Here is a 72,089-nt window from a genome sequence, read left to right on the forward strand (position 1 = left end):
GATCTGGGGAGTTGGGATGTTAAATAGCAAATGCTATGTACATTTACTTAGTTACATGATGATGTGTGTTTTGTATTTCAAAATGTTTAAGTTGTATTACCTAGTTTATGCTTAGAAACTTGGGATGTTAATTCAACATTTTAATATATTTAAAAAACTTGATTTTCAATGACAAACTATCTTACTGTTTGATGAAGTATTACATGTTCATTACATGTTTATTTTTATATAAAAGTCCGAGATACACTTATTTCTTCCAAGTCATGAATTTCCAACCAGTCATCAATCTGAGAATGCAGCATGTTGAGCAATATTTTGGATCAAATGGTTCATTTTTTTCTTAATCCTACCTGCACTTTGGTAGCAGCAGAGGTCGTGTGCTTGTGTGTATATTTTCATGCTTGTTTGTTTTAAATGCCTATTCCTGTGATCTATCCCAGAGTGACTGAACTAGATTGCTATGGATAGAAGTTTGGAAAGCAGAGAGAGTAAACAACAGTTTGTTTTTATCTTTATCAGATGACCATTGTACACTTGGAAGGGATCAGTACTTATCTAGTTGATTGCCTCATTGATTTCTGTTAAAGGGACACGTTTTGAATAACAGGGAGCACTATAAAAGCTTTACATTGATTGCAAGCTCACAGTTTTCTCAGTAGTAGAAGGCTTCAATGGATCCAGTTGTGGTCCTGGTGATCAGTCTCTCCTGTTTACTTCTCCTCTCACTATGGAGACAGAGATCTGGGAGAGGCAAACTCCCACCTGGACCCATGCCTCTGCCAATCCTTGGGAATATCCTGCAGATAGATGCTAAAAACTTCCCCCAATCCTTAACTAATGTAAGTATGTCGATGCTTCTCCAGTGGCTTGTAAAGGGTAAATAAATCAATCCTTCATTTTAAATTAAATATATGCATGAGGCAATTTGTTAAAACAGATTGTTGCACAGCAGATACTCTGTGGATTTTGATATTTCCCTTGATTTTTGAAGTTTTCTGTTCTTAGAGGTATGTAGTTTCTATTCTTGGAGTGTAATGAAACAATGCAACTGTGATAAAAGAAACATTTAAATTTAATACTTTGATGTCAATATTAAAATTGCAAATGTCTAGAGTACCCCTGGTCTTCATTGTTTCATAGTCATTTGCTGGGATTTTCTGTTTTCTGCACATTCTAATTTGTCCATGATGCTTTTGAGTGAATTTGTATTAAGTGTGTCTTTTATTTCCAAATTTTAACTATTTTTTCAATATCTTTCTTTATTGAAATGGTCTTTGAGTTCCTGATTTTCTCTCTTAATTCATTCCTTAGGGTTTCTTTAGTTTATTGAACATTTTGAAGATCCGTTGTTTCTTTCTTTCTCTGAAATTTCATGCTCTTTCCCATCTGTGGACTACTTTTAGGGGATTTGTGAATTTGGGGAAATATTTGTGTATTTTCCTCACGTTTTCAGAGGTCTTGGACTTGCACTTCAATTGAGATGGATTCCACTTTCCCTTTTTATAGCAATGTCCTTTTGTGTGTAGTTTTGTCTCTTTTGTTCTGGGACTTCTCTCAGTTTTTGATATTTGAGGAGGTTCAGGAGTGTGACCTGAGGTCCCCCTCTGGTGGATCCTCTTAGGGCCTGGTTGTTGGTTTCAGGTTTTTGTCTCCTCAAGTCTATGTGTTGAAGTAATGTTGAGGATGAGGTGGGGCTAGATAATGAGTGGGGTGAGATTCTTTGTTACTGGCTCAGTTGGGAGTGTTGCTTGGGAGCAGGATATTTACCGTGTGAACCCGAAGTGACCCACTCTCTTTCCAGCCCCACTTAGAGGAAGTAGTGGGCCAGGAGCAACACTATTGTCCACAGATTACAGCCTTAAGACAATGTCCAGTATCTATTTTGACATCTGGAACACTAATTGCCACCTATAGAGAAATTGAGGAATTAGCAATAAAAAACTGAATGAGATCAGTCATTAGACAGCTGGCATCTAGTAATTGCCGGTTGTGTTAATAATCATGACAACATAAATGAGGTAGGAATTGCATAAAGTATATAATTCTATATTTTATCAAATTGCACTTTCTTATGTGGAGAGAAAATAGGATAGAAAGGCCTGGGAATGTTTGAACAGTTCTAAAAATTGAAGACTGGTGAGGAATAAGATAGATCACAAATGTTGACTATAAAGTAAAAGGAATAAAAAAAAACTATGAATAGTTTACATATAACAAGAGGTAGAGGGAACAAAAAAGTTGAACCGTTATTGGGAGAAGAGAATGAAGAAGGGGCACTAAGAAGGAGAAAAACCAAGGAACAGCCAACAAGCAAATGTAAGATCAACACAATTCAAACCATGCATGAATATACCCCTCCTCTGTAAAACCAAGACCAAGTAATAAATAGATGCAGATGAAAGTAGTAGAAATGAAAGCAAAATTATATAAACATTTATGATACCGCTGGTTATCAGTGATGAGTTCAGCTTCCTCAAATGTTGAAGTTTGAACATTAGAGAAGCATGTGGAGGCAAGCATATAGAGCAGATGTTATTTAAAAGAAGTAACACAGACTTCTCCTGGGTGAGAGAAGGAGGCCATAGCTGGTATTTTGGTATCCCGAGATGTAAGAGCACCCTTCATCTTTCATAGACTGAAGGTTCCTTTGTTCTCCTGCTCTCTCCCCCCTTATCTCTCCTTCTTGCCTATGTGACTAGGCCCAGGAGATGCAGGGGGATGGCCAAAATGTGAGAAGCAGATGGGCATGGGGAGGGGCCAAATGGAGGATCCAGGCAGGAAGCAGCCCAGGGGGCATTAATTAACAACTCCCCATATGCAATTTTTGGGAGGAGTAGTATAGGCAGGTAACTTGGTGATTAAGGGCTCTGGACACATTGGCATTCCAATCTCCCAGGGGCAGTCTCCAATTTCCAGGATATAAATTGGCCTCCATTTTCTCAATTCAAACCAAACACCTATCTATCCTAACTGCCTGTCTTTAATTCTGGTTTCCTATACATATACTGAACCATTTGTGCTTTGAGAACTCACATGCACACACACACACATATACACAAACCTTGCACAATGGAAAGAAGTAAAATATAATAAAATACAATGAAATGATATTTGAAAAAAATTTTTAAGTATTGTTATTTAATTTTAAATACACATGACAGTAGAGTGTACTTGGATTGATTACACATACATGGAGGACAACTCACTGCAATGAACGATCCCATTTTTTGTGGTTGCACATAATGTGGAGTTTCACTAGTTGTGTATTCATTTATGAGCAAAGGAAAGTTATTTCTGATTCATTCCACTGTCTTTTTTCTTCCCCTCCCTTTATTCCCCTTTGTCTAATCTAATGACCTTCTATTCTTCTGCTTCATATCCTTCCTTGTTGTGGGTTAGCATTCACATATCAGAAAACGTTTGGCCTTTGTATTTTTGGTACTGGCTTATTACAATGAAAATGATATTGTCCAGTTCCATCCATTTATAGGCAAATGCCATGATTCCATTCTTCTTCATGGCTGAGTAATGTTCAAATTATTGTATATATATATCACATTTTCTTAATTCACTGATCTGTTGAAGGACACCTACTTTGGTTCCATAGATTGGCTATTGTGAATTAAGTTGATATAAACATTGACGTGGCTGTGTCACTGTAGTATGCTGATTTTTAAGTGCTTTGGGTATGAACTGAAGAGTGGGATAACTGGGTTAAATTGTGTTCCATTCCAAGTTTTCTAAGGAAAACTGCTCTCCAGAGTGATTGCACCAATTTGCAGTACCACCATCAATGTATGAATGAACATCTTCCCCCACATCCTCACCAATATTTATTGTTACTTATATTCTTACTCATTGCCATTCTGACTGGAGTTATTTCTCTAGAGATGTTGACTTTTTTATATATTTGTTGATCATTCATATTTCTTCTGTGAAATACACATTAAGTTCCTTTGCCTATTTTTTATTGGATTTTTTTTGGGTTTTGGATGTTAATTATTTTGTTAATTTGTTAATTTTTTTCTATTTTTAACTTTTATTTCTTTTTATTATCTTTTCTTAACAGTGGTATTTTCTTGAAATTTTTTTTTGCACACACACACACATATCTATTTATATACAGTAATAATATCTGTATCAATCTACTGTCCTTCTCATCCCCAAACCTCTTTGCATTCCTCACTTAGCCAGCTGCCAGACATTGTGATTAGGAGCCCCTTTATTGTAGTAGCTCTCAGCTTCCATTCTTCCATCGTAAGGTGGGATCCACTGAGTATTGCTGACAAATTGTATATTCTTGTAGTGGAAGTGGTGCAGAGTTTTACTTGGTCCTCCTACTACTTGCCACAACATGGAATGGGCCTGGAGGACTTTATGATGAGGGAAATAGCCACAAAGAAGACCTTCACTACATGATCTCACTTACATGTGGAATCTTACAAAACAAAGCGGAATGCCTCAAACTCACAGTAATAAGAGAGTAGGATGGTGGTTATTGGAGGCTGGGATGTGGGAGAAAAGGTGAGATGTTGTTCCAAAGGTACATTCGGTTACTAAGTGAATAAGCACTGGAGACATAAGGAACAGCATGGCATTTACAGTAAATAACAATGTATCTTATACCTGAAATTTACCAATGTGTTTTCACCACACACACATGAAAATGTTAATACTCAGGTGATGTACATATTAATTAGCTTCGCTGTGGGAATCAACTTGCAATGTCTACATAAACCGGAATGTCACATTTCACACTCTAAATGTATGAATTTTTTATTTTTCAATCATACCCCAGTAAAGCCATTAAAAAAAATAAAACTTTGGGCTGGGAACCAGCATCAGGGATAAAAGGAAAGTATCAACCATTCAGGGTCCACTTGTTGGTAACAGAATCCTTGTGGGTTTTGAATAAAGCTTCAGTCAGTAACCTATAGATTGCTGTGGGGTGAGATAAATTGATATGCTGCATGGATGGGCACTGGTACTCCTGGTACTCACGCTTTTGCTGTGTTAGTGATACCTGTGGTCTCAGCCTATGAGTGTTAAGATCATTTTGTGTCATCATTAAAAATATACACTCCCAGTACTCATCATGGGCTTATTCAGTCAAAATCTCTATGACACTAGCCCTTCTAATGACCCGGAAGAATTCAGCAGGGTATCTGTGCAAAGGTGGATAAGCACTGAGGACTGACTCCAGAAGTTGACAAAATGAAGGCTCAAATTTGGGTCTTCTCTTCATTAGTTATGGTATACTACAAATGAGTTTGTAACTCTCTGCCTTCACTTCCTCTGCATATAAAACAAGATAAATAAGTCCCCTAACAGCATTAATGTGAAGATTAACTCTAGTGTAGTTATGAATTGCCTAAGCCAGGCATGGACCATCACAGACCATTCATAAATGACGACTGTGATTGCCATCACATTTGTGAACAAAATCCAGAAATATTTGAAGATGCTTGTGGCACAATAAAATATAATAAGTTTAATCTGAATAATAGACTGAATCATTCCAAACATGTAGATCAAATGCTGATCTTGTTTATGAAATATTTTCACTTTCTTTCCCATTTCCAGTTGTCAAAAGTCTATGGCCCTGTGTTCACTCTGTATTTGGGTATGAGACCCACTGTGGTGTTGCATGGATATGAGGCTGTGAAGGAAGCCCTGATTGATCATGGAGAAGTATTTTCTGGAAGAGGCAGTTTCCCAGTGCCTGATAGAGTTAGTAAAGGATTAGGTAAGTGTGTGTGCTTGTGAAGTGGGTGAGCAATGGTCATGGGGATGAGGAGAAAGGAAAAGAGAAAGCCAGGTTGAGCTTGACCATCTCTGTGGCTGCCACTCGTGAGCTTCCTCTACCTCACCTGGGGTATCCCTCCTAGATTCTGCTCTCCCTCATTTAGGAGTCATTTTAACAAATGGAAACAGATGGAGAGAGATGAGGCGCTTCACACTCATGACTCTGCGGAATTTTGGAATGGGGAAGAGGAGCATTGAGAATCGAGTTCAAGAAGAAGCCCGCTGCCTTGTGGAGGAGTTGAGGAAAACCAAGTGTGAGTGACTCATCTTATCACTGTCCTTAACAGACTGCTCTCTTCTGTGTCTAGCAGACACGTTTCAGCAAGAGCCAGATGTTAATTATGGGAGCTGTCAGTCCTCATGTTGGGGGGGATGATTTGAAGCAGAGTCAGATCTGTGGATCTGTGCTGCCTGTGCACAGGCATGAGTGGGCTGCATGGTGGGTGCAAAGGTCATGTAATCCTCCTCTGACCAGCGTGATTTCTGTTTTCACATCATTGCATCATGAAGACAGAAGGTTTAGAGATCCATTCCCTTAAAGAGTTAAAGAGCAGGGTATTCCCAGGGCACATTGTGAGTTTCCCATTCCACATTTCACCACTGTCCATTGGACACAGTGGAAACATCAGCCTTAGACCCTGTGGAGCTGCAGCAAGTGAGGTGTGCTTTCACCTAACTGGACTGTGGTTGTGGCGTCATTTTCACTATCCCGCATCTCTCAGGTTTTCTCCAAAGTCTGATGTCTAGTAATTATCCTAATCTATGATTTTCCATTGATTTGCATATCTCCTGAAAAGCCTCATGAATCATGCTTATGGTAATCACTTACCTCTCCCTGTCTTCTCTACTGCCCCATGAAGTGTTTCTCACAGTGTCTCTCATTTTCAACTTGGATCCAGATGCTCTTTTTAATAAAATTTTCACTTCCAAATGAACAAGAATGTAAGTCTAAAAATCAGACTTGATCAGTAAATGACACACACAAAAAATTCCCAGGCTTCTCTAATTAGCATCTAACTCCATAGCGAAAGTGGACCTTTGTTGTGAAATCTTAGAACCCTGCAACATTGACAGACCTGGTGGAGGAGTACATGATTTGAGGCTTTGCTCTCATGCAGTGCTCCTTTTATTTATTTATTTTACTTCATTTTTCCATCTGCTTATTTTTAAATTATTCTGTTGCATTTTTCTTAATATTTAATCAGTCCACATTAATGAGGATCATTATGGTGTTCTCCCACTTCCGTGCAGCATATACTCTTTTTTTTTATTGTAAACAAATGGGATACATTTTCATTCTCTGTACATGGAGTCAAGGCATACCATTCGTGTAATCATAAATTTACATAGGGCAATATTGTTTGATTCATTCTGCCATTTTTCCCCCTTCCCCCTGACCCCACCCACCCCTATTTTCCCTCTATACAGTCCTTCCTTCCTCCATTCTTGGCCCCCTCCCTAACCCTAACCCTAAACCTAACCCTAACCCTAACACTAACCCTTCCCATCCCCCATTATATGTCATCATTCACTTATCAGCGAGATCATTCGTCCTTTAGTTTTTTGAGATTGGCTTATCTCACTTAGCATGATATTCTCCAACTTCATCCATTTACCTGCAAATGCCATAATTTTATTCTTCTTTATGGCTGAGTAATATTCCATCATGTACCTATACCACAGTTTCTTTTTCCATTCATCAATTGAAGGGCATCTAGGTTGGTTCCACAATCTGGCTATTGTGAATTGAGCAGCAATGAACATTGATGTGGCTGCATCACTGTAGTATGCTGCTTTTAAGTCCCTTGGGTATAGGCCAAGGAGTGGGATAGCTGGGTCAAATGGTGGTTCCATTCCAAGTTTTCTAAGGAATCTCACACTGCTTTCCGGAGGGGTGCTCTAATTTGCACCTCCCCCAGCAATGATACATTTTTTATGTTTTTTTTTAATGTTAATTATTAATGTTTCCATTTCTTTAGCCTCACCCTGTGATCCTACTTTTCTCCTGGAGTGTGCTCCCTGCAATGTGATCTGCTCCATTATCTTTCAAAATCGTTTTGATTATAAAGATCAGTGTTTTCTAAATTTAACACAGAAATTAAATGAAAATGTGAAGATTCTAAGCTCCTTATGGCTCCAGGTGAGTCAATACCCCACCTCTTTTTCCTAAGAAAACATATTATCTTTAGTCTTACCTGTCAAACCTTTTATAGGTCAAGTAGTGGAGTGAGTCTTGACACCACAGTGTGGTCCAGAGTTGGGTGTCATGGAGTGAGTATCAGAAAAATATGACTGGGTCCTTTACTTTATGTATAGGAAAATGAATGCCCACATAGAGATAACATGCAAGTCCATTGTCTCTCTGGCCAGTGATTTTCCCAGTAACCTCCAAAGTCTAATTTTTATAAAGTACTTTGGTGACTGCATTTGAGCAAAGTCCTGGCACTCAGTGGACCTCCAGACCCCTCTGGAGGACTCATCATTTGCAAGGGTTTAACTCCAATGAACAATTAGAAATTTCATCACTTTACTTGGCAGAAATACAGTTACATGATACTAGACAAAGGTTCAAAAAACTTATTGTGGAGAAAAGGTAGCCTTTTAAACAAATGGTGCTGGGGAAACTCAAAATCTATATATGGTGAAATGAAATTGAACCCCTAGCTCTCACCCTGCACAAAATTCAACTCAAAGTGGTGAAAGACCTAGGATTAGACCAGAAATCTTGCACTTGCTAAAAGACAATGTAGGCCCACACTCCAACATGTTAGCTCAGGTACTGACTTCCTTAAGAACACTCCTAAAGTGCAAGAAAAAAGGGAAAAAAAAAATAAATGGATGATAACCAATTAAGAAGTTTTTTTTTTTTTTTTTTTTTTTTTTTTTTTTTTTTTTTTTTTTACAACAAGGTAATAATCAAGAGTGTGAAGTAAGACCTTACAGAATTGGAGAAAATCTTTGCCATATGTTCTCCAGATAGGGCACTGATATTCAGGATATATAAAGAATTCATAAAACTTACCAAAAAAACTCCCATATAACCCAATCAATAAATGGTGAAGGAACTAAACAGACATGTCTCAAAGGAAGAAACATGGATGGTCAACAATATATGGAAAAAATGTTCAACATCTCGAGATCTTAGAGAAAGGCAAATTAAAAATACACTGAGATTCCACTTCACTGCAATCAGAATGCAATTATCAAGAATACAAGTAACAATAAATGTTGGTGAGGATGTGGGTAAAAGTTATACATTGTTGGTGGGACTGTAAATTGGTTCGATTACTCTGGAAGGCAGTATGGCGATTCCTCAGAGAATTGTGAATGGAACCACAATTTTACCCCGTTATTGTATATATTCAAAAGATTAAAATCATCACACTACAGTGATGCAGCCACTTCTATGTTTGTAATAGCACAATTCACAATAAGCTATGGAGTCAACCTAAATGTCTTTCAACAAATGCAGGATAAAGAAAATGTGGTGTATCTACACAGTGGAATAATACTCAGTTATAAAGAATGACTTTTTGGCATTTTCCAGTAAATGGATGGATTTGGTGAATATCATGCTTAGTGAAATAAGCCAGTCCCTCAAAAAAGAGTTTGAATGTTTTCTCTGAAATACAGAAGCTAATCCCAAATATGGTGGGACAGATTAAAAAAAAAAAAAAAGAAGAGAAGAAAAATTTGTTGACTAGACAAAGGGGAATAAAGGAATGGGAGGAGGGAAAGGATAGGGAAAGAGAATGGATTGAATCTGTCCTAACATTCCTATATACCCAATATAAATTACCATAGTGAATCTCACCAACATGTACATACCCAAGACGCTAATCTAAAAAAATAAACTTTAAGTAACTAACAGAAAGATCAGAAGAGCAGAAGGAAGGGAACAGTGGTGGAAGGAAAGGAGGAGGAGGAGTCGTCCTGGGGACTGAATTAGAATAAGGTGTATTCCATGCTTTTATAATTATGTCAAAATGAATTCTATTGCCAGAACAATAGAATTTTATTGGTTCTAAAAAGAACCAAGAAAAAAAAATCAACCCTAAGTGACACACACACACACACACACACACACACACACCCACACCCACCCACCCACCCACACACACACACACACACACACACAGGAGAAACACCTTCATTCAGGATAGTAAAAAGGGAGATTGGGAGCACAGATGCTGTAAGGAAACTGAACTGGGTAGATATTTTTGATGTTTGTTTTAGTCAACTGTTTCACCACTATGACCAAAATGCCTGAAAATAACTATTGAGAGGAGGAAAAGTTCCTTTGGAGCTCAGTTTTAGAGGAGTCTGTCCATAGATTGCTCACTCCATTCTCTGGGGCATGAGGTAAGCAGAACCTAATGGCAGAAGGGTGTTGTGGAATAAAGCAGTTAAGAACATTGGACCAGGTAGATGAGAAACTCCACTCACCCTGGAAAAAATATACACCAAAGACACGACCCCAGTCAGCCACCTCCTCCAGCTGCCACCTGCCTAGATTTACCCGCAAGGAATCTGTGAATTAATGCACAGAGTATTTTAAGGCTTTCATAACTCAATCATTTCAACTCTGAACCCTCTTGCATTTTCTCATGCATTAGCTCCTGGGGGACACCTCTTATCTAAACCATAACAACACTGCAGATGGCATCCTACCTGACAAGGTAGTAGGGTTTGGCTTATGAAATATTTGCATTTCAGCGTGTAGGATGCTGAATTAACAGTATTACTGTATGCTTAGCTGGCAGGTTCTGCATTCTGCATTCAGGTAAATTGCCTCATAACTACTCTTGTGCACACTTTATCCATAGAATGTCCAATTGCAAAACCCTACCTCTTCTATAGTAATTACTCTATCATGCAGCTTCAAGTGAGGAAAAGCAGAGAACAGCATTGTGTTCTTTGCTTTTTAATTTATAAAATTTTTTATTAGTTCTTTTCAGTTATAAATAAAAATAATAATTATTTTTAAATAATTATAAAAGCATGGAATATAATATGTTCTAATTCTGTCCCCACCACTTCCCCTTTTCCTCTCCTCTTCCCACCCCCTGTTCTCTTTCCTCTACTCTACTGAGCACAATTCTCAATTACCAAGGATTTTTCTCTTTTTTGGGTGACACAAACTTTCTCAAACTCTGTTCTCATCTTCAAAGCATCAATCATGGTAATTCATGCCAATCTATATTTCCAAGTTGTAGGGAAAAATTGGTTTGAAAAAGAAGAGAATTTATATCAACTTATATTTATCTTCAGAGATGATATATGTGTTACAGAAAAGGGTTATCATTTCTGTTCCTCTGATCATAGTTATCTCCCTCAAGTCTTTCTATACGCTTGTGGATTGTTAGATTTGTACTGTAAAAACTTCTTCCTATGGAGGACGTCAATTTTTTAAATCTATATTTTCTAAGCTGCACTAGGAATAATATTCATTTCTACCATACCTATTTATAATTAATATATATTTTTATTTTGTAGGTCTGCAACAGTTTTCCTGCTCTCATTGATTATTTCCCAGGGAGTCATAGAAAAATCTTTAAGAATGTTGCTGATATGATGCAGTATTATTTGGAGAAAATAAAGGAACACCAAGAATCCCTGGATATAAACAATCCTCGAGACTTCATCGACTGCTTCCTGATTAAAATGGAAGAGGTAGAACAACAGCTCAGTTATCTGATTGCTTCTACATTTTGTGGTTTATCGATTAATTCTATGGTTCCTAGGGCTACATAAGTGGTCAGGCAAGGCATATTTCACAAGCACCTTAAGCATCTCTTGTTTTTAAAGATCTACATGAATCATCATGAAAGAATTAAAATTGAATCACTAAATAGCTAGAGTACATGAACATTGTTGTATAGATACTAATAATCTACCTGAGAAAAGACAAAATTTGCACCTCAGGTAAAAAGGAAATAATTCTAAACAAGATACAAAATATAAAATTGGAGCCATGAAATGCAAATTGAAATGATTGTATTCAGTGTATGGGAGAATGGGAAAATATTCAAAGACCAGACTTTGTAATGGCTCCTCAGTGATTAAGATCAAGTGACCAAAGCATACAAGGGGGATTTTTGTAGGACACAATCCCTATTGCTCATTCTAAACCAACAAGATGCAACAGGACTATAGACCTCTGTCCTCACAGCTACTTGCTGTGGGTGCTGCTCTATGGGGAAATAGCTGGTATGTAAGACACTGGGATTTATCAGAACTTTTCATTGTCAAATATTTCCCTGTATGCTATAATTTTCAACTAGATTCCAGAGTTCCAGAACAGTTGCTTCAGACAGCACATAGTAGGTCAATAGTTTCTTCTCAGGAAGGACTGATACCTGGGACTTCCTACTCCACCATCCTTGGTTAATTATTCCAATACTGTCTTTTTTTTTTTTTTTTTTTTTTTGGTAAGTTTTTGTTTGGTACATCAGAATTATCCATAAGAGTGGGATTTATTTTGCTATATTCATACCATCACATACCACAAACTTGTTTGTTTTTCCTCTATACTTCCCCTCTTCTTTGTTTTCTCCCTTCCCCACTCCCTTTCTCTGCTGTCCTGATCTTTCTTCCATTCTGATGAGGTTCCCTTACTTTTCCTTCTCTCTCTAGCTGCCACATATGAGAGAAAACATATGATCCTTAACTTTCTGAGTCTGGTTTTTCTCACTTAGATTATGTCCTCCATTTCCATTGGTTTCCTTGGACATGACATTTATTTCTTTAAGACTGAACAATACTTCATTTTGAAAACATAACATTATCTTTATCCATTCATCTGTTGAAGGGTATCATAACTTTGTTAGGGTGAACTGTGCTGCTCTAAATGTGTGTATATATACTTGAAGTCTTTTGGATAAATATCAAGGAGTGGCATAGCTTTATCATTTTATGTTTCCATTTCTACTCTTTGGAAGAATCTTTGTAGTGATTTTCATAGTGATTATACTAATTTACAATCCTACCAACAGTGTAAAAGTGCTCCTTTTACTTCAAATGTTCTCCAACATTTATTATTGTTTATTTTCTTTTTCCCAATATTTTTACAGCTGGATTATAGTTGTACCTAGTGGTAGGATTTGTTGTTACATATTCATACATGCATGCAATATAACAATGTATTTCAACTAAAACTATTCTGCAGTGCTTCCCTTTTATCTCACTTCCTCACGTCCCCTGGTCCCTTTCTTCTACTCTACTGACTTCCCATTGATTTTCATTGGACTTTCCCAACTTTCTTTTCCTTATTTAATGCCTTAGGATAATTACTGAAAAGTGGAATAGCTGGGTCATATGGTGGTTTCAGTCCTAGGATCTGAGGAACGTTCATATTGCTTTCCGGTGGTTGCCTAATTTACAATCCCACCAGCAGTGTAAAAGTGGTTTTGTTTCCCTCCACATCACCTCCCCCATTATAATTGTTTGTGTTCCTGATGACCGACATTCAAATTGAAGGAGAGGAAATCTCAGTGTTGTTTCATTTCCAATTTCCCTAATTGCTAAGAATGCTGAATATTTTTTTTTTATTGTAAACAAATGGGATACATGTTGCTTCTCTGTTTGTACATGGCGTAAAGGCATACCATTTGTGTAATCATAAATTTACATAATGTTGTTTGATTCATTCTGTTATTTTTTCCCTTCCCCCCACCCCTCCCACCCCTCTTTACCCTCTATACAGTACTTCCTTCCTCCATACTTGCCCCCCTCCCTAACCCTAACTCTAACCCTAACACTAACTCTTCCCTCCCCCCCATTATGTGTCATCCTCCACTTATTAGTGATATCATTCGTCCTTTGGCTTTTTGAGATTGGCTTATCTCACTTAGCATGATATTCTCCAATTTCATCCATTTGCCTGCAAATGCCATACTTTTATCATTCTTTATGGCTGAGTAATATTCCATTGTATATATATACCACAGTTTCTTTATCCACTCATCAATTGAAGGGCATCTAGGTTGGTTCCACAGTCTGGCTATTGTGAATTGAGCAGCTATGAACATTGATGTGGCTGTGTCTCTGTAGTATGCTGATTTTAAGTCCTTTGGGTATAGGCCAAGGAGTGGGATAGCCGGGTCAAATGGCGGGTCCATTCCAAGTTTTCTAACGAATCTCCACACTGCTTTCCAGAGTGGCTGCACTAATTTGCAGCCCCACCAGCAATGCATGAGTGTACCTTTCTCCCCACATCCTCGCCAACACCTGTTGTTGCTTGTATTCTTGATAATCGACATTCTAATTGGGGTGAGATGGAATCTTAGGGTGGTTTTGATTTGCATTTCTCTTATTACTAGAGATGTTGAACATTTTTCCATATGTTTGTTGATTGCTTGTAGATCTTCTTCTGTGAAGTGTCTATTCATTTCCTTAGCCCATTTGTCGACTGGATTGTTTGAATTCTTGGAGTAAAGTTTTTTGAGTTCTTTATAGATTCTGGAGATTAGTGCTCTATCTGAAGTATGATTGGCAAAGATATTCTCCCATTCTGTAGGCTCTTTCTTCGCATTGCTGATAGTTTCCTTTGCTGAGAGAAAGCTTTTTAGTTTGAATCTATCCCAGTGGTTGATTCTAGCTTTTATTTCTTGTGCTATGGGAGTCCTGTTAAGGAAGTCTGATCTTAGACCAACAAGGTGAAGATTTGGACCTACTTTTTCTTCTATAATCTGCAGGGTCTCTGGTCTGATTCCGAGGTCCTTAATCCATTTTGAGTTTAGTTTCGTGCATGGTGAGAGATATGGGTTTAGTTTCATTCTGTTGCATATGGATTTCCAATTCTCCCAGCACCATTTGTTGAAGAGGCTATCTTTTCTCCATTGCATATTTTTGGCACCTTTTTCTAGTATGAGAAAATTGTATTTATTTGGGTTTGTGTCCTTGTCCTCTATTCTATACCATTGATCTACCTTTCTCTTTTGGTACCAATACCATGCCGTTTTTGTTACTATTGCTTTGTAGTAGAGTTGAAGATCTGGTATTGCAATACCCCCTGTTTCACTCTTCCTGCTAAGGATTGCTTTAGCTATTCTGGGTTTCTTATTCTTCCAGATGAATTTCATAATTGCTTGCTCTATTTCTGTAAGGAACATCATTGGGATTTTAATTGGAATTGCATTGAATTTGTATAGCACTTTAGGTAGTATGGCCATTTTGACAATATTAATTCTTCCTATCCAAGAACATGGAAGATCTTTCCATCTTCTAAGGTGTTCTCTAATTTCTTTCTTTAGTGTTGTATAGTTCTCATTGTAGAGGTCTTTCACCTCTTTTGTGAGATTGATTCCCAAGTATTTTATTTTTTTCGAGGCTATTGTGAATAGGGTAGTTTTCCTAATTTCTCTTTCTGAAGATTCATCACTTATGTATAAAAATGCGTTGGATTTATGGGCATTGATCTTGTAACCTGCTACTTTACTGAAATCACTTATGAGTTCTAAGAGTTTTCTGGTGGAATTTCCAGGTTCCTCTAAATATATAATCATGTCATCAGCGAACAGGGATAGTTTGAGTTCTTCTTTTCCAATTCGTATCCCTTTAATTTCTTTGGTTTGTCTAATTGCTCTGGCCAGAGTCTCAAGAACGATGTTGAATAGAAGTGGTGAAAGAGGGCATCCCTGCCTTGTTCCAGTTTTTAGGGGGAATGCTTTCAGTTTTTCACCATTTAGAATGATATTAGCCATGGGCTTAGCATAAATGGCCTTTACAATGTTAAAGAATGTTCCCACTATCCCTATTTTTTCTAGTGTTTTGAGCATGAAGGGGTGCTGTATTTTATCAAATGCTTTTTCTGCATCTATTGAAATAATCATGTGATTCTTGACTTTAAGTCTATTAATGTGGTGAATTACGTTTATTGATTTCCTGATGTTGAACCAACCTTGCATCCCTGGGATGAAACCAACTTGATCATGGTGCACTATCTTTTTAATATGTTTTTGTATGCGATTTGCTAAAATTTTGTTGAGAATTTTTGCATCGATGTTCATTAAGGATATTGGTCTGAAATTTTCTTTCCTTGATGAGTCTCTGTCTGGTTTAGGTATCAGTGTGATATTGGCTTCATAGAATGAGTTTGGGAGGGTTCCCTCCTCTTCCATTTTATGGAATACTTTGAGAAGTATTGGAATGAGCTCTTCTTTAAAGGTTTTGTAGAACTGGGCTGAGAACCCATCTGGTCCCGGACTTTTCTTTGTTGGTAGGCTTTTGATGACTTCTTCTATTTCAGTACTTGAAATTGGTCTATTTAAATTGTTTATGTCCTCCTCGTTCAGTTTAGGCAATTCATATGTCTCTAGAAACCTGTTGATGGCTTCAAAATTTTCTATTTTGTTGGAGCATAGATTTTCAAAATAGCTTCTAATTATGTTTTGTATTTCAATCCTGTCTGTTGTGATATTTCCTTGTTCATTCCGAATTTTAGTGATTTGGGTTTTCTCTCGTCTTCTCTTTGTTAGTGTGGCTAAAGGTTTATCAATTTTGTTTATTTTTTCGAAGAACCAACTCTTTATTTTGTCAATTTTTTGTATTGTTTCTTTTGTTTCAATTTCATTGATTTCAGCTGTGAGTTTAACTATTTCCTGTCTTCTACTACTTTTGGTGCTGTTCTGTTCTTCTTTTTCTAGGGCTTTGAGCTGTAGTGTTAAGTCGTTTATTTGTTGAGTTTTACTTCTTTTATTAAATGCGCTCCATGAAATAAATTTCCCTCTAAGTACTGCTTTCATAGTGTCCCAGAGATTTTGATATGATGTTTCTTTGTTCTTATTTACCTCTAAGAATTTTTTAATTTCCTTCCTAATATCTTCTGTTATCCATTCATCATATAATAGCATATTGTTTAATCTCCGGATGTTGGAATAGTTTCTGTGTTTTACTCTTTCATTTATTTCTAACTTCAATCCATTATGATCTGATAGAATACATGGTAGTGTCTCTATCTTCTTGTATTTGCTAACATTAGCTTTGTGGCATAATATATGGTCTATTTTAGAGAAGGATCCATGTGCTGCTGAGAAGAAAGTGTATTCGCTCTTGGTTGGATGGTATATTCTATAAATGTCCGTTAAGTCTAAATTATTGATTGTGTTATTGAGATCTATGGTTTCTTTGTTCAATTTTTGTCTGGAAGATCTGTCCAGTGATGAGAGAGGCATGTTAAAATCACCTAGTATTATTGTGTTATGGTCTATTTGGTTTCTGAAATTGAGAAGGATTTGTTTGACATACATGGATGAGCCACTGTTTGGGGCATAGATGTTTATGATTGTTATATCTTGCTGATTTATGCTTCCCTTAAGCAGTATGAAATGACCTTCTTTATCCCTTCTAACTTTGGCTTGAAGTCCACATTATCTGAAATGAGGATGGATACTCCAGCTTTTTTGCTGAGTCCATGTGCATGGTATGTTTTTCCCCATCCTTTCACCTTTAGTCTATGGGTATCTTTTTCTATGAGGTGAGTCTCTTGCAGGTAACATATTGTTGGATCTTTCTTTTTAATCCAATCTGCAAGTCTATGTCTTTTGATTGATGTATTCAGGCCATTAACATTCAGGGTTATTATAGAGATATGATTTGGTTTCCCGGTCATTTGGTTCATTTTTAAAATTTTATTTATTTATTTGTTTGACACAACTTGTTTCCTCCTTTATTTGACAATTCCTTTAGGATAATTCCTCCCTTTGCTGATTTGCTTCTTTGTTTTTCATCTCTTCCTCATGGAATATTTTGCTGAGAATGTTCTGTAATGCTGGCTTTCTTTTTGTAAATTCTTTTAGCTTTTGTTTATCATGGAAGGATTTTATTTCATCGTCAAATTTGAAGGTAAGTTTTGCTGGGTATAAGATTCTTGGTTGGCATCCATTTTCTTTCAGGGCTTGAAAAATGTTGTTCCAGGCCCTTCTAGCTTTTAGGGTCTAGATTGAAAAATCTGCTGATATCCGTATTGGTTTCCCCCTGAATGTAATTTGGTTCTTTTCTCTCACAGCCTTTAAAATTCTGTCTTTATTTTGTATGTTAGATATTTTCATTATAATGTGCCTTGGTGTGGGTCTGTTGTAATTTTGTATATTTGGAGTCCTATAAGCCTCTTGAACTTGATTTTCCATTTCATTCTTCAGATTTGGGAAATTTTCTGATATTATTTCATTGAATAGGTTGTTCATTCCTTTGGCTTGTTTCTCTAGGCCTTCCTCAATCCCAGTAATTCTTAAATTTGGCCTTTTGATGATATCCCATAGTTCTTGTAGATTCTGTTCATGATTTCTTACCATCTTCTCTGTTTGTTCAACTTTGTTTTCAAGGTTAAATATTTTGTCTTCAATGTCTGAGGTTCTGTCTTCCAGGTGTTCTATCCTATTGGATATGCTTTCTATGGAGTTCTTAATTTGGTTTATTGTTTCCTTCATGTCAGGGATTTTTGTTTGTTTTTTTTTTCAATATCTCTAACTCTTTATTGAAATGATCTTTTGCTTCCTGTATTTGCTCTTTTAACTGTCGATTGGTGCGATCAATCAATGCTTGCATTTGCTCTTTCATCTCATCATTCAGTGCGTGCATTTGCTCTTTCATCTCATCGTTTGCTTCTCTGATCATTTTAATTATGTACATTCTGAACTCCTTTTCTGTCATTTCTTCTGCCATGCTCTCACTGGGTTTTATTGATGTAACATCTAGATTTGTTTGCAGCATTTTCTTTCCTTGTTTTCTCATATTGTTCAGGTATCAGAGGACCGCTGAGATATTGCAGATTTCCTCTGTTGATTTACAATGTCCCTGAAGATTTCTATATATATCCCCTCTTAGCCTTCAGTAGGCTGAAGTCTTGGAGGAAGTTGATAATGCAGTGCTCCACAAGGAAGCTGCCTCTCTAGGAGTGGTGGCCTTCAGGTGGGGTATAATCCCTGCTAGTGGGCAGAGGTGCTTCCACTTGTTGACCAATGGTCATCCAAATCTGACCTAGGCTGTGGGCTGAGGCAAGGCCTGTTTGGGCCTGAGTCTCTGGTTTTACAGTCCTTGTGGGGAAACCTCACCCAGCAGGGAAGACTCACCCGGTGGGGAGGTCTCGCTGGTCAGTTCCCTCCTAGAGGTTCCCCTCAATTTACAGCTACCGCCTGGGCTGGGCTGCCTTCCTCTGCAAAGTTCCCAGGGGCCCGGCCGTACCTCCTGGGCCTGGGAGCCTCACCCTTTGCAGATGACTCTCCTTAGGCTGCCCTTCCTCAGAGAATCTGCCCGCAGGCCTGGAACCTTCGCTCTGCCCTAAGCCTGTCTCTGTGCGACTCTTCCACCAAGAAGCCTCCTAGATCCTGGGACCCTGCTCTGCACCTAATCGCCTGGCTATGCGGCCCCTCCTCTGAGCAGCCACCTGGGGCCCTGTACAATCGCTCTGAATCCCAGAGACCCGCCACACGCCTCTTCCTCCAGACAGCCGCCCAGTATTCCGGTGGTGTCACTAGGAGTCCAAGAAACTCACTGCGTGCCTCCACCTCCACCAACCACCCGTAGCCCTGGGCAATCAATCACTCCGAGTCGAAGTGACCCTACCCATTCCTCCTCCTTCTCCAGATAACCCCCGGGGTGTTCAGGAGCGGTCGCTCTGAGTGGCTCTGAGTCCATGTGACCCGCAGCACGGGTCCTCTGGGTAACCGCCCGGAGCTCTGGTGCGGCCACTCAAGACCAAGCGTCCCACCACGCTTCTCCTCCAGGCAGCCCCCCTGTGTTCAGGAGCTGTCACTTTAAGTCCAAACAACTCACCACTCGCTTTCTCCTCTGAGCAGCCGCCTGGAGCGCTAATGCAGTCACTGCGAGTCCAAAGGACCCGCTGAGCTCCTCCTCCTCCTCCTCTGGGCAGGCCCCGGGTTTCAGAAGTGGTCTGAGTCCAAATCCAGCCCCTTCTCTGGCAACCGCCTGTAGCTCTGGTGTAGTCACCCCGAATCCAAGCGGCCGCGCTCCTCTTCCTCCTCCTCGTCCTCAGGGCAGGCCCCGGTGTTCAGAAGCGTCGTTCTGAGTCCAAACAGCTCGCCGCGCAGCTTCTCCTCTGGCAACCGCCTGTAGCTCTGGTGCAGTCACTCCGAATCCAAGTGGCCACGTTCCTCCTCCTCCTCCTCAGGGCAGGCCCCGGTGTCCTGAGTCCACACAGCTCTCCTCGCTGCTCCTCCCCTGGACAGCCGCCGGAGCCCCAGTGGTTGCTCCGAGTCCCAGCACTGTGCTGAGCGGCCTCCTGAATATTTTTTAATATACTTGTTGAGCATTTGTATTTCTTCCTTTGAGAAGTGTGTGTTTAGTTCTTTGGTGCACTTATTAGTTGGGTTATTTGTGGGTTTTGGTGCTACATTTTAAAAATTCTTTACATATTTTGGATATTAATCTTCATTTTTTTAAGCATTTTTTAACCTTTATTTGTTTATTTATTTATATGTGGTGCTGAGAATCGAACCCAGTGCCTCACACATGGTAGGCAAACACTCTACCACTGAGCCACAACCCCAGCCCCAATATTAATATTCTTATGGAAGTTTAGCTGGCAAAGTTTTTTCTCCCATTCTGTAAGTTGTCTCTTCACATGCTTTTTCATTTCCTTCATTGTGCAGAAGTTGCATAATTTGATGCCATCCCATCTATCGATTTTTGATTTTCTTTCTTGAATTTTAGGAGTCTTATTGTAGTAGTCAATGCCTATACTTATTGGTTGGAGTGTTCTTCTTGTGTTTCTTCCAGAGTTGCATTGTTTCTGTTCTGATTCCTAGGTTTTTGATCTACTTTTATTTGACCTATGGGCAGACAAGAGAGAGGAACCTAGTTTCATTCATTTACATATGGATATCTAATTTTCTCAGCACCACAACAAAACGGCCTTTTTTTCCATTGGATGTGTCTGGCACCTTTGTCAAGGATCAGATCACTGTATCCATGTGGGTTTATCTTGATGATTTCTTTTCCATTAGTCTACCTGACAGAACCATGTAGTTTTTGTTGCCAGATCACTATAGTATAATTGGAGTTTAGGTATTGTGATGCTCTTATTGCTCTGTATTGCCTAAGCTATTCTGGATCTTATATTTTCCCAAAAGAATTTAGAATCTTTTCTTCCAGTTCCTTGAAGAATGACATTGTTATCTTGATTGGAATTTCATTTCATGTATAGAATGCTTTGTTAATATGGTCGTTTTGGCAATGTTAATTCTGCCTACTTAAGAACATGGGGAGTCTTCCCTTCTTCTGAGGTCTTCTTCAGTTTCTTTCTTTTGTTCTATAATTTTAATCATAGAGCTTTTTTCTCCTCTTTGGTTAAATTCATTCCTGGGGCATCAGGATTTGGGTTTCTTTGTTTATTTTGAGGCAATTGTGAATGGAATTGTATTCCTGATTTGTTTTCCAGTGGATTTATTTTTGCTGTGTATAAAAGCTACTGATTTTTATATTTTGATCTTATATCCTGCTACTTTTCTGAACTTGTTCTCTGAATGAACCATGGAAGTCTTCTGGTGAATTTTTTTGGGGTCTTCCAAATGCAGAATCATATTGTTTGCAAACAGTGATAATTTGAATTCTTTATTCCCTATTTTATCATATTTATTTTTTTTCTCTCACTCATTGTTCTGATGAAAATATCAAATATTTTACTGAATTGAATTAGTGACAATGGAATCCTGTGTTTTTCTTGAGTGTAGAGAAAAATGTTTTCAGTTTTTTTCCATTCATTACATGTTGGCTTGGGTTTGTTAAGTTCTTTCTATCCTGTCTTCAGCATTTTTTAAAAAAAATTATCTTTTAATTTTTTACAGACTGCATTTTGATTCATTGTACACAAATGGGGTACATCATTTCATTTCTATGGTTGTATATGATGTAGCATCATACCATATGTGTAATCATACATGTACATAGGATAATGATGTCTGTCAGCATTTTTAACATGCATAGGTGCTAGATTTTGTCACAGGCTTCTTCTACATCTATTGAGATTGTTGTGAGATTCTTATTTCTTGATTCTATTTTTGTAATTAGTTATGTTTATTAATTTGTAGGTGTTGAATCATCCTTTTATCCCAGGAATGAAATAAACTTGATTATCATATACAATTTTTTATTTGTCTTTTTTTACATACAATGTTATTGTGCTTTCATACATGATTTGCCAATATTTTATTAAGAATTGTAGCATTTATATTCATCAGGGTGATTGGTTCATAGTTTTTTTTTCCATCATGTGTCTTTATCTGTTTTTGGAATCACAGTGATATGGATTTCATAAAATGAATTGGGAGTTATCCCCTTCCCCCACACACTTCTTATTTCATGGACTAATATGACAAAGAGCTGCACTAGTTCTGAATTAAAGATCTGATAGAATTCAGCTGAGAAGTAACTGTTCAAGGGATTTTCTTTTCTGAAAGGCTTTGTATCACTGCCTAAATTTCATTGTTTATAATATTTAAGTTTTCCTGTCTCTTGATTCAATTTTTGTAGGTAGCATCTGTGTATAAATTTGTCCATTTCTTATAGATTTTCTAATTTAATGGAATAGGAGTTCTCAAGGTAGTCTCTAATAAGCCTCTGAACTTCTGAAATGTCTCTAGCAATAGCTCATTTTTCATTTCTAATTTATTAATTCAGGTGTTCTCTCTTTTTCTTAGTTTGACTGATGTTTATCAGTCTTGCTACTGTTTTCAAAGAATCAAGTCTTTGTTTCATTGATCCCTTGCAGTTTTTAAATCTCTCATTAATTTTGGGTTGCATCTTAATTATTTCCTTCTTTCTGCAATATTTGGGATTGGCTTGTTTTAATTTTCTAAGGACTGGAGAAGCATTATTAGGTTATATGGGATTTTTCTGATTTTTAATGTATTTATTCATAGTGTGTAAACTGTTCTTAGAATTGCCATCCTAGTGTTTCAGAGATTCTGGTATGTTGCATCTCTATTTACTCTAGTTGCATCTCTCTTTATTTATTTATATATGTTGTATCTCTCTTTATTCTAGTAATTTTAAATTTGTCTCCTCATACTCTCAATGATCTATGATGAAGTAGAGTTGCACCTTTTGTATAATCATACATGTACATAGAGTAATGGTGTTTGTCTCATTGTTATTTTTCCTTCCCCACACTTCCCCACCCCGCTTTTCCTCTTTACAATCCATCCTTCCTCCATTTTTGTCTCCTCCCCACCCCCCCATTATGTATCATCACCCACTTATCAGAGAGATCATTTGGCCTTTGGTTTTTTGGGACTGACTTATCTCACTTAGCTTGATGCTGCTTTTCTTGTGCCAGACTAGCTCAGGCACAAGGTAAGCAGTGCAGAATCAAGACCCAGACTCTGGGAGTTGGGTGGAAGCAAGCTTATGGTGAGCAGCTTGCAAACTCGCTTGTTGTGGGAGCAGCTATACATTTTATAGGTTTCTTGCCCAATCACAATGTGCTACGGAGGATCAGACCACCAGGTTCCTATATGGGTTCCCTTGTAACATCGATGTCAATTTGGGGAAGAAGTGGCATGTCTTACTAGTTGACTGAAGTGGAATGCTCCAACCTGCAGGTGTCCCTGCTAGGCCTGAATGTGTGTAGATTTTCCTAACACACTGAGACTTTTGTGGCTAACAGTCCAATGTCTGACTACCCACATTCCCCCAGTTTATATAAATTTTTGGCAAGGGGGTACCCATGGAGGAAGCGTGATGTATATAAATCCCTTACAAGCAGTGAAGGGCAGTGAGTCATATGGTGGCAGATTGTTTAGCATTGGTGTTAACCTGAGATGATACTTTGCAGGCATAAACCAACATGGTTTGTTTGGTTTCCATGTTTTTCAACTTGGTGTGTAAACATTTTACAATAACATACAAAGAAGTATAGCAGTAAATCCAATACCAACAAGGATTCAATTGGCAGAATTGAGAAAGAGAGATAATTTTCCACAGCTTTTGAAGAAATGTAGGGTTGAGGATAAGGCTTGCTCTTATCTCATTCAAAGTAAGAATGTGAGCACGTAAGGTCATCATGAGATTTCTAAAGGATAAGTCCTAGGGACTCTTTAATCTTTAGGATAGTTCTAAGCAAGCTTGGGTAAAGGTGTTTACAGTGATAGGTGTTTGGCATACGCATAAAAATTGAGGACTACAAGGAATGCTATTGTGCAGTTGGAGTATGTCAATTTTTTCATCTATGAGGTCAATTTGCTGTTGTAGCATTAGTATGCCACCTTGGAGATGTAGATTAATTTGTTCTTGAAGAGTGAGTGTTTTGCTGGAGCATTGTACGACTTGGTTTATGGTAGCAGTATTCAGAGTGGACTGGGTTAAGGCTATTCCAGCAGCAGTGGCTGTGACGGCAGCTGCAAGGGAGGCCGCAATGATAGCGGTGGCAATACCAAAATCAGGCCGAATACGGGAGTGGCATATTTCTGTGGTAATATGTACTTCTTGAATAGAATAGCTTTCATCTGTGGGGAACCATAGAATAGGGGGTGTTCTCACTAGTACTGCTGTGGTATCAGAGGCATTCCAGTAATTAGCTAATTTACAATTATTTGAACAATTAAGATATCCTGCAAGGGGTGGGTAGAGGCTGTGACAAAGAAAAAGGGAGCTTTTACACACACGTGACCTGTGGTTTGGAGTGTGGAATTAGGATTTTCAAAGGAACCATTGAACCATAATGCGTCCATAGTGACAATAGGCCCAATATCATACATTTTGAAGAGCCACATAGTAATTGCTTGGCAAATTGAGGAGGCTCTTTTATATCTCTTGCCCTTAATGCTTGGGCATTAGTGAACCAGTTATTATTTGTCACATAGGCATTGTTAATTTTTTCGTAGGAGCCTTGTATATAAGGTCTTGTCCAGGAGATTAAACTGTCTGAGAAGAAGCATGGCCTATTATTTGGGAGAAAGTTTCTCCACGTGAGGTCACTTATGGGCAGTGGGTCAAATGCTGAATCAGTAAACTTGAGTCATTTGCATCGCTGCAAAAATGATTCAGGCCATGAATGTAAGAGCTGTGTTTGAGGGGGAATGGTACCATCTGAAGGCAAATCATCAGGGGTAATGGGGTGTGCTTCACCTTCTAAGGAGAGTGGTCTAAATCCAATGATTCCATCTCTCGCAAGTTCCCAAAGCGTGTCATTATGGAGGCATATAGTAGAATTACAATCAATGGTTATCTGTGAAATATTCCTAATGAGAGTAAAGGTCCAAGTATTGTTCACCAGGACGAAAACATTCCATGGTACTCTAACTAGAGGATCAGAGGTAATAGGGCGTTGAGAAATGGCATTAGTAGCAAAAAGAAAAGGAACAACAATATCATCTATCCCAATAGGTAACAGTATTCCCCAGAGGGTGCTCCTACCCACCATGCTTGAACAAGAGAGGTTCCCGATAGGGCATAGCTTGCAAAGGGTAAAGTCCATTGTAACTCAAGGGGGCGTCCAGGCTGAAGTATTGCTCTGAAGAGGGTGAAGATTAGGATTGCCCAACAGTATATAGAAGGGTTGTCATCAAAGTGGGGTTGCTGGGGAGAGGGATCTCCATGGCCCGGAGGAGAGGGAACTGAATCCAGGGTTCTTTTGTCACACATCCTCAGTCCTTGTGTCCATTGTCTGTATAAGGCAAAGGCAATACAAAGTCATCTGTGTCATAAGGTTTTGGGTGTGTGAGGTTAGAAGGAGTACATTGGGCATAAGGGACGAAGGTTACAGAGAGGGGGATTATACCTCTGTTTCCTGGTCATTTATTTCTTCATGGCTTAGAATCCTTACCTGGTGGCACACACCTGGGAATTTGCAGTAATAATGGCACACGTAAGGAGAAATAGTGTGGCTGGGCTGGTGTCACCAGAAGGCACCATTTCCTGGTCTTGGTTAGCTAAGGCCTTAATGTCACCCCAAGTTATTTTGTGAGCTCTCCGATAAGGGGGTTTTCTGTGCTGTCTCTTTTCCAGGAGACTTAATTTTTTTGAATTTTGCTGCTGGTGGCTGGCTTGACATTTCAGGCTGGGATCCACATGGGTGTAGGAGAGTGTTCTGGAAAAATACAGCCGAAGCCTCTACCCTGGGCAATAAGTAGGCGAGGGCCTTGCCATGTGTTAGTAAGGGGGTTTTTCCATCACACTAGGGGCAATGGGGTCAAGGAGGGCTAGTGTTTATATGTGGGAGAGATTCCTTTATCATCAAATGTGAGAAAATTGAGTGTGAATTGAATGTCGTTTATTGCAGGAGCAGCTGTACATTTTATAGGTTTCTTGCTCAATCACAATGTGCCGTGGGGGATCAGACCACCAGGTTCCTATATGGGTTCCCTTGGTAACATTGATGTCAATTTGGGGTAGGAAGTGTTATGTCTTACTAGTTGACTGAAGTGGAATGCTCCATCCTGCAGATGTCCCTGCTAAACCTGAAAGTGCATAGGTTTTCCTAACACACTGAGACATTCGCAGCTAAGTGCGCCTGACTACCCACAGCATGATATTCTCCAACTGCATCCATTTACCTGCAAATGCCATAATTTTATTCTTCTTAATGGCTGAGTAATATCCATTGTGTATATATACCACAGTTTCTTTATCTATTCATCAATTGAAGGGCATCTAGGTTGGTTCCACAATCTTGCTAATGTGAATTGAGCAGCTATGAGCATGGTTGTGACTGCATCACTGTAGTTTGCTGATTTTAAGTCCTTTGGGTATAGGCCAAGGAGTGGGATAGCTGGGTCAAATGGTGGTTCCATTCCAAGATTTTGAGGAATCTCCATACTGATTTCCAGAGTGGAAGCACCAATTTGCAAAGCCACCAGCAATGTATGAGTGTGACTTCCCCCCTACATCTACGCCAACACTTATTATTGCTTGTGTTCTTGATAATAGTCCTTCTAATTGGAGTGAGATGAAATCTTAGGGTGGTTTTAGTTTGCATTTCTCTAATTACTAGAGATGATGAGCACTTTTTCATATATTTGTGATCATCTGTATATCTTCTTCTTAGAAATGTATGCCCAGTGCCTTTGTCCATTTATTGATTGGGTACTTTGTATTTTTGGTGTAAAGTTTTTTAAGTTCTTTATAAATTTTGGTATTAGTGCTTTATCTGAAGTGTGTGTGGAAAAGATTTTCTCCCACTCTGTAGGCTGTCTTTTTACATTATTGATTGTTTCCTTTGCTGAGAAAAAGCCTTTTAGCTTGAATTCATTCCATTTACTGATTCTCGCTTTTATTTTTTGCTTTATGGGGGTCTTGTTAAGGAAGTCTGGTCCTAAGCCAACATGATAGAGATTCAGACTTACTTTTTCTTCTATTTGGTGAAGGGTCTCAAGTCTCATTCCTAGATCCTTGATCCATTTTGAGTTTTGTATAAGGTGAGAGGGGTTTAATTTCATTTTACTGCATATGGATTTCCAGTTTTTCCAGCACCATATGTTGAAGAGGTTATCTTTTCTCCATTGTATGATTTTGGCATCTTTATCTAGTAGGAGATAACTGTACTTATGTGGGTTTGTCTCTGTGTCTTCTATTCTGTACCATTTGTCTACCTGTCTATTTTGGTGCCAGTACCATGCTGTTTTATAATTATTGTTCTATAGTAGAGTTTAAGGTCTAATATTGTGATACCTCTGCATCACCCTTCCTGCCCAGGATTGCTTTGACTATTCTGGGACTATTGTTCTTCCAGATGAAATTCATGATTGCTTTCTCTATTTCTATGAGGTATGTCATTGGGATTTTAATTGGAATTGCTTTAAATCTGTATAGTGTCTTTGGAAGTATGGCCATTTTGATAATTAATTCTGCCTATCCAAGAACATGGGAGATATTTCCATCTTCTATGGTCTTCCCCAATTTCTTTCTTTACTGTTCTGTAGTTTTCATTGTAGAGGTCTTTCACCTCTTTTGTTAGATTCATTCCCAAGTTTTTTTTTTTTTTTTTTTTTTGAGGCTATTGTGAATGCAGTTTTTTTCCTCAGTTCTCTTTCAGATGATTCATTGCTTATGAATGTAAATGCATTAGATTTATGTGTGTTCATTTTATATCCTGCTATTTTGTTGAGTTCATTTATTAGGTCTACAAGTTTTCTGGTTGGTGTTTTTGGATCCTAAATACAGAATCATGTCATGTGAAAGAGTGTATCCCTACCTCGTTCCAGTTTTTAAAGGAAATTCTTTCAGTTTTTCTCCATTAAGAATGATGTTGGCCATGGGCTTAGCATAAATAGCCTTTACAATGTTAAGGTATATTCCTACTATCCCTATTTATTCTAGTGTTTTGAGCATGAAGGGGTGCTGTATTTTGTCAAATGCTTTCTCTGCATCAATTGAAATAATCCTATGATTCTCAACTTTAAGTCTGCTGTTGCGGTGAATTACATTTATTGATTTCCGTATGTTGAACCAACCTTGCATCCCTGGGGTGAACCCCACTTGATTGTGGTACACTATCTTCTTAATATGTTTTTGTTTGTGATTTGCCAGAATTTTTTAAAGGATTTTGCTTCTATATTCATCAGTGATATTGGTCTAAAGTTTTCTTTCCTTGATGTGTCTTTGTCTGGTTTCGGTATCAGAGTGATACTAGCTTCATAGAATGAATTTGGAAGGATTTCCTCCTTTCCTATTTCATGAAATACTTTGAGGAGTATTGGTATTATAAGTTCTTATTTGAAGGTCTTATGGATCTCAGCTGAGAATTTTTCTGGTCCTTTTTTTTTTTTTTTTGGTTGGTAGGCTTTTGATGGCTTCTTCTATTTCATTGCTTGAAATCAATCTGTTTAAATTACATATGTCCTGGTTCAGTTTGGGAGGATCATATGTCTCCAAAAATTTGTCAATGTCTTCAAGATTTTCTATTTGTTGGAGTATAGAGTTTCAAAGTAGCTTCTAATTATGCTATGTATTTCAATGGTGTGTGTTGTGATATTTCCTTTTCACCACAAATTTTAGCAATTTGAGTTTTCTCTCTCCTCTTAGTGTGGCTGTTTATCTGTTTTGTTTACTTTTTCAAAGAACCAACTTTTTGTTTTGTCAGTTTTTTGAATTGTTTCTTTTGTTTCAATTTCATTGATTTCAGCTCTGATTTTCAATATTTCCTTTCTTTTAACACTTTTTCTGTTGGGTGAACAGAATCTTTAGACAACCAGGGATAGAGGGTAGGAAATAGACACTTGGTCAATTAATGTGTTGTTTACTGTACAGCACAGTAGATTTTTTAAAATATTGTATTTTTTTGTACTTATGTTGGTTTACTTTTATAACCATCTGATTTCTTTTGAAATTATTATAGTTAAGTACTAACATAATTGTGAAATAAGTGCATTGAATTATTCCTAGGAAAAGGGCAATCCACAGACTGAATTTACCTTTGAAGCCTTAGTAAACCTTGTGAATGACCTGTTTGGAGCTGGGACAGAGACAACAAGCAGCACTCTGAGATATGGACTCCTGCTTCTGCTGAAGCACCCAGAGGTCACAGGTATGACTGCAGATTGTGAGCAGGGTGAACTTCACAACAGAAATCTGGGAAGACACTGCTAGTGTCCTCATCTTATTTCTCTTAATAAGTGTCCATGTTGAAATTTCTGTGCTGCCAGTTATAATTTGTCCAAATTTAATAAAGGGATAAAAGTAAGAGAAGATTGCATGGTATAGGATAGTGACTGAGAGATTTGAAGGACAGCATGAGCAGTAGCAAAGCAGTGGAACTCTGGAGGTGTCTGGATTCCAATGGGAAGTGATTTGCAGCATGAAACAGCCAACCTGAGTGGGCCTAAGACTGCATTTTGGTCTTCCTAAGGAAAAGCCACTTGGACATTGGGTGTATTCCTGCAAGATTTCTGTGAAAATCTTTCCTTATTCTGAAAATTTCATGTTCTAATGCTGGGTACAGAAAATCAAAACTCTTTATTGGGGCATAAGTAGAAACTTTTGAAATTCAAACAGTGGCAGGTATATTGCTACATTGTGAGAAGTTTTCTAAAAGATTAGAAAACTAACCATTTTTTTTAAAGAGTGTTGCTATTTAGAAGATGTGCCTAAAGGAATTCTGTTATTCTTGAAATATTTTTCCATTATATTTATCTTTCATGAACATCTCTATTTATTAATGTACCTTTAAAGTTTTCCAGTATACATAGCAGATTTGAAGCAAATGCCATCTTTTCCTATTTCTGGATACCATCAAAACTATTATAAAGTAGTCACAAAGGAGAATAACTCCTTTTAGAATGGGAGAATAAGAGTAGTGGAAATAGCCAGTGAATCGTTAAGACATTTCTGAAGCACAGAGAGCAGAAGGAATGCACATAACTCAGCAGAGAGGATCAAGCTGTAGCCTTATAGGTCAGAAGAAGTTGTTTCAGTGTGGAAAACCCAATCTGTCTACCAAAAATTATTCATAAAGTTCAGGATTTAGAAGCACCACATGTCAATCAAGTTAGGGGAAATTGAGGTAAAAAATAGGAGCCCCTCCATGTTCAGGTGCCCCTACCACCTCTTTGAGCAGTTAAGTGTTTTGGTTTCATAGGAAGAGAGGTTTACTCTCTAGGGAAAGTGAAGATAACAGGTCTTGTAATTAAGTTTAGAACATCAAATTAAAGTGAAAAAATCACATAAACTCAGAAATTAACCAGGTTTACATAAAGAATTACGAATCAGTAGGGCATCAGAGTTCTAAAGAGCAACTGTAATTTTGTGTGTTAACTGAAAATGTAAGAGGCAGGTGTGGAGGCATTGGCTTATAATCCCAGGTATTAAGAGTTTAAAGTAGGAAATTGAGGAAAATTCAAGGCTAGCCTGGGCCAGCCTTTCTCAAAATAAAGAGAAAGAATTGTGGGTGTGTCCAGATGTAGAGAGGCTCATGGTCAATCCCCAGGACAAACCAAACCAAACAACAACAGAGAAATGCCACCACAAACAAACAAACAAACCCAGAACATCAACATCAAATTCAAAAAATCAACAACAAAAAAAGGAAAGATGTTGTTAGATTCATCTTTGCTATAGAACTTTTCCCCTTCTTCACTTTCACAGAGAGATACTGGAGGATATTCTCCATCCAAATTTTTCATCTCAAGACAGGTAGTCACAAGTTCCAGGAATCAGGAGGCCTTATGTATAAGGTTGGGAATTTAAAGTAGGGTCCTGGGCACCAGGCCTAGGAAACAACCAATTGTGCTTATGAATTACATAAAGCAGGTGTAATGGAAGATCAGGAAAATAGAAGAGAGACTCTGAATTGGAACACTTATAAAACTATTACTAAGAGTTTGAAACATTGACCTAAGACTTTGAATACAATATAAATAAGCAACTCGAAAATTAGGAATTGGTATAAGTTGTTCAAATACTAGTTGAACATATGTAATGAATGAAACATACACTTACCAGTGATCTTTAGTTATGTAATCATAATGGTATAAAGAAAGTATATTGATATAATCATAAATTGTGATCTAAATATATAGCAGGAGAGATGGGAAGCATCTGAGGGATGTGGGTGAATATTTCCTTGGGGTGTGTATTTTGCATGGAGTAAATATTGATCCTAATTTTCCTTACCATGAAAATTAGAAATTTTCTAAAATTGGATAAATCTGGAAATCAAACTAGAACATTGTTTAGAAATATGAACTTTTCTGAAGAAACTTCTAGAATAATTCAGAAAGGCTACACTTAAGGAATGAGAGAGTAAAAAGACTCTTGCTGAAAACCACACACACACTCACACACACACACACACACATGCACACACAGGTATGCATATATATAGATCCATTAGTGGAATTTAATTTTATAATGTCATATATTGTTTTGGTATAAAAATAATGTTTATTCATGTTTTTCTTTCTGCAATGATAATTCTTTATGTGATAACTTCACATTTTGAAACATTTTTTATTTCTATTCATATTTGCTATCATATATGGTAGAATGTAGTATTATATGTTTGTAGATATATTTTAACACCCAGTTTGAGGTGAGTCATAAACGTATATGACGCATAGTGTATGTATGTAGGTATCTATAGATGTCTGTAACTATTTGTGACAGATATTGATAAATACATAGAGATAGCTATAGATAGTATTATGGTGATCTTTTCATATGTCCAGAAGTGATTGTATATAAGTCATGTTTCTAATACTTTTTGAATATACATCCGATGCTTTGCATAACCATGAATTACTTTAAGAAATATATTATTTTTCTCTTTTCCTTTGGTTCTTATTTGTATCTTATCAGCTAAAGTCCATGAAGAGATTGACCGTGTGATTGGCAGACACCGCAGCCCCTGCATGCAGGACAAGAGCAGTATGCCTTATACAGAGGCTGTCTTGCATGAGATCCAGAGATATGTTGACCTTGTTCCAATCAGTCTGCCCCATGCAGTGAACTCTGACATCAAGTTCAGAAACTACTTCATTCCCAAGGTAAGATTATTTCTCCCACGTTGCACTTCAGTGCTCTTGAAGTTCTCAGATTCGCAGTATGGTCCCAATACTCTGCCAACACCAAATGAGAGAAGAGAACTTCATCTGTGTATCACCTTGATGAACTCAGTGCTTGACCAGACTGGGTCACAAATTTTGTACTTGTTCCTGATATCCAGCAGCGTAAATTTTTCCAATTTCTTCTTCCTTTCAGTTTGTTTTGTCTATTGTCAGCTGTTTGGTTTCCAAACAAATTTTGGAATCACTTTGTTAATTTCCTAAAACATTATCTTGGGATATTTTTCAGCATAATATTAAATCTATAGATCAGCTTGGAAGGAATTGACATCTTAACTTGTTGAATATTTCAGTTAATGAACATTTTATATATTCTCATTCTATTTGGGTTTTCTTTATTTTTTTCTAATAATATTTTGTTTTCAATGGAGTGGTGTCCACACTTTTTGAAAGATTCTTAATTAAGATTTTAATATTTTAATGGCTAATAAAATTGTACAATTTAAATAAATTTTGTTGTTTTTGGCATATGGGTATATGGTTACAGTTTTATTTTAATGACTTTTATCTAGAATTATTATTAATTTTTTAAATCATTGATAGTAATTTGTGTTTAGATTCCTTTGGAATTCCTTATGTGCATTAATCTCTATCTGGTTAGTATTTGTTTTATTTAATATTTTTCATTTCTAGTGATCTTAATTTCTGTTTCTTACATATTGCCCTAACTGGGATTTCCAGCACTGTATTGAATAGAAGTGGTGTGTTGAGCATGCTTTTAATTTTTTTGACTTGCAGCAGATGAAGGTTTAATATTACACAACTGAGTGTGATGTTTTATGCACATTTTGGCAGATATTCTTGATCAGAGAAAGGAAGTTTTCCTTTTTCTCATTTTTGTTTGATCTTTTGTTATAATGTATCATTTTGTTTGACACTAATGTACAATTTTATTAAATGCATTTTCTGCACCCATTGATCATATGCTGATCATCATATTTTGTTCTTTCCCCACTAAATATGCAGATGTTAAGTATAGAAGTCCAGCAGACCTTAATCTTCTACAGTTTGTTAAAGACCTTTCTCCTCTTTCCACATTTTTTATTAGTGCATTTCTGTTCTACATATTGATTGGATTTGTTATTACATATTCATGCCTGCACAAGATAAAACAAGACAGTTTGGTCAAAATCATGTCCCAGCATCTTCTATTCATATTTTTGGAAGTTTATTCTCCAGTGTTTCTTTTTGAAATTTCTTTGTCATATTTCTGTCAAAGTAATACTGGCCTCATAAAATAAGGGAGATCACATTTCCTACTTGAAGACAATTTCTATTGCCTTTCTAAACCTCCCACTTTTCTTTTGTGGCCTCTTAGTTGTGTCCTTGGAATGCATAATAATATTTGTGTAAGTACTGTCATAAAACAAAAGCTGCAGTTTCACTTGATTTCATCTTCTAGAAAGATTTCTCCCCTCCTCTACTAGATGGTCAGAATGCTATAACATCTTCTGCCCTCAGTGCAAGTTGTTGACTAAAACAGTTGAAAATTGACCTGAGCTATCAACCTACCTGTTAGGTTCCCCCAGCTGTGCAATCTTGGAAGAAATTTTTATCTCAGCAGCTTTCCAATGAGTCTAACATAATGTTGCTATATTTATTTAGACTTTCTGGTCAGTATGCTCCAAGCTATTCCATTTCACTTAATGCTGGAAAATATTCCTAATGAAAACCAAATAATAAAACTAAAAGTTGTGTTTTCATGGTAGAGAAAGAATTATAATTTTTTTTAAAGTTAGAAATGATCTTTTTTATCTTCTGGAGAAGAGGGAATGGAGCATTTTCCTGAGAGGTGATGGGCCTTGACCTGATGATTACAAATTTCATACAAGGTATAGTTTTTTCCATTCATTCTGCTTTTAGCAAGGAATACAAGCAGGAATCATGGTATGCATGATTTCTTTCGATTGTAGAGGGCCCAGAGCCAAGGAAGTGAGCTCTTCCTCTCCATGTGGTACAATCCAATGAAGGAAGTTTGCTCACTGCATAGCTTATTATAATGATCCTCTTACGAATTATAAAAATAAGTTCTGCTATCACAGGATTGAGTCACACAGTTAGAATGACATAACAGTTTAAGATAAGTTGGCAAACTTCTTCTCTAATGGGTCAGACAGTAAATATTTTAGTCTAAGGATCTCAATTGTCACTTTTCATCTCTGCCATAGATACACAACAGCCCTCAGAAATCATATTTAAGTGAGTGAAAAAGACGTTCCAGTATTTATAGACATTGATTTTGTAATACCCATGTCACAAAATAAATAAATTTTTCAATTTAAAATTACTAGATGAAAGGCTGTGTATGAACAGATGAGAGAATGGATTTGGATGGGTTGTGATTTGCTAATTACTGGTCTTAGCCCCTTCCATGGAACTTTGCATATGATAGAAATGGTCCATATCTCTGCTGCCCAATACAGTAGTTACTAGCCACACATGCCTATTCAGTACTTGTAATATGATTATTGCAAGTGAGGAATTTAATTTAATTTAATTATTTTAAATTATGTTAATAGACTTTAATTTAGTTAAATCCTAATTGAATTTTTAAACTAATTTAAACTTGAATGTGTACCATGAGGTCTTTGTGTTGGACAGCACATATCTTAGGCACTTTCCAAATAGTATTTTTCATCATGTTTGGATGAGGGGCAATGAAATATTGTTAGATAGTGGCAAAAATCCCAATGTTCTACAGCACACTAGAATAACTTTAGTTTACAGCAATTTTTTATGTATCTTAAAATGACCAGAAGAGAGCAGTTCAATTGTTACCAAAGAAAAAATAAGGTGATGGCAATGCTACTTACCCTGACTTGATCATTGCACATGTATATATCATACCCTAAATAAGGACATTTTAAAAAAGAAATCTTCCACCACCAAAAGCACTGAAAATGAAAAAAGCTGCTGTCTCATTGAGTGGAAAAAATTGAGTTGAATTTGGGTGAGTCATTTATATTCTTTTTTATTCCATTTTCTTTGAAATATTCATTAATTTTTCTAAATATATCCATACATTTGATTCTATGATCTTATCCTCCATTACTCTACTGGGAGTATCATAAATATCCACATTGCATACATCATAAAGCCTTTCTAAAATATTAAGTAGTCTGGCAATGGAGCAATTACACCTCTAGACAGATGTTCATGCTTAAGGACCAATTCAAAAATGCAGGACACAATAAAACTTCCCCCTCTTAACACACATACTTGCACATATGTGCACCTAATTTTGAAATGGTCGATGAAACATTTTGAGAAGGATGACTTCCTCTGAGATGTAGAAGGGTCAGTGGTAATTCCTTCATTAAGAATATGCCTCTTTTGTGTTGGGGAGTTCTTATTTCTCAGTCATGAAAATGCACGATCTGAATCACAGTTGCATACTTAGGGGCAGCAGGGGAAAGAAGTGTCATTTTGGGATAGAATATTTCCCCTTTGTCTCTTTTAAATGATCAGGTACAGCCTACTGTCAGCTCTGTCCAGAAAATTGAACTTACGTAGCTTCTTAGAAATGCACATTACCTTAATCTAAGCGTTTATCTTATCCAACACTCAGGAGGACTTCAGCATCAGCTCTGGCTCTGCACCTCTTAGGTGTCATCTTGGGTAGATTTGTGATCCCTTTGAGCCTTAGCTTTCTCATTTGCACACTGTTGATAATACCTTATTTGCCTTATTATGATGCTATCAGAATTCAACCAGGTAACATCTGCAAAATAAAAGCTCATACTAGGAGATAACATTTTTGCCTACATCATTGCTGCAGTCAAAGGCTGAAAAAAACATTCTGTTGGTGAAGATATGTATAAATTAGTACTTTCATGAACTGCTGGCAGGATTCTAAACTGGCACATCTATTTTGGACAACAGTTTGGCAGAATACATTAAAGTAAAAGGTAATTCAGCTGCAATGGCACACACCTGAAACTGCAGCAGTTTGGGAGGCTGAGGTTGCAGGATTGCAAGTTTAATCCAGCTGCGATAGCTTAGTGAGGCCCTAGCAACTTAGCAAGACTCTGTCTCAAATAATAAAAATAAAAATATCTGGAGCTCGGGATGTTGCTCAGTTGTTAAGCATCCTCAGTTCAATCTCTGAAACAAACAAACAAACAGACAGACAAAAAAAAAAAAAAAAACCCAGAAAGCAAAACAAAAAACAAAAAACAAAAAACAACAACAAAAAAAAAGAAGATATAAAATGTATATCCTATTATGTGAGAATTCTAATTTTTGTTATTTACTCTATCACTGCACCTCCTGCATGGGCGAGGAAAAGGGTTCCTGTGGGAGGAATAGTCTGGCTGTGAAGTAATTGCTAAGAAATTTATTTATCACTAAAAGAAACAGAAGCAGAATTATCTTTGGAATGGGGGGCATGATGGGTTGAGACATTCATAAGGATCTGGCTCTAACAAAATAGAGGAGCCTACATTTTCTTTATTTATAGTGGTATAGATCAAAGGGGAACTGGTAGGAATTTCTTCTAAGAGAAGCAGGATGGGGTGGAGGTAAGCAAGCCATTTTGCTCTAGGGGCTCATTTTCACCTCCAGGGCCTACAAATTCCTGAGGTGAACCACTGCACATACACTTCCTACTCCAGGCAATCTGGAACAATTTCTCATGATTGTCAGTTCCTGAGAGCCAGATTTCCATGTATAATAGCTCAACCAAGCCTGGTTTTATTTACAGACCATTGATGGCACTTCACAATAGTCCATGTGCAAACAGGAATGTCCAATATATTCTCATAACATTGTTGATTGTCACAAAGAAATTTTGCAAATTGTCTCAAGTTTATCAGCAGTGTAATAGTGCATTTACATTATTCAGCATGTATAATGTGGATATGTGTGTAAACATAGGGCAATATCTGAATTGTTTTATTAATACAGAACAAAAATGAAGCAGAATACCCTTAATATGGGTGAAAATAAGAGCAAAGTTGCATAAACCTGATGCATACAGGTTTATTTGCCTTACATGGATGCATAGAGCAATTATGAAGGATCATATTCCCTGGAGAGATATATTACTAGTTGGTGGTGGCAAGTTATTTTTGAAAGGTCCTACTTGAATTCTGTGGTAAAGTGAGAGGGAGACTTACTTTTCAACATATATTCATTTTGATACAATGCCTTGTTCTATTTTTTCTTTATTCATGCTTTTGGTTATACATGACACAATGTATTTTGGGTATCCTTCAACAGATGAATGTATAAAGAAAATGTGGTACGTTATTCACAATGTAATGACTGGCTTTGTTCTATATTTAATGGAGTTCTAAGTAATGTAACGTAAAGTAAAATTCCTTCTTTTATTTTCATTCTTTTTAATATTTTTCTTGGCAGTGCTAGCAATCAAACCCAGGGTCTAGGGCATGCTACAGAAGCAAAGTTCCACTGAGCTACATTTCAAGACATACAACTGATTCTTTTATGTGTACAGTCCAATGAGTTTTGACAAACAAATACAGAGATGTAACCAGAGAACAATCAAGATACAAAATATTGCTGGACATGATGGTGAACAACTGTAGGCCCTGCTACTCAAAGGCTGAGGCAGAAGGATTGTTTGTGCCCACAAGTTTGAAACCAGCCTAAGAAATATAGTGAGATACTACCGTATTTATTGATATAGTATTTCCATCACCACATAGTTTCTTCATCCTCCTATGACAGTCAATCATATTTCCTCACATCCAGGCCCTGGTGACCATGAATTAGCTTTCTGTACTTATGGTTTTGATTTATCAAGAACATTATACAATAGAAAAAGACATAAAACAATACAGAATCAAGTCTTTTATCTCTGGCTACTTTTCCTTCATTTATTCTTCCTCCAACACTCTTTGTATATGGATTTAAGTTTCTTTATAAAATTTTTTAATGGTGTATAATAATTATACAGAATAGAATGCTTCATTGTGGATAATTCATATGTGCACATAACATAATTTGATCAATTTTATTCCCCTGTACCTTACTTGAACTACCTGCCCTCTTCCTTCACCCACCTGCCCTCTTCCTTCTGATCCCTTCCCTGTTCCCTACTGGTCTCCATCATATTTTCATGTATCTCTCATTTTCTTTCATGCAGCAGACCATGTTTTAGATTCATTTTCATTTACATGTATTTGTAGTTCATTCCCTTTTATTTCTGAATAGTATTCCATTACATGAATACCATGAATTCTTTCACCACTCATAAGGAGATGGAAAATTTGGGTTGTTTCAAGTAGGTTTTTTAAATTTAAGTAATATAAACATATGTGTAAAAGTGTTGAGGAGGACTATATTTGCTTTTGTATTATGTAAATACCTAAGATTGAGACTATTGTATAATTTTTAACTTTATGCTAAACTGACAAAATCAATTCAATATTTTCTTTTATAATTTGTGATTTGTTTCCTATGTAAAAAATATTTGCCAGTATAAGATGGCACAATTTGCCCTTATATTTTTTCAGAAGGTTCTAATAGTTCTAGTCCTACAATTAAATTGATGCTTCATTTCAAGTTTATTATTTGTGGTATAAAATAAGGATCATGCAAGTTGTTCCTTTGTTTTCTTTTCATTTTCTTGAAACAAGATTTCTCTGTGTTTCGCGGGCTGGCTCCAAACTCCTAGTTCCAGCAATCATAATGCCTTAGCACTTTAGCAGCTAGGGCTACAACACATGCCACCATGCACAGCACATTTGTTTCTTTATGAAAAGTGTCCAGTTACTCTAATACACTTTTTAAAAATATATCTGCCTTAGTATCTTCAAGAAATATTTTTATGTTCAGGAACCACCACGTGATCCAATATACCACTTCTCTGTATTTATTCTAAAGACTTCAAGTCAGCATAACAAAGTGATACATTCATATTCATGTTCATAGCAGCATAATTCATAATAGCCCATGTATGGAACCAGCTTGGCTATCCATCAACAGATGAATGAAAATAAATAAAATGTGGTATATATACACAATGTAGTTTTATTCAACCATAAAAAAATGAAATCATCAGGAATCCTCAACTTCAGGAAAAGAGATGGAAGTTGAGAGCATAATGTTAAGCAAAACAAGTCAAACTCAGAAAGTCAAGGGACATATGTTTACTGCTCCATGTAGAACTTAGAAAAAAGGAAACACAAATATATCTGTAGTGGTCTCATTAAAATTGAAGAAAGTTCAGTGTACAAGACAAAAGGGATCAGGGGGAGTTTGAAGGGGAGGAAAAGGGGAAGTAGTAGGGCATGATACTGACCAAATTATAGTGTTATATTATGTACAAGTATGAATGTAAAACAAAAAAATCCCAGAATTATGTATAATTTTAATGTACCGATAAAATGTGAAAAAACAAACATTTTCACACACTAATTTAAAACAAATTTGAATACTTTAAAAGTTCTGGCATTAATTTATGATCTTCACCATATTGTTGAAGTTTATATGTTTTATTAAATTTATCATCCCTTTTTCCTTGGGGGTGTGACCTAGGATTCATCTGAAAAGAATGAACTCCCTTCATTTTTATGAAGATTCAAATTTTGTGACAATGTTAAATATTCAGTTAGTTTTTGTTGTACTTTTTTTTTATCATCCCAGGAAGTTATTATAAATAATATCCTGGATATTTCAAGAAAAATTAGAGACCTATTTGAAAGTAGAATCCTATATAAGATGTGTGAAAACTGCAGTGATAAAAAAGAATATTGAAGAGGGAAGACAACAGCATCCAAGTTTGATGATAAGGCGAACTGAAGGTTTTGTGCTCAAGTTCTCAAGGACCGGCTACTTCAAATGCTTTTGGGGGAACTTTGTCAAGGTCACAGCCATTGACCTTAAACTGATGCATTTTATTACTTGGTTGTCTAACTGGAAATATCACTGCTGTTCTGTGGACAAGGGTTTCTTCTCTTTAGATCACTAACATTTGGACTAGGTAAATTCCAACATTTCCTCCAGCTTATGACTTCTTTACAACTTGGTTTATTGTTTCTGCTCATTGCAGGGCACAACCATAATAACATCCCTGACATCTGTGCTGCATGACAGCAAAGAATTCCCTAACCCAGAGAAATTTGACCCTGGCCATTTCCTGGATAAGAGTGGCAAATTCAAGAAGAGTGACTACTTCATGCCCTTCTCAACAGGTAATAGTACATCACTACCCTATGTACATATATGATTAAACAGTGTGACTGCTTCATGTACAACCAGAGAAATAAAAAGTTGTACCCCATTTATGTAGAATAAATCAAATAATAATAATAATCATAAAAGAAATTTTATTTCACTGGTACTTTAGCAACAAGACACCTTCATGGGATCAGTTAAATTTGCACAAAACTTATTTTGGAACTGGTAGAAATGTTGCTTACACATGATCAGGAACAACACTTCCAGTGCCCATGCACTTTCCAAGTTCAGGCTTCAACATCATTACTGTATCTGATTACTGGTGATTTTGGGGAAATTGACCTAGTTTTCCCAATATAAGAAAGCTACAGAGAGAGTAGATTGAGTCCTACCTTATATACAACACTGTACTCCCAGAACTCTTCTTAGAAGATGAACTTCATCTTCACTGTCTTCATCTGCCCTGTGAAAATTATCTAACTCCAAAATCTTGTTGAGTATCTTCATGTGGTGCTTTTCATCCCTCTGCTGAGCTCTGGGTATGGTATGTATCCACAGCAGTGAATGGGCCAGCAAAAGGCTCCATGCAGAAGTTAACCAAGCAGATGAATAAATAGATTGTTGTGATCTAATATAACTAGTCCTTCAGGAGAGAGAAGAAAGGATTGGCTGTTCATGATGGCAGAGGGAGAAAATGTCTCCTACCTGTTCTCTAATTTCACACAGTGAACCATAAAATGAATTGAGTGGCATTCAAATAGAAGAAAGGAAATTAGAGATGCCTTAGTAAGAGGCAGAGAAAAAAGGACTGAAGAGAGGCAGGGCATTTTAACAGAGACAATGAACCATAGGAGTAGGATATTTGCTTTTGATCAAGGTCACCAGAGCCTTGTGATTAGGCAACCCTGTGAATAGGGCAGATTATACTTTAAGAATACCAGTGTACCTTGATCTCCCCACATCTACTTTCTCCTTGGGATACATAAAGTGTGTGCTAGTTTCTGGCATATCATTTCCTAAATTTATTCTTCGGTTCTTCAGGCTTACTTTTAGTTCTGGCACTGTAGATAATAGGATGACAAGAACTGAGGTCTGCCTTAATGGAACTCATGTTTTAGCACAGTAGAAAAGTAGAGAATAATGATTCAAATTATCTGTGCTTCATTGCTGATTAAAGCCAAAGAGAATGAGAATCTACAGCCTGGAAGAATCCCAAAGAGTGTCCCAGAAAAATGACATTTGATCTAGGATCTCAGAGAAGTATGAAGTGCATCCTAGTCAAAAGGAACAGCCTGAGATAAGGCTTGAAACTGCATTGTGTATTTAAGACTGATGAGCCTAACAGATCTGAAGAATGGGAGGAAAGATCATGGAAATTCTGACTGGGAATAGGGAATGCAAATAATCACCCTGTGTTTCTGGGAAAAGATTGATGGAAACACAAACTATCAAAAGAATAGTTTTAATGTGGACATAGTTAATGAAGTTCTTAGCACAGAGCTGATGGAATGAAGAGTGCTGACAAGTCTTAGGTGGACAATAGATATTCCCATCCTTCTGTCTCATCAGCCATCCTTAATATTTTACTCCTTTTTAAAAGAAATCTTTAGTTGTGGATGGACACAATACTTATTTATTTTTATGTGGTGCTGAGGATCAAACTCAGTGCCTCTCACATGCTGGGCAAGCATTCTATCATTGAGCTACAACCGCAGCCCTATCTCTCAATCACCTATCTTTGTCGATCACTCCATCATTCATCAAATAGTGACTCTGCAATAATCTTCTTGTGCCATTCAGAAACACACTGTGGGAGGAATATTTACCCTCTCTCTTGGTTATTTTAGGAAAACGGATTTGTGCAGGAGAAGGTCTGGCCCGCATGGAACTCTTCTTATTCCTGACCACGATTTTACAGAACTTTCACCTGAAATCTGTCATTGACACAAAGGATCTTGATGCCACCCCAATTGTCAATGGATTTTTCTCTGTGCCACCCACATACAAGATCTGCTTCATTCCTGTCTGAAGAACAGCAGTTTATCTGGCTTCTGCTGTGCTGTCATCTGGAGTCTCCTCTTTGGGACCAGCCCCATCTTCTTCCCTATAGGCATGTCTTCTCTGACCTGCTTCTCAACACCCTATTTCCTTGAATTCCAGTGGATGTCCAAACCACGTTGGAGAGTTTCCTGAGTTTTCCCAACTGCACGCTTCCTATTCACACACTGTAGCCACTGTGTATTTTAACACTCTTGTGACTTTTTACTCTGACATCACTGTTAAACCAAGGAAAACCTGGGGGAATTACGTAAAGTGAAATAAGTCAGGTATAGCAAGCAAAGACACATGGTTTCATTTTATGTGTAATAGAAAAAGTCAGATTCATAGAGTATTGTTAAGTAATAGTTACCAGAACTTGAGAAGGGGTTACAGTGTGAGTGGATGGGGAAAGAAGAGAAATGAGTTAAAGGTACAAAGTTTTAGGTAGACAGGAGGAGGTGTGTGTCTGATGATCTAGTGTAGAACATGGTTTGTGTTATTGACAATAATGCATTGTGTACTTCAAAATTCCTAAATGGGGAGATATTACATATTCTGCCCACATGTAAAGGACAAGTATTTGAGATAATGACCATGTTAATTATCCTGATCCAATCATCTTACCATGTATACACATATCACAATGTGCGCCATAAATACATGTGATCACTACTTGTCAACTAAAAAAGATATGGAAATAATTTGAAAATAAACAGTTCAAATAAAAACTAATTGTATCCCTTTCTTACACTATTTATTGTTAAAAGAAAATGTATTAATCAGAGTTTTAAAAATATTTTGTTATTTTATTTCGTCTATTTAGTTGTATATATCAGTAGAATGCATTTATACATTTTCATAGATCATATATAAATGGAGTGTAATCTCTCATTTTTCGGTTTATACATATTGAAGGATAACATGAGTCATGGAGTCATATATGTACATGAGGTACTACATCTGTTTTACTCTATTACCATTCTTTCTCCCATACCCCTTCCCCTTCCTTCACTCCCCTCTACCTAATATAAAGTAACTCTATTCTTCTATGTCCCCTCCCCTTCTTGTGAATTAGCATCTGCATATCAGAGAAAACATTCAGTTTTTGTTTATTTGGGTTAGGCTTTTTCACTTAGCATGATATACTCTAATTCCATTCATTACCAGCAAATGCCAGAATTTCCTTTTAAAAGCTGAGTAATATTCCATCATATTTATATATGTATGCATATATATAATATATATATATAATATATATATATCACATTTTCTTTACCCATTCATCTATGGAAGGGCATCTAGTTTCATTCCATAGTTAAGCTATTGTGAATTGAATTGCTACAAACATTGATGTGGCTGTGACACTGCAGTATCTTATACATCCTTTGAGGTTAAACTAAGGGGTGGGATAACTAGGTCAAATTGTGGTATCATTCCAAGTTTTCTTAGGAATCTCCATACTGCTTTCCATAATGGTTGTACCAATTTGCATTCCCACCAGTAATAAATGAGTGTGTGTGTGCCTTTTCCCCCACATGCTCGCCAACTTATATTGGTGCTTGGACATTTTATAATTGCCATTCTGATTGAAGTGAGATGAAATCTTACAGTTGTTTTGATTTTCAGTTCTCTAATTGCTAGAGATGTTGAACATTTTTTCTTATATTTTGATCAATTGTTGATCAACTGTATATCCTCTTCTGTGAAGTGTCTGTTCACTTCCCTAGCCCACTTATGATTGGGTTATTTGTTTTTTTTGGTGTCAGGTTTTTTTGAGTTCTTTTTATATCCTAGACATTAATGCTTTATCTGAGGTGCACGTGGTAAAGATTTTCTCCCAATCTGTAGGCTCTCTCATCACATAATTAATTGTTTCTTTTGCTGAATATAAGCATTTTAGTTTGATTCCATCCCATTTATTGATTCTTGATTTAACTTTTTGTGCTTTAGGGGTCTTGTTAAGGAAATCAGATCCTAGGCTGAAATGGTGAAGATTTGGGCCTACTTTTTCTTCTAGTAGGCACTCAGTCTCTGTTCTAGTGCCTAAGGCTTTGATACACCGTAAGTTGAATTTTGTGAAGGGTGAGAGATAAAGGTTTAATTTCATTTTGTTACAAGTGCCTTTTGATTTTTCCCAGCACTATTTGTTGAATAAGCTATCATTTTTCCAGAGAATATTTTTGGCATCTTTGTCTATTATGAGATACCTGTATTCATGTGGTTTTGTCTCTGTCTGTGTCTTCTGTTCTGTACTATCAGTCTACATGTCTATTTTGGTGCCAGTTCCATGCTATTTTTATTATTATAGGTCTGTAGTATAGTTTGAGGTCTGGTAATGTGATGCCTCCTTTTTGACTTTTCTTGGAAAAGATTGCTTTGATCATTCTGGGTCTCTAAATTTTTTGAAGATGAATTTCATGATTGCTTCTCTAGTTTTATGAAAAATGTTATTGGGATTTTAATAGGAATTGCATGAAATTTGTATAATGATTTTGGTAGTATGACCATTTGGCAATGCTGATCTTGCCTATCCAAGAACATGGGAGGTCATTCCATGTTCTGAGGTCTTCTTCAATTTCTTTCTTTAGTGTTCTGTAGTTTTGATTGTAGAGGAATTTCACCACTTTTGTTAGATTGATTGCCAAGTTTTTTTTTTTTTTTTAGGTGATTTTGAATGGGGTAGTGTTCTTTATTTCTCTTTCAGTGGATTCATTACTGATGTGTAGGAATGTGTTTGACTTAGGGGTATTGATTTTATATTCTGCTACTTTGCTGATTCATTTATTAGTTAATTCATTTATTAGTTCTAAAAATTTTTTGGTGGAATTTTTTTGATCTTTCAAATATAGAATCATATCATTGGCAAATAGCAATAGTTTGTGTTCTTTACCTATTGATATACCTTTAATTTCTTTCTTCTAATTGTTCTGGCTAGAGTTTCAAGGACAATGCTGAATAAAAGTGCATAAAGAGGGCATCCATATCTTGTTTCAAATTCTAAAGGAAATGCTTTCTTTTTTTGTATTGTAAACAAATGGGATACATGTTTCTCTGTACATGGAGTAAAGGCATACCATTTGTGTAATCATAAATTTACATAGGGTAAAGTTGTTGGATTCATTCTGTTATTTTTTCCCTTTTCCCCACCCCTCCCAACCCTCTATTCCCTCTCTACAGTCCTTCCTTCCTCAATTCTTGCCACCCACCCTAACCCTAATGCTAAACCTAACCCTAACCTTAAGACTAACCCCTCCCACCCCCCATTATGTGTCATCATCAGCTTATCAGAGAGATCATTCGTGCTTTGGTTTTTTGAGATTGGCTTATCTCACTTAGCATGATATTCTCCAATTTCATCCATTTGCCTGCAAATGCCATAATTTTATTATCCTTTATGGCTGAGTAATATTCCATTGTGTGTGTGTGTGTGTGTGTGTGTGTGTATATATATATATATATATATATATATCACAGTTTCTTTGTCCATTCATCAATTGAAGGGCATCTAGGTTGGTTGCACAGTCTGGCTATTGTGAATTGAGCAGCTATGAACATTGATGTGGCTGTATCTATGTAGTATGCAGATTTTAAGTCCTTTGGGTATAGGCCAAGGAGTGGGATAGCTGGTCAAATGGTGGTTCATTCCAAGTTTTCTAAGGAATCTCCACACTGCTTTCCAGAGTGGCTGCACTAATTTGCAGCCCCACCAGCAATGTATGAGTGTACCGTTCTCCCCACATCCTCGCCAACACCTATTGTTGCTTGTATTCTTGATAATCGCCATTCTAATTGGGGTGAGATGGAATCTTAGGGTGGTTTTGATTTGCATTTTTGCATTTCTCTTATTACTAGAGATGTTGAATATTTTTCCATATGTTTGTTGATTGCTTGTAGATCTTCTTCTGTGGAGTGTCTATTCATTTCCTTGGCCCATTTGTCGATTGGGTTATTTGCATTCTTGGTGTAGAGTTTTTTGAGTTCTTTATAGATTCTGGAGATTAGTGCTCTATCTGAAGGATGAGTGGCAAAGATTTTCTCCCACTCTGTAGGCTCTCTCTTCACATTACTGATAGTTTCCCTTGCTGATAGAAAGCTATTTAGTTTGTATCTATCCCAGTTATTGATTCTTGCTTTTATTTCTTGTGCTATGGGAGTCCTGTTAAGGAAGTCTGGTCCTAACCCTACATATTGAAGATTTTGACCTACTTTTTCTTCTATAAGATGCAGGGTCTCTGGTCTGATTCCAAGGTCCTTGATCCATTTTGAGTTGAGTTTTGTGCAGGGTGAGAGATAGGGTTTTAATTTCATTCTGTTGCATATGGCTTTCCAGTTTTCCCAGCACCATTTGTTGAGGAGGCTATCTTTTCTCCATTGCATATTTTTAGCCCCTTTGTCTAAAATGAGAAAATTTTATTTATTTTGGTTTGTGTCCATGTCCTCTATACTGTACCATTGATGTACCTGTCTATTTTGGTATCAATACCATACCGCTTTTGTTACAATTGCTTTGTAGTAGAGTTGAAGAACTGGTATTGCGATACCCCCTGCTTCGCTCTTTCTGCTAAGGATTGCTTTAGCTATTCTGGGTTTCTTATTCTTCCAGATGAATTTCATGATTGCTTGCTCTATTTCTGTAAGGTACGTCATTGAGATTTTAATTGGAATTGCATTGACTCTGTATAGCACTTTTGGTAGTATGGCCATTTTGACAATATTAATTCTGCCTTTCCAATAACATGGGAGATCTTTCCTTCTTCTAAGGTTTTCTTTAATTTCTTTCTTTAGTGTTCTGTAGTTCTCATTGTAGAGGCCATTCACCTCTTTTGTTAGATTGATTCCCAAGTATTTTATTTTTTTCAAGGCTATTGTGAATGGGATAGTTTTTCTAACTTCTCTTTCTGAACATTCATCACTTATGTATAAAAATGCATTGGATTTATGAGCATTGATCTTGTAAACTGCTACTTTACTAAATCGACTTATGAGTTCTAAAAGTTTTCTGGTGGTATTTCCAGTTTCGTCTAAATATATAATCATGTCATCAGTGAACAGGGATAGTTTGAGTTCTTCTTTTCCTATTCATATCCCTTTCATTTCTTTGGTTTGTCTAATTGATCTGGCTACAATTTCAAGGACAATGTTCAATAGAAGTGGTGAAAGAGGGCATCCCTGCCTTTTTCCAGTTTTTAGGAGGAATGCTTTCAGTTTTTCACCATTTAGAATGATATTGGCCATGGGCTTAGCATAGATGGCCTTCACAATGTTAAGGAATGTTCCCACTACTCCAATTTTTTCTAGTGTTTTGAGCATGAAGGGATGCTGTATTTTATCGAATGGTTTTTCTGCATCTATAAAAATAATCATGTGATTCTTAAATTTAAGTCTGTTGATATTGTGAATGACATTTATTGATTTCCATATTTTGAACCAAACTTGTATCCCTGGGATAAAACCCACTTGATTGTGGTGCACTATCTTTTTAATATATTTTTGTATGTGATTTGCTAAAATTTTGTTGAGAATTTTTGCATCAATGTTCATTAAAGTTGTTTCGAAAATTTCCTTCCTTGATGTGTCTCTGTCTGGTTTAGGTATCAGGGTGATATTGGTTCATAGAATGAGTTTGGGAGGGTTCCCTCCTCTTCTATTTCATGGATAATTTGAGGAGTATTGGAATGAGCTCTTCTTTAAAGGTTTTATAGAACTCGGCTGAGAACCCATCTGGTCCCAGACTTTTCTTTGTTGGTAGGCTTTTGATGACCTCTTCTATTTCATTGCTTGAAATTGATTTATTTAAGTTGTGTATGTCCTCCTCGTTCAGTTTAGGCAATTCATATGACTCTAGAAACTTGTTGATGTCTTCGAGGTTTTCTGTTTTGTTGGAGTATAGATTTTCAAAATAGCTTCTAATTATGTTTTGTATTTTACTCATGTCTGTTGTGATATTTCCTTGTTCATTCCGAATTTTAGTAATTTGAGTTTTCTCCCTCTTTTTGTTAGTAAGGCTAAGGTTTTATCAATTTTGTTTATTTTTTCAAGGAACAAACTCTTTATTTTGTTAATTTTTTCAATTGTTTCTATTTCATTGATTTCAGTTCTGATTTTAATTATCTACTGTGTTCCACTACATTTGGTGTTGCTCTGCTCTTCTTTTTCTATGGCTTTGAGCTGTAGTGTTAGGTCGTTTATTTGTTGGTTTTTACTTCTTTTGTTGAATGTGCTCCATGAAATAAATCTTCCTCTAAGTACTGCTTTCATAGTGTCCTAGAGATTTTGATGTGATGTGTCTTTGTTCTCAATTAATTCTAAGAATTTTTTAAATTTCCTCCTAATATCTTCTGTTATCCATTCGTCATATAATAGCATATTGTTTAATCTCCAGGTGTTGGAGTAGTTTCTGTTTTTTACTCTTTCATTTATTTCTAATTTCAATCCATTATGATCTGATAGAATACAAGGTAGTATCTTTATCTTCTTGTATTTGCTCACAGTAGCTTTTTGGCATTAAATATGGTCTATTTCTTTATTCAATTTTTGTTTGGAAGATCTATCCAGTGGTGAGAGAGGTGTCTTAAAATCACCTAATTTTATTGTGTTGTTGTCTATTTGATTTCTGGAATTGAGAAGGATTTGTTTGACATACATGGATGAGCCACTGTTTGGGGCATAGATATTTATGATTGTTATGTCTTGCTGATTTATGCTTCCCTTAAGCAGTATGGAATGTCCTTCTTTATCCCTTCTGAGTAGTTTTGGCTTGAAGTCCACATTATCTGAAATGAGGGTGGATACTCCAGCTTTTTTGCTGTGCCCATGTGCATGGTATGTTTTTTCCCATCCTTTCACCATTAGTCTGTGGGTATCTCCTTCTATGAGATGAGTCTCTTGCAGGCAGCATATTGTTGGATTTTTCTTTTTAATCCAATCTGCCAGTCTATGTGTTTTGATTGATGAGTTCAGTTCATTAACATTCAGGGTTATTATTGTGATATGATTTGTATTCCCAGTCATTTGACTCATTTTTGTTTTTTGAAATGATTTGGTTTCTCCTTTATTTGGCTATTCCTTTAGGCTAGTTCCTCCCGTTGCTGATTTGCATCATTGTTTTTCATCTCTTCCTCATGGAGTATTTTGCTGAGAATGTTCTGTAATGCGGGCTTTCTTTTTGTAAATTGTTTTAGCTTTTGTTTATCATGGAAGGATTTGATTTCATCATCAAATGTGAAAGTAAGTTTTGCTGGGTATAAGATTCTTGGTTGGCATCCGTTTTCTTTCATGGCTTGGTAAATGTTGTTCCAGGCCCTTCTAGCTTTTAGGGTCTGGATTGAAAAATCTGCTGATATTCTTATTGGTTTCCCCCTGAAAGTAGTTTGATTCCTTTCTCTCGCAGCCTTTAAAATTGTGTCTTTATTTTTCATGTTAGTTATTTTCATTATAATGTGCCTTGATGTGGGTCCTTTGTAATTTTGTATATTTGGAGTCCTATGAGCCTCTTGTACCTGGTTTTCCATTTCATTCTTCAGATCTAGGAAATTTTCTGATATTTTTTCATTAAATCGATTGTTCATTCCTTTGCTTTGTTTCTCTAATCCTTCGTCAATCCCAGTAATTCTTAAATTTGGCCTTTTCATGATATCCCATTATTCTTGTAGATTCTGTTCATGATTTCTTACCATCTTCTCTGTTTGGTCAATTGTGTTTTCAAGATTAAATATTTTTTTTCAAGATTAAATATTTTGTATTCAGTGTCTGAGGTTTTGTCTTCCAGGTGTTGTATCCTATTGGTTATGCTTTCTATGGAGTTTTTAACTTGGTTTATTGTTTCCTTCATTTCAAGGATTTCTGATTTTTTTTTTCTTTTAGTATATCTAACTCTTTATTGAAATGATGTTTTGCTTGCTGTACTTTCTCTTTTAACTGTTGATTGGTGCGATCATTTAATGCCTGCATTTGCTCTTCCATCTCCTTGGTTGCTTCCCTGATTGTTTTAATTATGTACATTCTGAACTCCCTTTCTGACATTTCTTCTGCTATGCTGTCATTGGGTTTTACTGATATAGTATCGAGGTTTGTTTGGGACATTTTCTTCCCTTGTTTTCTCATATTGGTCAGATATCAGTGGGACTCTGAGATATTGTGGATTTCCTCTATTGGCTTATAGTGTCCCTGTAGATTTCCAGTATATCACCTCCCAGCCTTCAGTAGCCTGAAGTTTTGTAGGAGCTTGATAATGCAGTGCTTCCAATGAAAACTGCCCCTAGCCCGCTACTGGGTCCGGCCTGGGTGCTCATTCTGTGTGGAAATCCTCTCACTGGGCAGTCCTACTCCTAGAAGCTGGCTATAGACAGGGCCTGTTCCCGCCTGAGGGAGCCAGGCTGCTTGGGGAGAGCCTCTCCCTGTCCTGCTTTGGTCCCAGATGCTGCCTGCTGGCCCGGTCCCACCACTGGGTTCAGGGCTTGGGGTCGGCTCTGTGTGGAAAAGCTCTCACTGGGTGGGCCTGCTCCAAGAAGCTGGCTGTGGATCGAGCCTACCACCAGAGGGAGCAGGGCTGCTTGGGGAAGACTCTTGCTGCCCTGGCCAGCTCTCAGAAGCTGCCCCTGTCTGGGGCTGCCACCCAGGCTGAGCTTCGCCTGATGGGAGAGACTCACCTTGCGGCTCTATTTTTGGTCCGAGTCTCTATGTTGGTACCTCCCCTTCTTCAATCCTGAGTTCTGGAGCGATGGGAGATGCAGTCACCCTCTAGTCCACCCTCTTAGATCTCCAATGCTTTCATTTTATCTCTGTTTAGAATCATGTTGGTCTTCAGTTTAGCATATATGGCTTTTATGATGTTGAGTTATGTTCCTACTCTCCCTACTTTTTCTAGTGTTTTGAACATGAAGGGGTGCTGTGTTTTGTTAAATCCTTTTTCTGCATCTACTGGGATGATCATATGATTCTTGATTTTAAGTCTGTTGATATGATCAATTACATTTATTGATTTCTGGATATTGAACCAACCTTGCATCCCTGGGATGAACCCCACTTGATTGTGTTGCACTCTTTTTCGTATGCAGTTCCCCAGAATTTTATTTGAGTATTTTGTATCTGTGTTCATCAGAGATATTGATCTGAAGTTTTCTTTCTTTCACGTGTCCTTTTCTGCTTTTAGTATCGGGGTGATTCTAACCTTATTGAATGAGTTTGAAAGGATTCTCTCTGTTTCAATTTCATGGAATAATTTGAGGAGTGTTGATGTTAATTCTTCTTTGAAAGTCTTGTAGAACTCAGCTGAGAATCTCTCTGGTCTTGGGCTTTTCTTAATTGGTAGGATTTTGATGGTGATTTCTATTTCATTACTTGAAATTGTTGTGTTTAAATCATATATGACCTTCTGATTCAGTTTATGTGGGTCATATGTTTTGAGAAATTTATCGATATCCTTGAGATTTTCTATTGTATTGGAGTATAAATTTTCAAATAATTTTAAATTATTTTCTGTATTTCAGTTGTGTCGGTTGTGCTATTTTCCTTTTCATCATGTGCTTTAGCAACTTGGGTTTTCTCTCTTTTCCCCAATCACTAGTGTGCCTATAGGTTTATCAATTTTACTGATTTTTTCAAAGAACCGTCTTTTTGTTGTGTCAAGTTTTTGATTGTTTCTTTTGTTTCAGTTTAATTGATTGCAGCTCTGATTTTAATTATTTCCTGTGTTCTACTGCTTTTGGTGTTGATTTGTTCTTCTTTTTCTCTGGTTTCAGATGTAATGTTAGGTCACTTATTTGTTGACTTTGTATTCTTTCAGTACATGAGTTCTTAGTAATGCCTTCATATTGTCCCAGAGATTTTGGTATTTTGTATCGGTAATTTCATTTACCTCTAAATATCTTTTATATCATCCTTGATTTTTTCTACTATCCATTCATCATTCAACAGTTTATTATTACTCTCCATGTGTTGGAGGAGCTTCTATTTTTTATTTTATCACTGATTTGTCATTTCAGTCCATTTGTGTCTGACAGAATGCTGGATATTACTTTCATTTTCCTGTATTTACTAAGAGTTGCTTTGTGGCATGTAATATGGTTTATTTTAGAGAAGAATCCATGTGCTGCCATGAAAATTGTGTTTTCACTTGTTGATGGATGAAATATTCTCTATACATCTGTTACTTCTAAATTATTGATTGTATTATTTAGTTCTATAGTTTTTTTAGTTTTTGTTTAGAAGATCCATCAGTAGTGATAGAGGTGTGTCAAAGTCTATTTGATTTTTGAGATTGAGAAGTGTTTGCTTGATGTACATACATGCTTCATTGTTTGGGGTGTAAATAATTACAATCATTTTTTTCTTACTGCTGTATAGTTCCCTTCAGTAGAATGAAGTGACTTTCTTTGCCCCTTCTGATTAACTTTGGCTTGAAGTCCACTTTATATAACATGAGAATGGAAACCCCCTGCTTATTTACACAATCTGTATGAGTGATATGTTTTTCCCACACTCTTTTACCTTCAGTGTGTGGATGTGTTTGCCTACATGAGTCTCTTGTAGACAGAATATTGTTGGGTCTTGTTTTTGAATTCAATCTTGACATCTATGCCTTTTGATTGATGAGTTTAGGCTATTAATATTCAAGGTTATTACTGAGATATGACTTGTACTCTAGGTCTTTTTGGTTTATTTCTGGTTTTTAATTTGATTTACTTTCTTTTTTGACTATTCCTTTAGTGTAGTTCCTCCCTTTGCTGGTTTTCATTTTTTTTCCCCTGCTTCATCCTCATGGAATATATTGTTGAGAATGTTCTGTAGTTCAGGGTTTCTCATTGTGAATTCTTTCAACTTTTGTTTATAGTGGAAGGTCTTTGTTTCATCTTCAGATCTGAAACTTAATTTTGCTCAATATAAAATTTTTGGTTTGCATCCATTTTCTTTCAGAGCTTGAAATGTTTTTCTATTACTGCCCAACTTTGAGGGTCTGGGTTGAGAAATCAGTTGAGATCCAAATTGGTTTCCCCCATACATAATTTCCTTTTTTTCTCACATGGCATTTAAGATTTTACCCTTATTCTGTATTTTAGTAATTTTCATTGTAAGATTTCTAATCAGTTGATTTTAACTGTTGTTGAACTCAGTATCTTTTAGTTTTATAGCTTTGTTGTCAAGTAAGTAATGTACAGATAATAATTGTTAATATGTAATGGAGACAGAAGATATTTTCAGATGTCAAATAAGAAAAAGAGAGACTTCCTACCATTGATTGAGTTTCAGGAAGGAATGCAATTTCTCAAAATCAGTGTAGTACACTGTAATTTACTAGAGATACGTCTTGATGATTTTTGGGGGGGGGTTACTGAGGATTGAACTAAGGGGTACTTAATCAGTGAGCCATATCCCCAGTCCTTTTATATATTTTATTTAGAGACAGGGTTTTGATGAGTTGCTTAGGGCCTCAGTAATTTGCCAAAACTGGCTTTGAACTTGTGATCCTCCTGCCTCAGCCCCCAAAGCAACTGTGATTATGGGCATACACTACTGCCCGCTGCTGCCTTGAGGAGTCCAAGAGAAAATATTTAAAATCTTGAAACCTAAGCTCAGCAAACTGAACTAATTGATAATAAAATTTCAGGAAAATGATTTCCTGTATTTGTAAGTGGTCGAGAGAGAGAGCGAGAGAGAGAGAGAGAGAGAGAGAGAGAGAGAGAGAGAGAGAGAACCAAAATGATAGATGTAGATACATAATAAATAAATGACAGAGAATTTATTCAGAAATTTGCTCACATGGCTGTGGAGACTGAGAAGTCCAATGCCAGGTGATCTGCAGTCTGGAGAACAAAGTAAACCAGTGGTGTGACTCAGTCCCAGTCTGAGGGCATGAGCATTGGCAGAGTATTGCTCTTTTGAAAACAGCCTCACAGACATACCCAGAAAGTATGCTAGTGGGTATCACTTAATCCAGTCAAACAGAAATCTAAAATTAATCATTGATCTCTCATGCAATATTTTTTTGGAGGGGGTGTTCTTGCATACAAGAGAGAAAAATAAGACAAAGGAGATGCTGGCTGCAGACACAGGGGGTCCAAGGAAGAGGTCAAAGGGACAATCTGAGAGGATATTAAAGTTTGGTCCTAAGAGGAGAGGTGGGCCCTAGGCTTCCAGACCAACTAGAGAGAGAGGGAGAGAAAGTGAGAGGACTGGAAATAGCTAACCCCTTCCTCTTTTTGTGTTGCTCACTAATCTGCCAGTTGGAGTGACATAAATTTGAAGCTTTTGAGGTACTATCAGCTTCCCTTCTCACTAGTACAAGGTAGGATGAATCTGAAGTACTGTAGATTGACCTTATGTCTGGACAGACAATAATGAGGCACTCCCAACATGGAGCTGCTGCAGTTTTATGAGGGAAATTCCAGGCTTTGTGGCTTATGTTTAATACAGCCTCAGGGACCTAAGTCTAATAAGACCTCAGTGGTTTTGTTGGGTGATAATTGCTCTAGAGAGATTAGACCAACACATCCTTAGGACCTGGAAAAATGCTGATTTCTCCTTGGAGTCTGGATGTCAGGGGCTTCCCTAGAATTCTCCTTGTACAATACAGGAGCCAATCAACACACTGTGCTACCCACAAACACACAGGATCCAGCTTAGTGCCTGAGTGTGTGCATACTCTCCTGTTCAGTTTCCAATCACTCTTCAGCTGGTCATGTGAGCTGCCAGATTCAAAGGAAAAATGAGTTGAATTCTCCTTTGTTTTTCTGACTTAAATCCCTCTGGGTGAAAAATCTTGAGTTTGTTTCACTCATGCTGTGCTAAGTACACACTAGCCCACACATAGGCACATATGGGAGCAGTATGACAATATTTGCCATGATCCTCTTGTATCCTGCATCTGAAGACTACAGTGTGACCTCCTCATGATGGCTCCCAGACTCAGCTTTCCATGGTCAAACACCATTTTTTTTTTTTGTGTGTGTGTAGCTTCTTGAACAGCAAAGTTTAGTGAGTTTTTCTAGTCTCCAGGTTTTTCCATGCCAATTCTGTGAAGTGTTCTTCTCTCTCTGTTATCCCTCCCCATTGTGGTGACGCCTGCTGCTGCAGTACAATGTAACTCAGGTCCAAAGTACTCTTTCTTGTTCTGAGTTCTATTCTACCTGGTTTCTAAGTCTCTAAGACTCTCTGACCAATATTGAGTATTAGTAAAATTCCTCTGTTATGATTTAGATATTAGGTGTCTTCCCAATTCATGTGTGAGGCAATGCAAGAGGATTTAGAGGTGTAAAGGTTTGGCAGTGAAAGCCTTATTCTATTCAGTGCATGAATCCACTGAGAAGGATGAACTGGTGGTAACTGTAGGCAGGTAGGGTATGAATGGAGGAGGCTGGTCATTGAGTGTGTGGCTTGGGGTGTATGTTTTGTTCATGGTGAAGACTCTCTCTCTCTCTTTCTCTCTCTCTCTTTCAGCTTCATAGTCTCCTTTCCTGAACTTCTTTCCTCCACCATACTCTTCCACCATGGTATTCTGACTCACATTAGACCCTTTTGAATGGAGTTTTCTATTTATGGAGTGAGACCTCAGAAACTGCAAGCCCCCAAAGAAATTTTCCTTCTATAAAATTATTCTTGTCAGTTCTTTTGAACACAGTGATGGAAAAGATGAATAAAATGCCCTCAGAAGGAGTCCTCCCAATGCTTGAACCCTGAGAACAACAGGAAATGCAGCATTCCTCTAACCCACCATCTTGAATCTGAGCTGATTTTTGTATTTTATATATCCATTGAAATACAATGAAAATAATGTTCCTAAATATTTAAAACCCTGACAAGTCTTACCATTTTTCTTAAAGATTAAGCTAGAAATAATCATCTGTTCATATTCTTTGTCAGTTTTTGCCTTTACTTTTTTTTTATAGCTTTAAAATAGAAAAAAACAAAAAACAAAAAACCAACATTCTCACACCATTCAAGTCCAGAAGTCTGCAACTAATTTCACTGAGCCAAAATTTAGATGTGGGAAGGGTTGTACTCACTCCTATGGACAATCTATTCCTTTCATGTACTTTTTTGGTGGTGGTTGATTGAACTCCTTGGCTTGTGGTTGCATTACTCCAACTCTAACTCCATCTTCATTTACACCTTCTTCTCCCAGGTGTGTGTCAGGTCAGATACATGAAGTCTACCATATTTCCCATTTTTAGATGTAAAGTTGAGTGACATGCACATTTGCATTATTGTGCAGCTATCACCACCAGAGATTTTTTTCATCTTCCTAAACTAAATTTCTATACCAAACAACCAACATGCCCTATTTCATTTTCCCCTGGAAACAACTATTTCACTTTTATTCCATGAAATTGACTGAGCCAGATACCTCACAAAAATAGTATCATATTTGTCTTGTTGTGTCTTTAAGCTTCAACCATATGAGAAACTCTGTCAGGTCTATTTAAGGATGGGAAATATTCCATTGAATGTATATGCCACATTTTGTGTATGCATTCTTCCACTGATGAGTATCTTGAAGTTTTCCTACCTTCAGCTTTTGCATATAAATATGGATGTACAAATATCTGTTCAACTCCTTGCTTTCAATTGTTTTAGGCAAATACCCCCAAATGGAGTTCTTGATCATATGGTAAGTTTTGTTTAAAAATTTTTTTTTTGGAGCCAAGTTGTACAGAGACCTGCGGGTGTCCCAAGGTGAAAACTTAGGACCTTCTTGGTTCCTTCCTGAGCATTTAAGACCTTCTAATGCTAAGGCATATGTCAGTCTTTCTTGATGTCTTTTATGAACAGCTTTGTTATGGTTTGGATGTCAGTTGTCCGCCAAAACCTCATGGGTGAGGCAATGCAAGAAGGTTTAGAGGAAAAATGATTGGGTTATGAGAGTCTTAACTAGTGATTTAATCACCTGTTGGGATTAAGTGAATGGTAACTGAAAGTGAGTAGATATAGCAGAGGAGGTAAGGTTTTGGGGTGTGACTTTCAGGTATACTTGTATCTGACAAGTAGAGATCTCTTGTTTCCTGATCATCATGTGAGGCGCTTCCCTCCATTGTACTCTTTCACCATAATGTTTAGTCTCACCTTGAGCCCCAAGGAATGGAGCCAGTTGTCCAAGACTAAGACCTTTGAAACTATGAGCTCTCTAATAAAGTTTTCCTCTTCGAAAGTTGTACTCAGCATGTCTTCTAGTTACAGCAGTGAAAACACTGACTAAAATAAGTTCATTCCTATTGTTTTCTTTTAAGGTTTTGAGTTAGCTTATTAATTTCTTCAACAGTTTTACTTGACCTCTGGCATTCATGATGCTCAAAAATTGCCTCTAATTTTCTTCAACGTATGGCTTTGGTACTGGGAGAGTCCACAGTCCAGTCAAATACAAACACCTCTGCATGTGGGAGCTTCCAGAGTTCCACAAGACAAGTTCAATTATGACAGTGTTGTGGAAGCTAGCTTTGAGGGAGCTTAAACTCTGCTACCACCTCCAGTGTGTGAGAGACATCTGCTTTCACCCATGATTGTGGGCTGAGTCTTTTCAGTGCTCCAGTTCAGTGCTGTGGAGATGTCGTGGGGGAACAAGACAACAAGGGGACATGACAATATCTCTATTCTCACTACGGTGTATACACTGATGTTGAATAAATACTTGAAAGGTTTCTGGGAACTTTGGCTAATTTCCAGAAGTCTCAAAAAAATGTTCATAAAATTTCTACTGTGCTGTCAGTATTTCAAGTTGGAGGGGATTTTCAGGAGTCTTTACCATTTTTACTGACATCCTCCAGTATAATATTAAATAGAAATAAAACACTGTCTTATTCATCACAATTTTATGGGGAAAGAGTTTAATATTTCTTGATTAATTAACATATTTTGTAAGATTTTGAATATATCCTATTTTGGAACAGGGCAGTCCCTTTTTTCTTAGTCTTCTGAAAGTGTTTATCTTAACCATATTTTGAACATTGCCTAAAGAGTGTTTTTGACATTTATTGAGATTGTCACAGGTTTTTCAGGGATTCTTCAATTACTGCAACACATTGTACTTCAAAGAGTACAATTAAAATCTGAGTTTCATGGTGACTTTACCTTTCTCCAGCCAAAAGTATATGTTCACCTAGCATGTTTAGGAATATATCAGTGTAATCAGTGAATATGATTCTTTAGACCAGAACTCTGGTCTATGGCTCTTCAACTTCGTGTTTACTCTTGATCTCTGGGTATAGACCTTCACGGTTACCTTCAAGTGTCAACTGAGGCCAAGGTAGTTGCTTTGTTTTTCCTATTTGATATGCTCTCAACTCCAATCTTCTTCTTGTGTCCCGAAAATTTACAAAAATTCTTTTTCAGTTCTAAATCTTCTAAATGAAACGGTCAGTCTTTCAGCCTCTTACTTTCTGATTTCAAATCCACAATCATTTCAAATCACACAAATTATCAGGCTTTCCCAAGTAGATTTCCTGATCACGGCTGTTTGGTTTCCACATATGCTTACATGTGACATTGTTTCAGGTTCACAAATAAATATTCATTGATATATGTGTGTGTGTGTGTATGTGTGTTCATGTGTGTGTGTGTATGTGTAATCACTGAGAGAGTAAGGCATGGAAATATAGAAAAAGACACATAGATATATACATTATTTCCAGAAATTTGTGATCACTGTAATAAAATACTGTTTGAAGAGAATAGGACTTTTTACTTGAGAAAGCCATGAAAATCAACCTATGAATCTACCAAAGAATTCCAATCCTCTATATTTACAAAGGCTTGGGCAAACAATCCTTAGTTACATTCACATTAGCAAAGTAAACACTTACATAGAATATCATGCACTCTGTTTCACTATCTCTGAAAAAATTGCTCTTATACACTATAGTGCTTCCATTCCATACCTAGAAAACCTGAAGTATCTGAGTAAAAATACATATGCACATAGCCTCTCTATATTAACAATTCAAAAAGATTCTAAATTAAATTAAAGGGGTGTTGATTTATTTATTTATTTTTTATTGTAAACAAATGGGATACATGTTGTTTTCTGTTTGTACATGAAGTAAAGGCATACCATTTGTGCAATCATAAATTTACATAGGGTAATGTTGCTTGATTCATTCTGTTATATTTTCCTTCCCCCCACCCCTCCCACCCCTCTTCTCCCTCTATACAGTCCTTTCTTCCTCCATTCTTGCCTCCCTCCTTAACCCTAACCCTAAACCTAACCCTAACCCTAACGCTAACCCCTCCCACCCCCCATTATGTGTCATCATCTACTTATCAGCGAGATCATTTGTCCTTTGGTTTTCTGAGATTGGCTTATCTCACTTAACATGATATTCTCCAATTTCATCCATTTGCCTCAAAATGCCATCATTTTATCTTTCTTTATGGCTGAGTAATATTCCATTGTATATATATACACAGTTTCTTTATCCATTCATCAACTGAAGGACATCTAGGTTGGTTCCACAACCTGGCTATGGTGAATTGAGCATCAATGAACATCGATGTGGCTGTATGCTGATTTTAAGTCGTTTGGATATAGGCCGAGGAGTGGGATAGCTGGGTCAAATGGTGAGTCCATTCCAAGCTTTCTGCAGAATCTCCATACTGCTTTCCAGAGTGGCTGCACTAATTTGCAGCCCCACCAGCAATGTATGAGTGTACCTTTCCCCCCACATTCTCGCAAACACCTATTGTTGCTTGTGTTCTTGATAATCGCCATTCTAATTGGGGTGAGATGGAATCTTAGGGTAGTTTTGATTTGCACTTCTCTTATCATTAGAGATGGTGAACATTTTTTCATATGTTTGTTGATTGCTTGTAGATCTTCTGTGAAGTGTCTGTTCATTTCCTTAGCCCATTTGTCTATTGGATTATTTGCATTCTTGGTGTAGAGTTTTTTGAGTTCTTTATGTATTCTGGAAATTAGCGCTCTATCTGAAGTATGAGTGGCAAAGATATTCTCCCACTCTGTAGCTCTCTCTTCACATTACTGATAGTTTCCTTTGCTGAGAGAAAGCTTTTTAGTTTGAATCTATCACAGTTGTTGATTCTTGCTTTTATTTCTTGTGCTATGGGAGTCCTATTAAGGAAGTCTGATCCTAAGCCAACAAGTTGAAGATTTGGACCTACTTTTTCTTCTATAAGATGAAGGGTCTCTAGTCTGATTCCATGGTCCTTGATCCATTTTGAGCTGAGTTTTGTGCAAGGTAAGAGATAGGGATTTAATTTCATTCTAGTGCATATGGTTTTACAGTTTTCCCAGCACCATTTTTTGAAGGGGCTATCATTTCTCCATTGAATATTTTTGACACCTTTTGTCTAGTATGAGAAAATTGTATTTATTTGTGTTTGTGTCCGTGTCCTCTATTCTGTACCATTGATCTACCTTTCTATTTTGGTACCAATACCATGCTGTTTTTGTTACTATTGCTTTGTAGTAGAGTTGAAGATCTGGTATTGCAATACCCCCTGTTTCACTCTTCCTGCTAAGGATTGCTTTAGCTATTCTGGGTTTCTTATTCTTCCAGATGAATTTCATAATTGCTTGCTCTATTTCTGTAAGGTACGTCATTGGGATTTTAATTGGAATTGCATTGAATTTGTATAGCACTTTAGGAGGTATGGCCATTTTGACAATATTAATTATTCCTATCCAAGAACATGGAAGATCTTTCCATCTTCTAAGGTGTTCTTTAATTTCTTTCTTTAGTGTTCTGTATTTCTCATTGTAGAGGTCTTTCACCTCTTTTGTGAGATTGATTCCCGTGTATTTTATTTCTTTGAGGCTATTGTGAATGGGGTAGTTTTTCTAACTTCTCTTTCTGAAGATTCATCACTTATGTATAAAAATGCATTGGATTTATGAGCATTGATCTTGTAACCTGCTACTTTACTGAATTGACTTATGAGTTCTAAAAGTTTTCTGGTGGAATTTCCAGGTTCCTCTAAATATATAATCATGTCATCATTGAACAGGTATATTTTGAGTTCTTCTTTTTCTATTCCCATCCCTTTAATTTCTTTGGTTTGTCTAATGCTCTGGCTAGAGTTTCAAGGATAATGTTGAATAGAAGTGGTGAAAGAGGGCATCCCTGCCTTGTTCCAGTTTTTAGGGGGAATACTTTCAGTTTTTCACCATTTAGAATGATATTGGCCATGGGCTTAGCATAAATGGCCTTCACAATGTTAAGGAATGTTCCCACTACTCCAATTTTTTCTAGTGTTTTGAGCATGAAGGAATGCTGTATTTTATTGAATGCTTTTTCTGCACCTATTGAAATAATCATGTGATTCTTAACTTTTAGTCTGTTGATATGGTGAATGACATTTATTGATTTCTGGATGTTGAACCAATTTTGCATCCCTGGGATAAAACCTACTTGATTGTGGTTCACCATCTTTTAAATATATTTTTGTATGCGATTTGCTAAGATTTTGTTGAGAATTTTTGCATCGATGTTCATTAAGGATATTGTTCTTAAATTTTCTTTCCTTGATGTGACTCTGTCTGGTTTAGGTATCTGGGTGATTTTGGCTTCATAGAATGAGTTTGGGAGGGTTCCCTCTTCTTCTATTTCATGGAATACTTTGAGGAGTATTGGAATGAGCTCTTCTTTAAAGGTTTTGTAACACTCAGATGAGAACCCATTGTTTCCAGACATTTCTTTGTTGGTAGGCTTTTTATGTTCTCTTCTATTTCATTGTTTGAAATTGATTTATTTAAGTTGTGTCTGTCCTCCTGGTTTGGTTTAGGTAATTCATATGTCTGTAAAAACTTGTTGATGTCTTCGAGGTTTTCTGTTTTGTTGGAATATAGATTTTCATCATAGGTTTTTCTTTTCCTAGGGCTTTGAGCTGCAGTGCAAAGTCATTTATTTGTTGTTTTCTACTTCTTTTGTTGAATGCACCCCATGAAATAAATCTTCCTCTAAGTACTGCTTTCATAGTGTCCCAGAGATTTTGATATGATGTGTCTTTGTTCTTGTTTACTTCTAAGAATTTTTTTATTTCGCTCCTGATGTCTTCTTTTATCCATTCATCATATAGTAGCGTATTATTTAATCTCCAGTTATTGGAGAAGTTTCTCTTTTTTATTCTGTCATTTATTCCTAATTTCAATTGATTATGATCTGATAAAATACAAGGTAGTATCTCTATCTTCTTGTACTTGGTAACAGTAGCTTTGTGGCATAAAACATGGTCTCTCTTAGAGAAGGATCCATGTGCTGCTGAGAAGAAAGTGTATTCGTTCTTTGTTGGATGGTATGTTCTATATATGTCTGTTAAGTCTAAATTGTTGATTGTGTTATTGAGATCTATGGTTTCTTTATTCAATTTGTGTTTGGAAGATCTATCCAGTGGTGAGAGAGGTGTGTTAAAATCACGTAGTATTATTGTGTTGTGGTCTATTTGATTTCTGGAATTGAGAAGGATTTGTTTTACACACATGGATGAGCCAATGTTTGGGGCATAGATATTTATGATTATTATGTCTTGCTGATTTATGCTTCTCTTGAGCAGTGTGGAATGTCCTTCTTTATCCCTTCTGACTAGTTTTGGCTTGAAGTCCACATTATCTGAAATGAGGATGGATACTCCAGCTTTTTTGCTGAGTCCATGTGCATGGTATGTTTTTTCCCATCCTTTCACCTTTAGTCTCTGGGTATCTCTTTCTCTGAGACGAGTCTCTTGCTGGCAGCATATTGATGGATTTTTCTTTTTTATCCAATCTGCCAGTCTATGTCTTTTGATTGATGAGTTCAGGCCATTAACTTTCAGGGTTATTATTGTGATATGATTTGTATTCCCAGTCATTTGACTCATTTTTGTTTTTTGACATGATTTGGTTTCTCCTTTATTTGGCTATTCCTTTAGGCTAGTTCCTCCCGTTGCTGATTTGCATCATTGTTTTTCATCTCTTCCTCATGGAATATTTTGCTGAGAATGTTCTGTAATGCTGGCTTTATTTTTGTAAATTGTTTTAGCTTTTGTTTATCTTGGAAGGATTTGATTTTTTCGTCAATTCTGAAAATAAGTTTTGCTGGGTATAAGATTCTTGGTTGGCATCCGTTTTCTTTCATGGCTTGGTAAATGTTGTTCCAGGCCCTTCTAGCTTTTAGGGTCTGGATTGAAAAATCTGATGATATTCTTATTGATTTCCCCCAAATGTAACTTTCTTCTTTTCTCCTCGTGGTCTTTAAAATTCTGTCTTTATTTTGTAAGTTAGATATTTTCATAATAATGTGCCTTGGTGTGGGTCTGTTGTAATTTTGTATATTTGGAGTCCTATGAGCCTCTTGTACCTTGTTTTCCATTTCATTCTTCAGATTTGGGAAATTTTCTGATATTATTTCATTGAATAGATTGTTCATTCCTTTGGTTTGTGTCTCTGTGCCTTCCTCAATCCCAATAATTCTTAAATTTGGCCTTTTCATGATATCCCATTATTCTTGTAGATTCTGTTCATGATTTCTTACCATCTTCTCTGTTTGGTCAACTTTGTTTTCAAGATTAAATATTTTGTCTTCAATGTCTGAGGTTCTGTCTTCCAGGTGTTGTATCCTATTGGTTATACTTTCTATGGAGTTTTTAACTTGGTTTATTGTTTCCTTCATTTCAAGGATTTCTGTTTTTTTTTTTTTCAGTATCTCTTTTTATTGAAATGATCTTTTGCTTCCCGTATTTGCTCTTTTAACTGTTGATTCGTGTGATCATTAAATGCCTCTATTTGCTCTTTCATCTCTTCCTTCAATGCCTACATTTGCTCTTTCATTCATTTGCTTCACTGATTGTTTTAATTATGTACATACTGAACTCCCTTTCTGACATTTCTTCTGCTGTGCTGTCATTGGGTTTTATTAACATACTTTCTAGGTTTGTTTGGGACATTTTCTTCCCTTGTTTTCTCATACTGGTCATATATAAGTGTGACTCTGAGATATTGCAGATTTCCTCTATTGGCTTATAGTGTTCATGTAGATTTCCAATATTTCAAGCCTTCAGTAGCCTGAAGTCTTGGAGGAACTTGGTAATGCAGTGCTTCTGAAGAAAGCTGCTCCTAGCCTGCTACTGCATCCAGTGTTGGGGGCTGGCTCTGTGCTGAAAAGCTCTCATTGGGCGCGTCTGCTCCAAGAAGCTGGCTGTAGATCGCTCCTGCTGCCGGAGCTAGCAGGGCTGTTTGGATAAGTCTCTGGCTGCCCTGCCCTGTCCCAGAAGCTCTTGCCGGCTGGGGCCTGCAGCTGGTCTGGGGCTTGGGGGTTGGCTCTGTGTGGAATAGGTCTCACTCTGCAGCCTGCTCCAAGAAGCTGGCTGTGGATCAAGCCTGCCCTCAGAGGGTGCCCCACTGCTTGGGAAGTCTCTGGCTGCCCTGCCCTGGTCCCAGAAGCCACCTGTTGGCTGGGGACCGTCGCTAGATCTGGGGCTTGGAGCAGGCTCTGTGCGGAGAAGCTCTCACTGAGCGGCCTGCTCCAAGAAGCTTGATGTGGAATGAGCCTGCCGCGGGAGGGCACAGGGCTGCTTGGGGAAGAGTCTAGCTGACCTGTCTGCTCCAAGAAGCTGCTCCTGTTTGGGCCTGCCGCCTGGGCCAAGCTTCACATGGTGGGAGAGACTCACTTCACTGCTCTACGTTAGTCCGAGTCTCTCAATGCCTCCCTTTCTTGAATCCTGGGTTCTGGAGCAACGGGAGATACAGTCACCCCTCTAGTCCACCATCTTGGATCTCGGGTGTTGACTAAAATAGGGAAATATTTTGGATATTATGAAATATAAAAAAATGGCGTTATAGTAATTATATTTATTTATACTGCTTGTGAAGCTATCTATGATGTTATTATACAAGTGTCACTTCCAAAAAATAGGTATTTTGTATATACACACATAGGTATTTCTGTTTGTGTGTGTTCCAATATCATATATATATATATATATATATATATATATATACACATTCCTCTTTTTTTTTTTTACTTAATTAGCCTTAGATTTTCTTGTCCAACTCTTTGTGCATGGGGGCTCTTTAACCACTGGAGAGAGAATAAAACAGTATCCTTACTCTAGCTGGCCAATTCGAGTTGTACGTCATGCTATTCCCTCTAGGTGGAGTAATTGTTCTATGTTTTCTCCCTGTATTCCTACTCATATACATACATTTATCTAGCAATACCTAAATAAAATGCATGTCACACACACATGTATTTTTATCACTATTGGAAAAGCAAAGCATATAGGACAAACTGTCAGGTGATTGTTTATTAGACATTCACATTTGAGTATGAGAAGAGCTAATTTCATATTTTCTTTTAAATAATTTTGAAGCCATAGAATAATCTCTGATTGTTAATTTTGGCTAAACCAGAATATAAATTCATAATGAGCTTTCTGTTTGGTGTGCAGTGAAAGTCAAATGTAGTTTGTGACCTCAAACGACATGTTTGAAGACTATGTTAAAGAAGATTTTTATTCGATATAGAAGACTGAGATTTCTTTCATGCAGAGAAATTTAAATTGGATGGAATGGTGGGGAAAATAAGTAGAGACAGAGCTCATAGACAGTATCCTTGCTGTTAAGGGGTGCAGAATGATTGACACACTAGTTGGAAAACAATCCAGCAACAACAAGAAAAGACTTGTTCAGATGACTGCAGGTTCACATTCAGAAATCTGTTACCCTGCCCTTTCTTCAGATTGGAAAGAAACACAGCTCACAGAAGAGTGGTGTAGAGACTAGCCCAATTGCATCTGGGGTGGTGTCAGTGTGTCTTGAATGAATCAGAGGTTTCAAGGTAAAATACTAGAACAGGGTGATCAGGATTAAAAACAACTCCATGCAGGACTGGCCCTCTCCAACACAAAAGCTGTTTCCTAAAAATGACATATGAAATGATTATCCATTTAATTCTATTTCTGAGCTATCACATGGGAAGAATTAAATGAATGTGGAATTGGTAAATATATTAATCAATGGCTAGTTAGCCTATGGCTTGTATTCATGTATAATCCTGGTTTCCTTCCTTCCCTGCCTTCCTTACATTATGTCTACTTGTTTCCTAGAAACTGACTTCTAGGGACTACATTAAGCCAGGAGTCAGATCCTTGGAATTCAGAGAACTGAGTGTTACAGTTTAGAGTATTTATCTTTTCATTCCCACACTCCCAGGTCACAGTTTTGGTAGTGACTATTCATCTCCCACTACATGCATTTCCAGTTTAGGCATCCACTGTATTTTGACTAAACATCTATTTGGTCTCAAGTGATACTCTCCTTCCTTGCACCTCCCAACCTGGGCTGTTAACATCTTCCTGCTCATTCTAGTCCTGAATCGTTTAGCACACTTTATACTTCCCTTGTCCACTGCACACCTCTGAAAACAGTCTTGTCAATAAAGTTTTCAATTATTATTTTTGAGTGTGAGCTATGTATATCTTTTGAAGATGCTTACAAATTAAGAGAAAACACTTAAATGTCAGTTCCTTAAAAAGAATTTCCCTTACCTTCTGACTGCTCTTCTTCTGCCTCAGAAAGACCAGTCAAGAGCTCCTCTCTCTGGGCCCCCACAGCAGTCTCTAGCATAGCATGGATCACACTGCAGTTCCAATGCCTCTTAATTCATCTTCCTCTCTTTTAGAGGGAAGCTTGTTTCTTATTCACATTCCTATCCCTGGATATGAGCAGGAGATTTCTAGTTTAGAAATGCTATTGACTGAACTGACTTTTCAAGGTAAATGAGACAAGTCTTGATAGCATTGGACTTGTTGGAGCTATTGAGTTCTCTGCAGGGTCAGAAAGAAGAATCATTGGGTGGAGTCTCCAAACCAGTGAGAAAAAACAACCTGGACATTGGGAATAGTGCCTCTGGTCTCCGAGAAAAGGCTGTGTGTACAACCCAGAGGAGCCCCAAGCCAAGTCCCCCCTCTTCTCACTGGACCCCTGATGCGCAGATGAAAATGGTGCTAGCCTGCTGAGAAAGCCATAAAGTTGTCACTCTTCTTACATTTTTTCTTTCATCTAGAAAGTTGGTGGGTCAATTGTCTCTAGGCTGGGAAACTCTTTGTCATCATGCAAGACAGAAGACATGGATGCATTTGTGTCTATTTCCTGATACAAAAAGAAATAGATTGACTAGTTTAAAGGAGTCATGGGACTTGAAAAAAATTAGACATCATTCCCCAAATCTCCTTGTTTTATAAATGAGGAGAGTGAGGAACAGAAAGAAGCATAAATTTTGTCCATTTCCCCTAACAAATTAATAGCTAAACCTAACAGGTCTTAAACCATGTAATGCCTGGTCCAGGGCCATTCTTGACTGCAAGGCCATTCTCACCAGGGTGTAGTCTGACACCAGCACTTACTGTGCAGAATATCAAGGAAGCTCCCTGAAGTGCATTGCTCTCTACAAATAAATTGCCATATTGTCTAAGAGAGATGATGTTGCTGGAAATTCAACTGATTTTCTTTTTTAAAATTTTTAAAAATTATTATACATGATTGTAAATATATTTTGACTTGTTATATATACATGGAATATAACTTCCCATTCTTGTAGTTGTACATGATGTGGAGTTACACTGCTTGTGTATTCATAAAAGGACATAGGAAATTAATGTTTGATTAACCCTACTATCTTTCCTATTTCCACCCACCATCACTTCCCCTCATTCTCCTTTGTCCAACCTGTGACCTTCTTATTCTTCCCTTCCCTCCTCCTTATGTTCTGAGAGCATCCACATAGCAGAACATTTAGCTCTGGTGTTTTAGGATTGGCTTATTTAACTTAGCATGACAGTCTCCTATTCCATCCAGTTAGTTCACATACCATATTTTCATTCTTTTATATGACTGAGTAATACTCCATTGTGTATGAATACACCACTTTTTTTCATCCATTTCTCTGTTGAAGGACTCCAAGATTTGTTCCATAGCTTAGTTATTGTGAATTGAGATGCCATAAAAATTAACATAGCTGTATCAGTATAGAATGATGATTTTAAGTCCCCCAGTGTACAATGTTCTGTGTGCCTGTTTTATTTGAGTTCTGCTCGGTACAACATAGGCCACATGGTAGGCACTTGTCTGGACAGTATTATAATATTTACTATGATCTTATGGCTTCCCACAACAGCCAACTGCAGCATAACACCCTCAAGATGGCACCTGCCTCAACTCTCAGCATGCCCATTGATAAACACAGTGATTTCCAACCTCCAGTTCACTGTGCAGCATCTCTACAGGCTAAATTCAGCCCACTTCTCCATTTTACAAATGTTCATTTTATTTCTCACTTGTTTTTGTGTTAGAGTTCCTCTGTGCATGAACCAGTACTGTTGCTACTGCTTCACCCATCTTGGCTCCAAGATATTCCTTCTCATTCCTTTCAATGTCCCCAAATTTCTCATACTCCAAGAGTCTCTGACTGTTCAACATTGGATTTCAGTGAATTTATCACCCACTATGCTAAGAAGAATATGACTACTGCTTGAATCCTGAGCAACAGAGCAACTGATAATGCAGTCTTCTTCTAATCCAAGATCTTGAATCTCCCCATTTGAGGTCTACTGTGAATAGTACTGTTGTGACCTTTACCAGTAACTTTTGGTATGGGCATGTAATCATATCATATTGACTTTTCTGTGAAGAACAATGATGCTGAGAAATTTTTCAGATGTCCTTTGGCAATGTCAATTACTCTTTTGTGAATAATTGTATACAGTTTGTATGTAGGCCATGGTTTAAACAGATGAACATAATTGTTCTGTAATCACATGTGAACAGAAAGGTTGAATGTATATCAAAATAACCCCTTATTTTAAATTATTAGAAAAGTCCTGAGCTGATATCTTAATCTGAAATACATTATTATGAATTTCCCCCCAAGAAGGAAATTCTCATATACAAATGTAATACAACTATCAATATCAGGAAATTTATGTTGATGTGTCAGGACCATCTTCTCAAACCCAATTCCCATTTTCCCAACAAATGAAAATCATGTCACTAACATCCAGGTCAGAATTCATTGTCTGACTCCCCAATACAGGCATCTGCCCCCACCTGTCCCATGTGGCACCCTCATGTCTCCTGGTTCTGACACCTCATGCTGGCCTGGCCTTCCATGGGGATGTTCTTTCACCCAGCTTGGTTCTCAGTCAACTTGCCTGACAGACCCATGTTTCATATCAATTTTGTCCTCATTTATTCATATTCTTATACCCCATGCCTGGCTACCATAGTGGGGAACCTCTTCCTTGTTTGGGCCAGTCTATCACATTTCAAGTTAGGCAATCCTAATCATAGAGGCCCTGCTGGCCTGCCTGAGGTCTGATGCAGCTTACTCAGCTTCTCCCGTCTCTCAGTTATCCTCTCTCCCTCTCCAGGGTTTCATCCACCACCACAGGAAAACCCTATTCTTGTATACCCTTTTCACCTGAGAAGGCTCTGATAACTAACCTGACAAACACAGGTGCATCACTACTACCATAAGTGCCTAATTAGGTGGATCCACATCGCTTTTATATTGAACATTTTAAGAAGAAAGTGGGAGGGAAGGAGATAAGGAATGGGATGACTCAGCTCTATAGATTCTAAATACTTTCAGAATTGGTTTCCAATCTTTTAATTAAGACTTTCAACAAGTTAATATTTGCTGTTATGTTTGGTGCTTCCTGTGTGATATTTAAAACACATTTTTAGAGTGTGGAAAAAGGTGGTGGATGAGTAGACTCCTACAGTGCTTGTGTTGTGTTCCCCCATCTCAGTGACACACAGAGAAAGACTACCTAGTCGTGTACCAAATTACTTTCCCACGAGATGAAGAAGACAGATGAGTCTTTAGTGTATGCATTTAGGACAATAAAAAGACACATAAAAAAAGGTAAGAAGGAAAGACTTGCCTGCATCACCCCAACCCCAACTCTAAGCAAAGCAGCAGGAAGAGATGCCCCTGCATGGGGGCGGGGAAAGGAATTAGTAGAGGCCTTGGACCTGAAACACTGATGATGTTCATATGCACAGTTAGAGTTGTTCATCTTGGCACTAGTGCATCATATTCAAAGACCTGGCAAAGTGATTTCCTCTGGGAGAGGAATTTGGAAAGGGTACTGAGTGACCCTTCTCCTTTACTACATTGGTAGACAGAAGGAAGGGAAAATAGGTCAATTGTGTGTACTCTGAATATGAAATGAGACTGATGACTTGAGAGACGTAGCACCAAATTGCCATCACATTTATGTTGGGTGCAAAATAATGTGTGGATGCTAGAAAAATAATAGGAAAGTTCATGCTTTCAGGGCATTTGTTCTTGTTGGGGAGAGAAGACTCATGCTCAATATATGCTTAGTAATAAGAGAACAAATTCATACTTGCTTCTGAGTTGGAAATGTGAAATACAGAGGATATCTCAAATTTTCATTTATTTTCATGTTAACACACAAAACAGGGGTATAAATTGTAACCTTAATGTTTATTCCCCCTCGAGTGATCTTCACATTATCCTCCTATTGTTTGCAGCTGTGCAGATGTTAGTTCTGTGTTTAAAATCAATATATCTACTAACTGTAGGTGATACTCAGCAAAGGAGTTTTTCTTGCTATATTCTGTTTTCTTTTTTTCCATGCTGGCTACTGATTGCAAGGCACACATGCTAGGCAAGTGTTTTATATCTCTTGGCTATACCCCAGCCCTGCCAAAGAGATTCTCTACCAGTTTCCCTTTCCACACTCTATAACTATCATTTTGAGGGCCAGCATGCTTTTTGGGGACCCAATTTTATTCCATTATTACCTGAATTATTTCCCTGATTTGAAACTCAAGTTTGAAACCAGTAATTATTCATGATTATTATTAAGATCATGTGGAGGAGAAATGGCTCTGAATTGCCACATCTTAATCATTTTGCTGTTGGACCAGAATGCCATATGGATAACACAACATTAAATAAGCATTTGTCTTTGGTGTCCCCAATGCCAGTGTACCAGAGCACAGGAAATAGCAGATATCTTTGTCAGCGACCCAGGAAACACTCTTAAATGAAGACAGGGTGTTGTCTGGATCCTGTGGAAATGGGGAAATGTGAGAAGAAAGTAGAGCTCCATGAGAGCCAGGCCCTTTTCTACACATATCTGTTTCCTAGAAGATAAAAAGAAATGAAAATAGTTACTCTTTGTGAATAACTGTGATTCTGATATTCACTGTGATTCTAACTGGTACTACCTGAACATTTTCATTGATTACTATATCATCTGGAAACACTGATTCTCATTTATTTGTTTATCTTTCTGTTGTGTTGAAATGTGAATTTGAAGAGAGGTTTGAAATGTGGATAGGGAGAGAGGTCTCTGTCGTTGTAATCGTGGTATCTACAATGCCAGATGTAGAGTAAGCATTGAAGTGACAGAATCAAGGATGGAGATTCCATGGCCAGAGACTCAGCACACACAGGTCACACAACACCCGTCAGTTGTGTTGATGCAGTATGCAAGACACATGCTCACCACTGGAAGAAGTGTGTTCTTTGATTATTTCAGGATATCCTGGCACATCTTCCACATTTCCATGATTCCATGGTTTTCCTTCCTTCCTTCCTTCCTTCCTTCCTTCCTTCCTTCCTTCCTTCCTTC

The 72,089-nt window shown here is 37.2% G+C and overlaps 1 protein-coding gene across 2 annotated transcripts; it reads left to right on the plus strand.

The window, feature by feature from the left end:
• The first annotated feature begins 592 nt into the window (after positions 1-592).
• LOC306660043 (cytochrome P450 2C19-like) lies at positions 593-43,231 on the plus strand. Of its 2 annotated transcripts, XM_079138113.1 has the most exons (9): positions 598-839; positions 5,584-5,746; positions 5,910-6,059; positions 7,785-7,945; positions 11,302-11,478; positions 29,143-29,284; positions 32,053-32,240; positions 40,336-40,477; positions 42,311-43,231. In XM_079138113.1, the coding sequence occupies exons 1-9, from the start codon at positions 672-674 to the stop codon at positions 42,490-42,492; spliced, it is 1,473 nt and encodes a 490-aa protein (XP_078994239.1). In that variant the 5' UTR covers positions 598-671; the 3' UTR covers positions 42,493-43,231. The 2 variants fall into 2 exon arrangements, with proteins under 2 accessions (XP_078994240.1, XP_078994239.1); XM_079138114.1 differs by lacking the exon at positions 11,302-11,478 and having other exon boundaries at positions 593-839.
• The last annotated feature ends 28,858 nt before the right edge of the window (positions 43,232-72,089 follow it).

This window comes from Sciurus vulgaris (assembly GCF_902686455.1).
Source record: "Sciurus vulgaris genome assembly, chromosome: 4".
In the NCBI taxonomy this organism is placed as follows: Eukaryota; Metazoa; Chordata; class Mammalia; order Rodentia; family Sciuridae; genus Sciurus; species Sciurus vulgaris.

Bases quoted from the DNA above. Each gene is read 5' to 3' on its own strand.
- LOC306660043 (XM_079138113.1), top strand. From the start codon at position 672: ATGGATCCAGTTGTGGTCCTGGTGATCAGTCTCTCCTGTTTACTTCTC. The intron at 6,060-7,784 runs GTGAGTGACTCA...CCATTTCTTTAG, and splicing joins GGAGTTGAGGAAAACCAAGT to CCTCACCCTGTGATCCTACT. The intron at 40,478-42,310 runs GTAATAGTACAT...TGGTTATTTTAG, and splicing joins CTTCATGCCCTTCTCAACAG to GAAAACGGATTTGTGCAGGA.